The sequence below is a fragment of the Nesoenas mayeri genome, assembly GCF_963082525.1.
Source record: "Nesoenas mayeri genome assembly, chromosome: 17".
Lineage (NCBI taxonomy): Eukaryota > Metazoa > Chordata > Aves > Columbiformes > Columbidae > Nesoenas > Nesoenas mayeri.
The window spans coordinates 75908-143722 of record NC_137565.1 but is presented as its reverse complement, the minus strand read 5'-3'; the positions used below and the strand labels follow the sequence as shown (position 1 = coordinate 143722).

At 63.7% G+C, this 67815-nt stretch overlaps 1 protein-coding gene across 1 annotated transcript; it reads left to right on the top strand.

Moving 5' to 3' along the window:
• Positions 1-8418: 8418 nt before the first annotated feature.
• On the top strand, positions 8419-48119 carry LOC308047041 (uncharacterized protein; the record flags this gene model as incomplete). The annotated part of the gene is made up of 14 exons (XM_080355259.1): positions 8419-8548; positions 9779-9891; positions 10251-10412; positions 10751-10888; positions 11799-11865; positions 26559-26693; positions 27924-28036; positions 28396-28557; positions 28896-29033; positions 29944-30010; positions 45645-45779; positions 47010-47122; positions 47482-47643; positions 47982-48119. Coding segments are annotated over exons 2-14 (1629 nt in total), but the record flags the coding sequence as incomplete, so codon positions are not given.
• Positions 48120-67815: the final 19696 nt, after the last annotated feature.

Here is a 67815-nt window from a genome sequence, read left to right as displayed (position 1 = left end):
CCTGACATTGCTCCCCCAGGGCCATGCTGGGGGATTTTTAACCTGGTTTTCGGGCCAATTCTCACCCAATAAAATTAAATAATGTAAAAAAACCTTAAGCATGTGGTTTGTTCCGTTTCCAGTGTGGGATATGAGGGTGAGGTTTAGGGTTGAGGGTGGGGCTGAAAGTGTGGGCGGGGCCACTGCCAACCCCAGCCCCCTCCCAAGCTCTCCCCAATGTGCCTTCCTGGAGGGGTGTGCCCCAACCAGGCCCCACCCCCTTTCCAAGCACCCCACCCTCCAAGCTGAGTTGGTTTAGCATTAGACTTAGCGTTAGGGTTAGGCTTAGGTTACGGCTATGGTGAGGTTTAGGGTTATGGTTAAACTTAAGTTTGGGTTAGGGTCAGGGTTAATGTTAGGGTCAGGGTTTGGTTAGGATTAGGATTAGGATTACAGTTAGGGTTAGGATTAGAGCTGGTTTAGCCTTAGACTTAGCGTTAGGGTTAGGCTTAGGTTACGGCTATGGTGAGGTTTAGGCTTATAGTTAAACATATGTTATGGTTATGGTCAGCGTTATGGTCAGGGTCAGGGTCAGGTTCAGGGTTAGGGTTCGGGTTTAAGGTAGGGTTAGGTTTAGGGTTAGGGTTAGGGTAGGGGGTAGGATTCGGGTTGTTTTAGGGTTAGGCTTAGGTTTAGGATTAGGCCTAGGTTATGGTTAGGCTGAGGTTTAGGGTTATGGTTAAACTTAAGTTTGGGTTAGGGTCAGGGTTATGGTCAGGGTCAGGGTTTGGTTAGGGTTAGGGTTAGGATTACAGTTAGGGTTAGGATTAGAGCTGGTTTAGCCTTAGACTTAGCGTTAGGGTTAGGCTTAGGTTACGGCTATGGTGAGGTTTAGGCTTATGGTTAAACATATGTTAGGGTTCTGGTCAGCGTTAGGATGAGGGTCAGGGTCAGGGTCAGGTTAGGGTTAGGGTTCGGGTTAGGGTTAGGTTTAGCGTTAGGGTTAAACTTAGGGGTAGGGTTCGGGTTGTTTTAGGGTTAGACTTAGCATTAGGATTAGGCCTAGGTTAGGGTTAGGTGGAAGTTTAGGGTTATGGTTAAACTTAAGTTTGGGTTAGGGTCAGGGTTATGGTCAGGGTTTGCTTAGGGTTCGGGTTCAGGTTAGGGTTAGGTTTAGGGTTAGGTTTAGGGGTAGGATTCGGGTTGTTTTAGGGTTAGACTTAGCATTACAATTAGGCCTAGGTTAGTATGAGGGTTAGGGTTATGGTTAAACTTAAGTTTGGGTTAGGGTCAGGGTTATGGTCAGGGTCCGGGTTTGGTTAGGGTTAGGATTACAGTTAGGGTTAGGATTAGAGCTGGTTTAGCCTTAGACTTAGCATGAGGGTTAGGCTTAGGTTACAGCTATGGTGAGGTTTAGGCTTATGGTTAAACATATGTTAGGGTTCTGGTCAGCGAAGCCTGATAGAGCCTAACAGGCCCCAAGAGGTCTCGACAGAGCCCTACAGAGCCCATCGAAGCCTGATAGAGCCTGACAGGCCCCAAGAGGTCTCGACAGGGCTTCACAAAAACCAACAGTGTCTGACAGAGCCCGACAGGAGTGCAGGTGCTGTCATTTCCAGTGAGGGTCCAGGTGATTTGATAAGGGTGGTGGGCGGGGCCTGGGGTGATTGATCCCTCCCCTTTCCAGGGGTTGTGGGAAGGGGTGGGTGGGGCTCAGGATATTTGAGCCCCAGTCCCCAGGTAGGGAGCTCATTCTGCTCCAGGACAGCTTCAGTGCTGTTTCTCTGCTGCTCCTTCAGCAGTCGGCAGCTTTTGAGCTGTTTAAGCTATGTGGGCAGTTGTGTTTGGAGAAGTGGAGATGCCTGTTTGACGCAGGACTTTCAGGAGCAGCAAAGCTTCAATAGCAGCTGTAGTTGAAGGTATGTTTGTAACTAGGTTTCATTTATTGAGTAAATTCCCGGTGCTTTGCGTTTTCCTGAAGTTCCTGACTGCAATGAAGATGAGGTGTTAATTTATGGTTTGTATAGGCATGTAACAAGTTGCTGATATAATCTGTCCTCCTAGGACTGATGCTTTGGTTATCTAGCAGGGGTTAAAATGAGCATCTCGTATCTATAAGGCAGAGTGTCTTTCAGGCTGCTCTGCCCGGAGGTGTGCAGTCAGGGGTGGGTGGAATGGTGAAGCTGTTGATGAGCTGCTGGGTGACTTGCTGAATAACATGATTTCAGAGGGACAACTTGGCACGGAAGAGCGACAGTGGAGGCGAGCTGTGCGCCGTGAACAGGAGGGTCGGTGCGGGCGGCCCCGTCTACCTCGCGCCGGGGGCGGCCCCGTCTACCTCGCGCCGGGGGCGGCCCCGTCTACCTCGCGCCGGGGGCGGCCCCGTCTACCTCGCGCCGGGGGCGGCCCCGTCTACCTCGCGCCGGGGGCGGCCCCGTCTACCTCGCGCCGGGGGCGGCCCCGTCTACCTCGCGCCGGGGGCGGCCCCGTCTACCTCGCGCCGGGGGCGGCCCCGTCTACCTCGCGCCGGGGGCGGCCCCGTCTACCTCGCGCCGGGGGCGGCCCCGTCTACCTCGCGCCGGGGGCGGCCCCGTCTACCTCGCGCCGGGGGCGGCCCCGTCTACCTCGCGCCGGGGGCGGCCCCGTCTACCTCGCGCCGGGGGCGGCCCCGTCTACCTCGCGCCGGGGGCGGCCCCGTCTACCTCGCGCCGGGGGCGGCCCCGTCTACCTCGCGCCGGGGGCGGCCCCGTCTACCTCGCGCCGGGGGCGGCCCCGTCTACCTCGCGCCGGGGGCGGCCCCGTCTACCTCGCGCCGGGGGCGGCCCCGTCTACCTCGCGCCGGGGGCGGCCCCGTCTACCTCGCGCCGGGGGCGGCCCCGTCTACCTCGCGCCGGGGGCGGCCCCGTCTACCTCGCGCCGGGGGCGGCCCCGTCTACCTCGCGCCGGGGGCGGCCCCGTCTACCTCGCGCCGGGGGCGGCCCCGTCTACCTCGCGCCGGGGGCGGCCCCGTCTACCTCGCGCCGGGGGCGGCCCCGTCTACCTCGCGCCGGGGGCGGCCCCGTCTACCTCGCGCCGGGGGCGGCCCCGTCTACCTCGCGCCGGGGGCGGCCCCGTCTACCTCGCGCCGGGGGCGGCCCCGTCTACCTCGCGCCGGGGGCGGCCCCGTCTACCTCGCGCCGGGGGCGGCCCCGTCTACCTCGCGCCGGGGGCGGCCCCGTCTACCTCGCGCCGGGGGCGGCCCCGTCTACCTCGCGCCGGGGGCGGCCCCGTCTACCTCGCGCCGGGGGCGGCCCCGTCTACCTCGCGCCGGGGGCGGCCCCGTCTACCTCGCGCCGGGGGCGGCCCCGTCTACCTCGCGCCGGGGGCGGCCCCGTCTACCTCGCGCCGGGGGCGGCCCCGTCTACCTCGCGCCGGGGGCGGCCCCGTCTACCTCGCGCCGGGGGCGGCCCCGTCTACCTCGCGCCGGGGGCGGCCCCGTCTACCTCGCGCCGGGGGCGGCCCCGTCTACCTCGCGCCGGGGGCGGCCCCGTCTACCTCGCGCCGGGGGCGGCCCCGTCTACCTCGCGCCGGGGGCGGCCCCGTCTACCTCGCGCCGGGGGCGGCCCCGTCTACCTCGCGCCGGGGGCGGCCCCGTCTACCTCGCGCCGGGGGCGGCCCCGTCTACCTCGCGCCGGGGGCGGCCCCGTCTACCTCGCGCCGGGGGCGGCCCCGTCTACCTCGCGCCGGGGGCGGCCCCGTCTACCTCGCGCCGGGGGCGGCCCCGTCTACCTCGCGCCGGGGGCGGCCCCGTCTACCTCGCGCCGGGGGCGGCCCCGTCTACCTCGCGCCGGGGGCGGCCCCGTCTACCTCGCGCCGGGGGCGGCCCCGTCTACCTCGCGCCGGGGGCGGCCCCGTCTACCTCGCGCCGGGGGCGGCCCCGTCTACCTCGCGCCGGGGGCGGCCCCGTCTACCTCGCGCCGGGGGCGGTGCTACCATAGAAAATCGTATCCGTTCATGTTCAGAGGTCAGTGATTCATCTGCTGTTTCAAAACAAAGTTTTCTGAGGCTCACTTCTTCAGCAAGAAAGGAAATTTGCTGTTGCATCAACAAGGGATTAAGCCCTCCCTGGGGCTCCCCTGCCCACGGGGACCGTCCCGTGGCGTGGCTTGCTCTGCTGCAGCTCAGCAGGTTCCCGGGTGTGGAAAATTCCCGCTGCTGTCAGTGCAGCAAAGGCAGGATCTGTGTCTGGAGGGGCAGAGGTTGTTCCCAAGGCTCTTGAGCAACAGACAGGAGAGCTGCTGCAGTTCAGAGCCACCGATTCCCTGGAAATCATTAAATGGGTATAAAATTAACCCAACCACAAGACCCATTTTGAAGTTTGTATGTGCCACCATTTCCCCCCCTGAACTTTGATAGACTTTTTTTGAAAAAAAAATAAAAACAAAGCTGCAGGGAGGCGAGGGAAGTAGAAGGAGTCTGATGGTGACAGAGCAGAGGGATTGAAGGATAAAGCTTGTGTGAGGGTGATGGTGCTGCACACAATGGTGTGGGCGGTTGTGACCGTCTCCCTAAAAAGCCGTTCTTCTGACATTTGTTAGCAGTTGCTGTTGGCATACTAGTCAAACTTGCTGGGCACTGGGAGCATTAATTAATTCACATGTGCAAGATGTATTGAAACCAAAAACCTTTCAATTTTATATAGACTTTAGTTCAATTTCATTAACGGTTTTAATTTTTTTTTAATATTCTGTGGAATGCTTGTTCCAAATCTAAGTTATTCTGACGTGGTCTTGTTTGGTTTTTTTGTTCAAAGTTTCTCCTATCTTACCTGAAGAACTTGTTTAATATAGGTGCAATTTGGTCTCTCTTGGGGTAGAATACCACACTTTTCTTTTTGAAGTGATTTGCTGTTGATCCCTACAGGTTTCAAAATTTTGGGAAAACCATCCACAAAGTAGTTTTTTTGCCCTATTTCAATTTTGCCCCTTGGCTTTTGATCTTGCACTGAAGATCAGTTATTAGAAGTATGCTGTGTTTCATTGCAATGCTTTCCAGAATATTTTCCATACACCAGAAAATAAATTTCCCTTGGTTTATAATTAGCTTTTTAAAATCACACTTCTAGTTCATCAAGTCAATTAAAGCCTTCACTGGTACACTCTTGTATCAAGGTGTTGCTAAATATTTTCAGTTGCTTGACCCCTATATGAGGCAAAGTGGGTTTATTTGAAGTCCACTTTGCTGCAGCTTTCCTGAGAAAACCAAAGAATATTTTGCCAGTGGGAGAAAAAAATTATTTATGTGGTCTTTAGAGATTAAAAAGAACAGGGCTTAATGAGAGCAAAGCTATTTCTTTGGTGTATAAAAAGAATCAGAGTAAAGAGAAATTATCAGTTGCCATGGAAAAGAAATCACTAATCCATTGTACAAACATTTTAAACCACAGTTCTTTATTTTTGCAAAGTTCAGCATGGCCAGGTTGGTTGCTCTGGTCCTGCTGGTTTGGAGGAGGCGAAGCCATGGGGAGCTCATGGGAACTGCCAGGTTCCAGGCTGGCATCCGAATGTAAAGGCTTCACTTCAGTGTCTTGTGTGTCATTTCATTGGTATCTAAAATGAGGACTGCAAGTGGTCTGTAAATCCAGATCTTGGGAACTTCACAAGAAGTACTTGCTCTGCTGCGATGAATGTATTAGAAAAATCAGGGCAAATTATTCTCAGTTCTGTAGTATTCACATTTCCATGTGCACTGAAGCTTTACTGGAATTGCTTGTGAAATGCAAAGCTTGAATGCTAGAAGCAAATCAGAAATTCTGTCGTTTTTGCTAATTTTCAGGCACATACTACAGATGTATTAAATGAAGAATCTGTATTGGTTTCAATCCACTTGGCTTTACGCATCCAGAAGGATATTGGTAGATTCTACTCTTTGGCTTTCACAATGACCGTGGTTGTTTTTTATCCACTTTGTGGGTACGTTGCTGAGCAAAAGCTCCGGCAAGCCCAGCCCTGGGTGCAGTGGAAGAGGGTCCAAGCAGAGAGACAAAGGTGCCTTTGAGTAACAATCCAACCTGTTCAACAAGCTGGAAGAGAGTGGTCAAATAAATAGCTCTGTGGTTTCCAAGTGACTCCCAGCTGTTATTTATAGCATTGCAGGCACTCTGCCCCGTGTTCGCTGGCAGTATCCCCGTTCGGCCCTGCTGCGATGAGCCCAGCTCAGCACTGGGCTCCACTTGTCCACTGAGGCTCTCCTGTCCTGGCTTGGAGCTGCTCTCCTGACTTCTTTCCGTCACTCGTTATTTTGGCTGTGGCTGTCATGACAAATGGCTTTGGTTTAGTTTGTGCCTCCTGGGCAGGTGAATGAAATCACGCCGTGGTGCCAAGAATCAAACCCTCAGTGTGTCTGGCCACTGATATTCTGGGCAATCAGGGCTAGTGAAGGATTTTAAACTCTAAGTCTTAGCCTTAAATGGTCTATGTGCCTCCATCTGTAAAATAATATTTTCATACTCACAGCAATGCTGTGAAGATTCAGTGATGTTTGTGTCTTGCTATCAACATTGTAATTATTGCTGTTGAGTGGAAAATGGAGTGGTTCTTCAAAGACAATTGTCTGTACCTGTGCTGTAAATGAAAGAAATTGGTTTACTCGTTCCATTCAGTACATTATCAAGCAGCCTGCAAAATGTCTCTGAAAGAATCAAAGTCCCACTTTGAGGTCTAGGAGTGAGAAAGTCCATTAAGCTGTGCTCTACCAATTTGATTAGCAAACCTATAACTTAAAATCAATGCGAGTGGCCTCTTCCCAGTAGCTTAAATGCCCTTCCTTGTGCTCGGGGAGATTTTAAACAGTGTTTTGAGTTGTTGCTTTGGTTAAATCTTGACTGACTGGAGTCAAGCCTGATACTAAGTGAATTATATGCCATTTCCCCCGCTGTTTGTCATGTACCTAAGAGATACTGTTTAGGTTTTGACCTTGAAGTTTGTTCCTGCTGTCTCATATGAATTGAACCTCAGCCAATCCTGTTACATTTCTTGAGCTGGAGGGGATCCCTCTCCGGCTGGCCCTGCCCTGGGCACATCCCAGAGGGCAGCGCCAAGAGGAGTGCCCATGAGAGGCTGCTTGGCCCTTCGTCTGCCGTACCCCTTCGTCAGCCTTGCGTACAAGTGTTGTGACATCTGGTCTGTACGTTCCTGATGCCTGCCTTGCCTCTTCTTAATGCCTTCCAATAAGAGATAATTGCTGGCTAGTATCAATATTTGCAAAGAGATTTACAAGCTATTCCAATATTTCACTGTAGTTATTTTAAGAAAACCAGCCTAACTTCTCACCTAATCTGCTGCAGCCTCAGCTCAATACTTGTCCTAGGTTGGATCGACCCCTTTAGCACAGCAGCACTTTAACTGCATTTCTTTCCATTTTAGGTTTGCAGAACAGGCAATTTTCTTCTTTTTCTGCATCTTTGCAATCATGCTCTTCTCCAGGGATCCCAAATTCATTCCAGGTTGAGCAAGCTTGTTTGCACCGGGGTAAGACTTTATTTTCATTGCACTGTCATATTTTTCAATAGGCTTTCCAAGTCATTGAGATTCTGGGGTTTCTCATTGTATCGCTTAACACTATTGCTCAGGTTTCCTGGAATAAATTAAGCTGAGCTTTGAGAAGCAGAGCCAGCTTTATTGTTTCTTTCTCTTGGAGGAGGTACATGAAACCCAGTGGGAAGTTGTCACGTGTGTATCTGAGGCCATCCCTAGGGTTTTAATGTTGAGAATGCTGTTTATAGGTACATTTGCAGTGAAATACTGAACTCTTTATGCACTGGAGGTCTGGAGGCTGAAGATGGATGGCAAGAGCTCATCCCTTGTGCTATCCTGTCTGTTTGATGAGTTTGTCTCCCTTGTGCCATCCATACCTTGGGAGGATGAATGGATATAGCAGTTGGTGTGAGAGGGGGTGGTGTTATTTCTTAACGTAAGAGACCTTCATTTTATTTTTCAATAAAACCTAGCTTAATAAATGATTCCTTAATACAGCAAAGTAATTATAGACTTTTTCCTCATCAGTTAATAGTTCCTTACAATCAAAAACATGCTTAAGCTCTTTACTGTATGGAGCTTGCCTTTCACCATATAGTCTGATCGTTTTCCAAAGAGGTCTGGGCTCTGCATTCCTTCTTCCTTGCAATGAGCTGGGGAAATTTGTCCTCGCAACCCGTCATGGACTGACCACAATTCCCCAAGCAAAACAGTCAGAGCATCAGTGTGGTGGGGATTAGATCTTGGTGTTTACATTTGCAGAGCAGTTTTCTAGGGGTTTCAAAGCCCATCTTAGAAATGCAACTCGACAGGGAATTAAAAAGAAAAGAACTGTGAACAATGAATCTTGTTCAAACCTGATGGAAACTTGTGATCTTCTTTTGTAAATCCCTGTTCTCATAAACTTTGTTGTTTTACAGGCTTTTTCTTACCAGTGTTTCTGCTGTTTTTGGACAGGTTTATCTCAGATGCGGTTACTGGAATCACCATTGTGATTATTTTGTTCTTCTTCCCTTCGCAAAAACCTTCCTTCAGGTGGTGGTTTGACCTGAAAGGTGGGTAGGGGGCCCCTCCGGGCGGGACTGTGCGCTCACCTGTGCGCTGGTGGGCCGGCACAGAGCAGGAGCCAGCGCTGCCCCACCCCGGGCCCGCGCGAGCCCCGCAGCTGCCCCGGCGGGCTGCAGCACCGCGGGCTGGAGGGGCGGTTGCACAGAGGGTCTTTCCCTGCAGTGCCAGGAGAGGTTCGGTAGCCGCTGCCCTGCTGCTGGTTGCAGGAGTGACTCAAATGCTCACACAGCTGTCAGAGATAACGCTCTGGTGGGCTGAAGGAAACTGAAATCAGTGTTGCTTTGCTGACTGCGAAGCAGAGGTTTGGTTGCTGACTCCCAAACAGCTCCTGTCCCTCAGGTGGGAGCAGGAACCTCCCAGAGGGCAGAACTGGGCGAGTTATCCATATTCAGAAATAACGGCCCTTCCTCAGTCCCTAGAATGACTCAGAATGTAAACTCCTAGTGCCCAAACTCACCAGCAGGTTCTGGTACCAGGAGTCTTCTTTTGTGGTCTTGAGTTTCTCTTTTCGAGTAGCAATGAGATACAAATTGTAATTCATAAGCCACTTGGTGTTAATGTGGAGATGCAGCTGATGAAGGCCCTTCATGGATGATGCAGCACTGCCCAGGGTCTGTGGGAACAAAATACCAGTTACTGCTGTTGCTCTGATTCATGCACACTTGTCATGTTGTTCATATGCAGGAAGATGTTGAACCAGCTCCTCTGGGTAAAAGAGGTGTGCCCTTGTTCAGCAGAAAATTGCAGTCCCATTAGTGCATCCTTCCATATGACAGGGCTCACTTCACCATGAATGGGCTCTTTGCTATAAAACTTGCTGGCTATTGAACAGCAAGTGGAGAATTAATAATATCTTCATAATTCAAATGTTAGAAAATTTCCTCCTTCCACAGACTACCATCTGTTGAAGATAATGTTTGTCTGTTACAGAGAAAAAATTAACCTGATATTAAATGTTCCCTCAAGAAAGCCTCAAAGAAATCTTGAAGTTCTAGAATTTATTTATTTATTTATTTATCTATTGTAAGATTTGATGTTAACTTAAATGGTCTCTTGATTGTCTGCCTTAAGAGCTTCCATATGTATATTTTATCAGCAACTCATGTTTAGTAAGCTCCAGCCCTGGTGTCAGGTCCATGAGCTCATTGTATCAGATGATGACTGACATGGTCCTCTTTGGATGGGTGTTTGACGTGAGGGTTTTTTTCTTCATTTAGCACCAAACACGGAGATGCAGCCCTTGTTGACTTGGAGGAAGGCCCAAGAGACGGTGCCCTGGAACATCATCTTGCTGCTCGGAGGAGGCTTTGCCATGGCCAAGGGCTGTGAGGTGAGACCTGCTGCAGACACTACGTTGCAGTCATCCTGTCTGACGGAGTTGGATCTTATCAGAGTGTCATTTGGGTTCTTGTTTGCCTCTGGGAGATTTGCATCTACAGGGTCACAGCTCCTGAAGGACGTGTTTTGCAGCTCCAAGTCATGATGTTATGGAGCAGATAACTAAGGAGGTTAAGACATCTTGCAGCTCCTTTCAAACTGCTTGTTGTTACACACCTTGAGGACACTTCCCACAGGTGCTTGTGTGGGTCAGTGAAGGTTGTGTGTAATTTGCAGTTCTAGGAGGGATCCATTTATGTTCAGGGAGGCGAGAGCTTTGCTCTCCAGCTTGTTTGTTTTCCCTTTCTGCAGGAGTCTGGTTTGTCTGTCTGGATAGGAGGCCGCCTGCATCCCTTGGAGGGCGTACCACCGCCTGTGGCTGTCATCCTCATCACAACTGTCATCGCCTTGTTCACGGAGTTTGCCAGCAACACGACCACCATTATCATCTTTCTGCCTGTCTTGGCAGAGCTGGTAAGGTAGTCCAGCTGTTCCTCTGCTCTGTCCTCGCCTTGCTCCTTGCATGGGCAGGTTTTGTTGTGTCTGTGCTGGGACAAGTGCCATATGGTTCTCCTGTTCCTGGGCTTTGGGCACTTTGAAATTCTGGAGAGCAACAAAGCAAGTACCTGTAGCATAACGTGAACACAGAAGGATAATAACCCTTCAGATGTTGTTGGAGAGATATGTGATTATTTATCACAGAGTGTGGGGTAGGGCTTTGCATAGTGTAGGAGCTGTTTGCATTCCTTTATATATCTGCCTATGACTCCAAATCTGCAAGGTACATTTTATGTTCCCTTCTGTTTTTCAAGGCCATTCGTCTGAAAGTAAATCCCCTCTATTTAATGATACCAGGAACTATAGGATGCTCCTACGCATTCATGCTGCCAGTCTCAACACCTCCTAACTCAATTGCATTTTCTTATGGACACTTGATGGTCAAGGATATGGTGAGTCAAGTTCTTTTAGATACAGAAAATGCTGAAAACAATCAGCCTGAGTGTTAAAAATGGTAATTTTCAGAAGTGTTACCAGTTCAACTTGTGCTCAAGTGAAAAGGCTGAAGTCTAATGCCGTTCTCGGCAGTATTTGAAGGCACAGATACGCAGAAAGAGCCTGTATAAAGTCTGGCCCTTTGAAATTTGGAGCCACTGTGGCTCCAAATGGTGACAAAGCTGGTCTTGAATGTGCTCAGCATCTCCCAGACCCTGCTCCTGTTCCTGCCCATGGCAGCAGCTCAGCTCTCATAGGTTTCTAGATGCAGGAAAAGTTCCCCAGCGCAGAGAAATCTTATGAGTAAAATTAGGCTCAGTCCCAGCTCCTGCTCACATTCCTGAGGCTAAACAGATGGTAATGTTTTTGATGGATCAAAGCTTGGTAAGCATCTGCAGAATGGCCTTTGGCTTAAGAAAACCCACTTAAAATGTTGCTAAAATTAGCGGCAATTAAGCCTTCAGTTTTTAAAATGTTTATATTCAAATACCTTCATGCTTCATGGGCTGTAGATGTCCAGTCTAAACAGTTGTCTTTGTGTTTCTTTTGTAGGCAAGAACTGGGTTGCTCATGAATCTTATGGGAGTTCTGCTGCTTAGCTTGGCTATGAACACATGGGCCAAGAGCATCTTTCAGCTGGGGACCTTCCCTGTATGGGCCAATATCCATGCACAAAATGACACCTCACTCTCGACAGCTGTAGAAAATGTCACTTTAAGTGCGCTAAATAAAGTATGAACAAAGCCATCCCTGGGGAAGGACTCGCTCACTTAGGATTTGGGCACTGGAATCATCAGAGTATGCACAAGAGGAAAGCCATGTGGCTGCTCACACTGTATGGGACCCCCGGTTTCATTTTATTTTTAGAAATACTGGTCAGTGTCACGACATCCATTTGCTATTTTCTCTGAAGATCTTTCTCCACCTTCCACAGGTACCAATCAGACTCTCCCAGAGTCGATCTGCTGTGGGTGGTTGTTAACTGGACAGCCCTGTAAGCGTCAGGCAGCTTTGGGTAGATGCCTCTGCCCCACGAGAGCTAGTGAGCTTTGCTGCTCTAGCTTCTGATACCCTGCCTCATTTTGGAGGGGGGAGACAACTGGATTCGTTATGTGCAACCCAGTGTGAGTGAGTGTATCGGAACCTGGCCGGGCAGTGCAGTTGGGTGCTTCTGACAGGATGTGGAGGTTGGGGGTCTCCTCACCATCTCATGAGTAATTTTCTCATGAAGCGATGATTCAGATGTGTTGGTAGGACTCAGTGCATTACTCCCTGCTTGGGAAACAGGAAGACAACAGTTTGTTTCCAAACTCATTCCATGTTTTGGAAACCTGGGACAGTAATTGCTACCTGGTTCTTTGCGCTGAGTACACAGACGGGTGTTTGAGACCATATTAATTTCTGATGTAACTTTGGACGTGGCCAGTGTTTCACCGTTGGTGAATGAGGCCAGTCAGGTTTGTGAGATTCACTTGTGAGTCACAGGTCAGTGGACAACTTGCCTTGGAATATCATTGACATTTCCGAAAAACAGGCTTTGATTCTTAACATCTTTCAAAATCACATTGCTTGGGTACTTTCAATGAAAGCATTGCACATAGACTGTGATTTTAGTCACCACTTTATCTGATTTATATTATTTCCTGTAAGAATCTAAAATATTTAATTTAAAAGATCAGTCATTTGAAATAGATGGATTGAATGATAAAGGGTCTGATTCTTGGTTTAGGGAAGGTGTATGACTGGATCTCTGTGCTGGGAGAGATTTCTCTGACAGTGTAAACTGACGGAACTGGCAAGACAGACTGGCCCGGGGCAGGGACCCAGCACATCTCCCATAGCCCAGCTGGGAGAGCGGGCAGGGCGATGCTCACCAGCCGCAGATGCTGCTGCGGGGGTTACCCCCGGGCTGCGTGGGAGGTGGAGACTTGTGGCGTTTGAACTGAAACCACCAAAACCAATTGAATGTGGAACTCCTATCAGTCAAGTTTAAAAAATAAAAAAAAAATCCTAATGTTCAACAAAATCCTCAGCGATTGTGGAAAACATACAATAAAGCACAGTTGTTAGCATGTCACATCGTCCTGTTTGCGCTGTAGGCTGAGAGGAGAAAAGCAAAGCCCAAGCCTTCCCCGCCCTTAGCTTCACCCCCTGATGTGGGCAGTGGTTCCCCGGGAGGAGCGGGGCGGCAGCGGGGTCTCCCTCCGAGTCTGAGCCAAAACGGAGCCTTGTTACGCAGAGGAGTAACAACACTGGAAAGGCTCCCAGCCCAGTGTGTCAGGGCTGCTGTGCTAAAGAGGTGCGGCCCCGGCAGTTGGCTTTGCTGGGGACACCCCGTCTCACTCCGGCCGCACTCGGCTCACCGGCCGGCCTCGGTTCTCTCCGGCCGCGCTCGGCTCTCTCCGGCCGCGCTCGGCTCGCTCCGGCCGGCCTCGGTTCTCTCCGGCCGGCCTCGGCTAACTCCGGCCGGCCTCGCTTTTTTCCGGCCGGCCTCGGTCCTCTCCGGCCGCGCTCGGCTCGCTCCGGCCGGCCTCGGCTCGCTCCGGTCGGCCTCGGTTGTCTCAGGCCACGCTCGGCTCGTTCCGGCCGGGCTCGGCTCTCTCCGGCCGGGCTCGACTCGCTCCGGCCGCGCTCGGCTCGCTCCGGCCGGCCTCGGCTAACTGCGGCCGACCTCGCTTTTTTCCGGGCAGCCTCGGTTCTCTCCGGCCGCGCTCGGTTCTCTCCGGCCGCGCTCGGCTCGCTCCGGCCGGGCTCGGCTCTCACCGGCCGGGCTCGGCTCTCTCCGGCCGGGCTCGGCTCGCTCCGGCCGGGCTCGGCTCGCTCCGGCCGGGCTCGGTTCCCTCAGGCCATGCTCGGCTCTCTCCGGCCGGCCTCGGCTCTCTCCGGCCGCGCTCGGCTCTCTCCCGCCGGGGTCGGCTCACTCCGGCCGGCCTCGCTTTTTTCCGGGCAGCCTCGGTCCTCTCCGGCCGGCCTCGGCTCTCTCCGGCCGGGCTCTGCTCGGTCCGGCCGGGCTCTACTCTCTCCGGCCGGGCTCGGCTCGCTCCGGCCGGGCTCGGCTCGCTCCGGCCGGGCTCGGCTCGCTCCGGCCGCGCTCGGCTCTCTCCGGCCGCGCTCGGCTCGCTCCGGCCGCGCTCGGCTCACTCCGGCCGCGCTCGGCGCGCTCCGGCCGGCCTCGGTTCTCTCCGGCCGGCCTCGGCTCGCTCCGCCCGGCCTCGGCTCTCTCCGGCCGGCCTCGGCTAACTCCGGCCAGCCTCGGTTCTCTCCGGCCGCGCTCGGCTCGCTCCGGCCGGGCTCGGCTCACTCCGGCCGGCCTCGGTTCTCTCCGGCCGCGCTCGGCTCGCTCCGGCCGGCCTCGGTTCTCTCCGGCCGGCCTCGGCTTTCTCCGGCCGGGCTCGGCTCGCTCCGGCCGGCCTCGGTTCTCTCCGGCCGCGCTCGGCTCTCTCGGGCCGGGCTCGGCTCGCTCCGGCCGGGCTCTACTCTCTCCGGCCGGGCTCGGCTCGCTCCGGCCGGCCTCGGCTCTCTCAGGCCACGCTCGGCTCTCTACGGCCGGGCTCGGCTCTCACCGGCCGGGCTCGGCTCTCTCCGGCCGGGCTCGGCTCTCTCCGGCCGGCCTCGCTTTTTTCCGGCCAGCCTCGTTTCTCTCCGGCCGCGCTCGGCTCGCTCCGGCCGGCCTCGGTTCTCTCCGGCCGCGCTCGGCTCGCTCCGTCCGGGCTCGGCTCTCTCCGGCCGGGCTCGGCTCACTCCGGCCGGGCTCGGTTCTCTTAGGGCACGCTCGGCTCGCTCCGGCCGGGCTCGGCTCTCACCGGCCGGCCTCGGCTCTCTCCGGCCGGGCTCGGCTCGCTCCGGCCGCGCTCGGCTCTCTCCGGCCGCGCTCGGCTCGCTCCGGCCGCGCTCGGCTCTCTCCGGCCGCGCTCGGCTCGCTCCGGCCGGCCTCGGTTCTCTCCGCCCGGCCTCGGCTCGCTTCGGCCGGCCTCGGCTCTCTCCGGCCGGCCTCGGCTAACTCCGGCCAGCCTCGGTTCTCTCCGGCCGCGCTCGGCTCGCTCCGGCCGGGCTCGGCTCTCACCGGCCGGGCTCGCCTCTCTCCGGCCGGGCTCGGCTCGCTCCGCCCGGGCTCGGTCCTCTCAGGCCACGCTCGGCTCTCACCGGCCGGGCTCGGCTCTCTACGGCCGGCCTCGCTTTTTTCCGGCCAGCCTCGTTTCTCTCCGGCCGCGCTCGGCTCGCTCCGTCCGGGCTCGGCTCGGTCCGGCCGGTCTCGGCTCACTCCGGCCGGGCTCGGTTCTCTTAGGGCACGCTCGGCTCGCTCCGGCCGGCCTCGGCTCTCACCGGCCGGCCTCGGTTCTCTCCGGCCGCGCTCGGCTCTCACCTGCCGGGCTCGGCTCTCTCTGGCCGGGCTCGGCTCTCTCTGGCCGGGCTCGGCTCTCTCTGGCCGGGCTCGGCTCGCTCCGGCCGGTCTCGGCTCGCTCCGGCCGGCCTCGGCTCTCTCCGGCAGGCATCGGCTCTCTCCGGCCGCGCTCGGCTCTCTCCGGCCGGCCTCAACCCTCACCGGCCGGCCTCGGTTCTCTCCGGCCGGGCTCGGCTCGCTCCGGCCGGCCTCGGTTCTCTCCGGCCGCGCTCGGCTCGCTCCGCCCGGCCTCGGCTCTCTCCGGCCGGCCTCGGTTCTCTCCGGCCGCGCTCGGCTCGCTCCGGCCGCCCTCGGTTCTCTCCGGCCGGGCTCGGCTTGCTCCGGCCGGGCTCGGTTCTCTCCGGCCGGGCTCGGCTCGCTCCGGCCGGCCTCGGTTCTCCCCGGCCGCGCTCGGCTCGCTCCGGCCGGCCTCGGTTCTCTCCGGCCGGGCTCGGTTCTCTCCGGCCGCGCTCGGCTCGCTCCGGCCGGCATCGGCTCGCTCCGGCCGGCCTCGGCTCTCTCCGGCCGGCCTCGGCTCTCTCCGGCCGGCCTCGGCTCTCTCCGGCCGGCCTCGGCTCTCCGGCCGCGCTCGGCTCGCTCCGGCCGGGCTCGGCTCACTCCGGCCGGCCTCGGTCCTCTCCGGCCGGCCTCGGCTCTCTCCGGCCGGGCTCTGCTCTCTCCGGCCGGGCTCGGCTCGCTCCGGCCGCGCTCGGCTCTCTCCGGCCGCGCTCGGCTCGCTCCGGCCGCGCTCGGCTCACTCCGGCCGCGCTCGGCTCGCTCCGGCCGGCCTCGGTTCTCTCCGCCCGGCCTCGGCTCGCTCCGCCCGGCCTCGGCTCTCTCCGGCCGGCCTCGGCTAACTCCGGCCAGCCTCGGTTCTCTCCGGCCGCGCTCGGCTCGCTCCGGCCGGGCTCGGCTCTCACCGGCCGGGCTCGCCTCTCTCCGGCCGGGCTCGGCTCGCTCCGCCCGGGCTCGGTCCTCTCAGGCCACGCTCGGCTCTCACCGGCCGGGCTCGGCTCTCTACGGCCGGCCTCGCTTTTTTCCGGCCAGCCTCGTTTCTCTCCGGCCGCGCTCGGCTCGCTCCGTCCGGGCTCGGCTCGGTCCGGCCGGTCTCGGCTCACTCCGGCCGGGCTCGGTTCTCTTAGGGCACGCTCGGCTCGCTCCGGCCGGCCTCGGCTCTCACCGGCCGGCTTCGGTTCTCTCCGGCCGCGCTCGGCTCTCACCTGCCGGGCTCGGCTCTCTCTGGCCGGGCTCGGCTCTCTCTGGCCGGGCTCGGCTCTCTCTGGCCGGGCTCGGCTCGCTCCGGCCGCGCTCGGCTCGCTCCGGCCGGCCTCGGCTCTCTCCGGCAGGCATCGGCTCTCTCCGGCCGCGCTCGGCTCTCTCCGGCCGGCCTCAACCCTCACCGGCCGGGCTCGGTTCTCTCCGGCCGGGCTCGGCTCGCTCCGGCCGGCCTCGGTTCTCTAAGGCCGGGCTCGGCTCGCTCCGCCCGGCCTCGGCTCTCTCCGGCCGGCCTCGGTTCTCTCAGGCCGGGCTCGGCTCGGTCCGCCCGGCCTCGGCTCTCTCCGGCCGGCCTCGGTTCTCCCCGGCCGCGCTCGGCTCGCTCCGGCCGCGCTCGGCTCGCTCCGGCCGGCATCGGCTCGCTCCGGCCGGCCTCGGCTCTCTCCGGCCGGCCTCGGCTCTCTCCGGCCGGCCTCGGCTCTCTCCGGCCGGGCTCGGCTCTCCGGCCGCGCTCGGCTCGCTCCGGCCGGGCTCGGCTCACTCCGGCCGGCCTCGGCTAACTCCGGCCGGCCTCGGCTCTCTCCGGCCGGGCTCTGCTCTCTCCGGCCGGGCTCGGCTCACTCCGGCCGGCCTCGGTCCTCTCCGGCCGGCCTCGGTCCTCTCCGGCCGGCCTCGGCTCTCTCCGGCCGGGCTCTGCTCAGTCCGGCCGGGCTCTACTCTCTCCGGCCGGGCTCGGCTCTCTCCGGCCGGGCTCGGTTCTCTCAGGCCGGGCTCGGCTCGCTCCGGTCGGGCTCGGCTCGGTCCGGCCGCGCTCGGCTCGCTCCGGCCGGGCTCGGCTCGCTCCGGCCGGGCTCGGTTCTCACCGGCCGGGCTCGGCTCGCTCCGCCCGGGCTCGGTCCTCTCAGGCCACGCTCGGCTCTCACCGGCCGGGCTCGGCTCGCTCCGGCCGGCCTCGGCTCTCTCCGACCGCGCTCGGCTCGCTCCGGCCGGGCTCGGCTCTCTCCGGCCGCGCTCGGCTCGCTCCGGCCGGGCTCGGCTCTCTCCGGCAGGCATCGGCTCTCTCCGGCCGGCCTCAACCCTCACCGGCCGGCCTCGGCTCTCTCCGGCCGGCCTCGGCTCGCTCCGGCCGCGCTCGGCTCGCTCCGGCCGCCCTCGGTTCTCTCCGGCCGGGCTCGGCTGGCTCCGGCCGGCCTCGGTTCTCTCCGGCCGGGCTCGGTTCTCTCCGGCCGGGCTCGGCTCGCTCCGGCCGGCCTCGGCTCTCTCCGGCCGGCCTCGGCTCTCTCCGGCCAGCCTCGGCTCACTCCGGCCGGCCTCGGCTCTCTCCGGCCGGCCTCGGCTCTCTCCGGCCGGCCTCGGCTAACTCCAGCCGACCTCGGTTCTCTCCGGCCACGCTCGGCTCGCTCCGGCCGGGCTCGGCTCGGTCCGGCCGGGCACGGCTCACTCCGGCCGGGCTCGGTTCTCTTAGGGCACGCTCGGCTCGCTCCGGCCGGCCTCGGTTCTCTCAGGCCACGCTCGGCTCGCTCCGGCCGGCCTCGGTCCTCTCCTGCCGGCCTCGCCTCTCTCCGGCCGGGCTCTGCTCGGTCCGGCCGGGCTCTACTCTCTCCGGCCGGGCTCGGCTCTCTCCGGCCGCGCTCGGCTCGCTCCGGCCGGGCTCGGCTCGCTCCGGCCGCGCTTGGGTCGCTCCGGCCGCGCTCGGGTCGCTCTGGCCGGCCTCGGCTCGCTCCGGCCAGCGTCGGTTCTCACCGGCCGCGCTCGGCTCACTCCGCCCGGGCTCGGTCCTCTCAGGCCACGCTCGGCTCGCTCCGGCCGGGCTCGGCTCTCTCCGGCCGGCCTCAACCCTCACCGGCCGGCCTCGTTTCTCTCCGGCCGCGCTCGGCTCGCTCCGGCCGGGCTCGGTTCTCTTAGGGCACGATCGGCTCGCTCCGGCCGGGCTCGGCTCTCACCGGCCGGGATCGGCTCGCTCCGGCCGGCCTCGGCTCTCTCAGGCCACGCTCGGCTCGCTCCGGCCGGGCTCGGCTCTCACCGGCCGGCCTCGGTTCTCTCCGGCCGGGCTCGGCTCGCTCCGGCCGCGCTCGGGTCGCTCCGGCCGGGCTCGGTTCTCACCGGCCGGGCTCGGCTCGCTCCGTCCGCGCTCGGCTCTCTCCGGCCGCGCTCGGCTCGCTCCGGCCGCGCTCGGCTCACTTCGGCCGTGCTCGGCTCGCTCCGGCCGGCCTCGGTTCTCTCCGCCCGGCCTCGGCTCGCTCCGCCCGGCCTCGGCTCTCTCCGGCCGGCCTCGGCTAACTCCGGCCAGCCTCGGTTCGCTCCGGCCGCGCTCGGCTCGCTCCGCCCGGGCTCGGCTTACTCCGGCCGGCCTCGGTTCTCTCCGGCCGCGCTCGGCTCGCTCCGGCCGGCCTCGGCTCTCTCCGGCCGGCCTCGGCTTTCTCCGGCCGGGCTCGGCTCGCTCCGGCCGGCCTCGGTTCTCTCCGGCCGGGCTCGGCTCTCTCCGGCCGGGCTCGGCTCGCTCCGGCCGGCCTCGGCTCTCTCAGGCCACGCTCGGCTCGCTCCGGCCGGGCTCGGCTCTCACCGGCCGGGCTCGGCTCTCTCCGGCCGGGCTCGGCTCTCTCCGGCCGGCCTCGCTTTTTTCCGGCCAGCCTCGTTTCTCTCCGGCCGCGCTCGGCTCGCTCCGGCCGGCCTCGGTTCTCTCCGGCCGCGCTCGGCTCGCTCCGTCCGGGCTCGGCTCGGTCCGGCCGGGCTCGGCTCACTGCGGCCGGGCTCGGCTCACTCCGGCCGGGCTCGGCTCGCTCCGGCCGGCCTCGGCTCTCTCAGGCCACGCTCGGCTCGCTCCGGCCGGGCTCGGCTCACTCCGGCCGGGCTCGGCTCTCTCCGGCCGGGCTCAGCTCTCTCCGGCCGGCCTCGCTTTTTTCCGGCCAGCCTCGTTTCTCTCCGGCCGCGCTCGGCTCGCTCCGGCCGGCCTCGGTTCTCTCCGGCCGCGCTCGGCTCGCTCCGTCCGGGCTCGGCTCGGTCCGGCCGGGCTCGGCTCACTCCGGCCGGGCTCGGCTCACTCCGGCCGGGCTCGGTTCTCTTAGGGCACGCTCGGCTCGCTCCGGCCGGGCTCGGCTCTCACCGGCCGGCCTCGGCTCTCTCCGGCCGGGCTCGGCTCGCTCCGGCCGCGCTCGGCTCTCTCCGGCCGCGCTCGGCTCGCTCCGGCCGCGCTCGGCTCTCTCCGGCCGCGCTCGGCTCGCTCCGGCCGGCCTCGGTTCTCTCCGCCCGGCCTCGGCTCGCTCCGCCCGGCCTCTGCTCTCTCCGGCCGGCCTCGGCTAACTCCGGCCAGCCTCGGCTCGCTCCGGCCGCGCTCGCTCCGCTCCGGCCGGGCTCGGCTCGCTCCGGCCGGCCTCGGCTCTCACCGGCCGGGCTCGGCTCTCACCGGCCGGGCTCGCCTCTCTCCGGCCGGGCTCGGCTTGCTCCGCCCGGGCTCGGTCCTCTCAGGCCACTCTCGGCTCTCACCGGCCGGGCTCGGCTCTCTACGGCCGGCCTCGCTTTTTTCCGGCCAGCCTCGTTTCTCTCCGGCCGCGCTCGGCTCGCTCCGTCCGGGCTCGGCTCGGTCCGGCCGGTCTCGGCTCACTCCGGCCGGGCTCGGTTCTCTTAGGGCACGCTCGGCTCGCTCCGGCCGGCCTCGGCTCTCACCGGCCGGCCTCGGTTCTCTCCGGCCGCGCTCGGCTCTCACCTGCCGGGCTCGGCTCTCTCTGGCCGGGCTCGGCTCGCTCCGGCCGCGCTCGGCTCGCTCCGGCCGGCCTCGGCTCTCTCCGGCAGGCATCGGCTCTCTCCGGCCGCGCTCGGCTCTCTCCGGCCGGCCTCAACCCTCACCGGCCGGCCTCGGTTCTCTCCGGCCGGGCTCGGCTCGCTCCGGCCGGCCTCGGTTCTCTCCGGCCGCGCTCGGCTCGCTCCGCCCGGCCTCGGCTCTCTCCGGCCGGCCTCGGTTCTCTCCGGCCGCGCTCGGCTCGCTCCGCCCGGCCTCGGTTCTCTCCGGCCGGGCTCGGCTTGCTCCGGCCGGGCTCGGTTCTCTCCGGCCGGGCTCGGTTCTCTCCGGCCGGGCTCGGCTCTCTCCGGCCGGGCTCGGCTCTCTCCGGCCGGGCTCGGCTCACTCCGGCCGGGCTCGGTTCTCTTAGGGCACGCTCGGCTCGCTCCGGCCGGGGCTCGGCTCTCACCGGCCGGCCTCGGCTCTCTCCGGCCGGGCTCGGCTCGCTCCGGCCGGGCTCGGCTCTCTCCGGCCGCGCTCGGCTCGCTCCGGCCGCGCTCGGCTCACTCCGGCCGCGCTCGGCTCGCTCCGGCCGGCCTCGGTTCTCTCCGCCCGGCCTCGGCTCTCTCCGCCCGGCCTCGGCTCTCTCCGGCCGGCCTCGGCTAACTCCGGCCAGCCTCGGTTCTCTCCGGCCGCGCTCGGCTCGCTCCGGCCGGGCTCGGCTCTCACCGGCCGGGCTCGCCTCTCTCCGGCCGGGCTCGGCTCGCTCCGCCCGGGCTCGGTCCTCTCAGGCCACGCTCGGCTCTCACCGGCCGGGCTCGGCTCTCTACGGCCGGCCTCGCTTTTTTCCGGCCAGCCTCGTTTCTCTCCGGCCGCGCTCGGCTCGCTCCGTCCGGGCTCGGCTCGGTCCGGCCGGTCTCGGCTCACTCCGGCCGGGCTCGGTTCTCTTAGGGCACGCTCGGCTCGCTCCGGCCGGCCTCGGCTCTCACCGGCCGGCTTCGGTTCTCTCCGGCCGCGCTCGGCTCTCACCTGCCGGGCTCGGCTCTCTCTGGCCGGGCTCGGCTCTCTCTGGCCGGGCTCGGTTCTCACCGGCCGGGCTCGGCTCGCTCCGCCCGGGCTCGGTCCTCTCAGGCCACGCTCGGCTCTCACCGGCCGGGCTCGGCTCGCTCCGGCCGGCCTCGGCTCTCTCCGACCGCGCTCGGCTCGCTCCGGCCGGGCTCGGCTCTCTCCGGCCGCGCTCGGCTCGCTCCGGCCGGGCTCGGCTCTCTCCGGCAGGCATCGGCTCTCTCCGGCCGGCCTCAACCCTCACCGGCCGGCCTCGGCTCTCTCCGGCCGGCCTCGGCTCGCTCCGGCCGCGCTCGGCTCGCTCCGGCTGCCCTCGGTTCTCTCCGGCCGGGCTCGGCTCGCTCCGGCCGGCCTCGGTTCTCTCCGGCCGGGCTCGGTTCTCTCCGGCCGGGCTCGGCTCGCTCCGGCCGGCCTCGGCTCTCTCCGGCCGGCCTCGGCTCTCTCCGGCCAGCCTCGGCTCACTCCGGCCGGCCTCGGCTCTCTCCGGCCGGCCTCGGCTCTCTCCGGCCGGCCTCGGCTAACTCCAGCCGACCTCGGTTCTCTCCGGCCACGCTCGGCTCGCTCCGGCCGGGCGGCCCCGTCTACCTCGCGCCGGGGGCGGCCCCGTCTACCTCGCGCCGGGGGCGGCCCCGTCTACCTCGCGCCGGGGGCGGCCCCGTCTACCTCGCGCCGGGGGCGGCCCCGTCTACCTCGCGCCGGGGGCGGCCCCGTCTACCTCGCGCCGGGGGCGGCCCCGTCTACCTCGCGCCGGGGGCGGCCCCGTCTACCTCGCGCCGGGGGCGGTGCTACCATAGAAAATCGTATCCGTTCATGTTCAGAGGTCAGTGATTCATCTGCTGTTTCAAAACAAAGTTTTCTGAGGCTCACTTCTTCAGCAAGAAAGGAAATTTGCTGTTGCATCAACAAGGGATTAAGCCCTCCCTGGGGCTCCCCTGCCCACGGGGACCGTCCCGTGGCGTGGCTTGCTCTGCTGCAGCTCAGCAGGTTCCCGGGTGTGGAAAATTCCCGCTGCTGTCAGTGCAGCAAAGGCAGGATCTGTGTCTGGAGGGGCAGAGGTTGTTCCCAAGGCTCTTGAGCAACAGACAGGAGAGCTGCTGCAGTTCAGAGCCACCGATTCCCTGGAAATCATTAAATGGGTATAAAATTAACCCAACCACAAGACCCATTTTGAAGTTTGTATGTGCCACCATTTCCCCCCCTGAACTTTGATAGACTTTTTTTGAAAAAAAAATAAAAACAAAGCTGCAGGGAGGCGAGGGAAGTAGAAGGAGTCTGATGGTGACAGAGCAGAGGGATTGAAGGATAAAGCTTGTGTGAGGGTGATGGTGCTGCACACAATGGTGTGGGCGGTTGTGACCGTCTCCCTAAAAAGCCGTTCTTCTGACATTTGTTAGCAGTTGCTGTTGGCATACTAGTCAAACTTGCTGGGCACTGGGAGCATTAATTAATTCACATGTGCAAGATGTATTGAAACCAAAAACCTTTCAATTTTATATAGACTTTAGTTCAATTTCATTAACGGTTTTAATTTTTTTTTAATATTCTGTGGAATGCTTGTTCCAAATCTAAGTTATTCTGACGTGGTCTTGTTTGGTTTTTTTGTTCAAAGTTTCTCCTATCTTACCTGAAGAACTTGTTTAATATAGGTGCAATTTGGTCTCTCTTGGGGTAGAATACCACACTTTTCTTTTTGAAGTGATTTGCTGTTGATCCCTACAGGTTTCAAAATTTTGGGAAAACCATCCACAAAGTAGTTTTTTTGCCCTATTTCAATTTTGCCCCTTGGCTTTTGATCTTGCACTGAAGATCAGTTATTAGAAGTATGCTGTGTTTCATTGCAATGCTTTCCAGAATATTTTCCATACACCAGAAAATAAATTTCCCTTGGTTTATAATTAGCTTTTTAAAATCACACTTCTAGTTCATCAAGTCAATTAAAGCCTTCACTGGTACACTCTTGTATCAAGGTGTTGCTAAATATTTTCAGTTGCTTGACCCCTATATGAGGCAAAGTGGGTTTATTTGAAGTCCACTTTGCTGCAGCTTTCCTGAGAAAACCAAAGAATATTTTGCCAGTGGGAGAAAAAAATTATTTATGTGGTCTTTAGAGATTAAAAAGAACAGGGCTTAATGAGAGCAAAGCTATTTCTTTGGTGTATAAAAAGAATCAGAGTAAAGAGAAATTATCAGTTGCCATGGAAAAGAAATCACTAATCCATTGTACAAACATTTTAAACCACAGTTCTTTATTTTTGCAAAGTTCAGCATGGCCAGGTTGGTTGCTCTGGTCCTGCTGGTTTGGAGGAGGCGAAGCCATGGGGAGCTCATGGGAACTGCCAGGTTCCAGGCTGGCATCCGAATGTAAAGGCTTCACTTCAGTGTCTTGTGTGTCATTTCATTGGTATCTAAAATGAGGACTGCAAGTGGTCTGTAAATCCAGATCTTGGGAACTTCACAAGAAGTACTTGCTCTGCTGCGATGAATGTATTAGAAAAATCAGGGCAAATTATTCTCAGTTCTGTAGTATTCACATTTCCATGTGCACTGAAGCTTTACTGGAATTGCTTGTGAAATGCAAAGCTTGAATGCTAGAAGCAAATCAGAAATTCTGTCGTTTTTGCTAATTTTCAGGCACATACTACAGATGTATTAAATGAAGAATCTGTATTGGTTTCAATCCACTTGGCTTTACGCATCCAGAAGGATATTGGTAGATTCTACTCTTTGGCTTTCACAATGACCGTGGTTGTTTTTTATCCACTTTGTGGGTACGTTGCTGAGCAAAAGCTCCGGCAAGCCCAGCCCTGGGTGCAGTGGAAGAGGGTCCAAGCAGAGAGACAAAGGTGCCTTTGAGTAACAATCCAACCTGTTCAACAAGCTGGAAGAGAGTGGTCAAATAAATAGCTCTGTGGTTTCCAAGTGACTCCCAGCTGTTATTTATAGCATTGCAGGCACTCTGCCCCGTGTTCGCTGGCAGTATCCCCGTTCGGCCCTGCTGCGATGAGCCCAGCTCAGCACTGGGCTCCACTTGTCCACTGAGGCTCTCCTGTCCTGGCTTGGAGCTGCTCTCCTGACTTCTTTCCGTCACTCGTTATTTTGGCTGTGGCTGTCATGACAAATGGCTTTGGTTTAGTTTGTGCCTCCTGGGCAGGTGAATGAAATCACGCCGTGGTGCCAAGAATCAAACCCTCAGTGTGTCTGGCCACTGATATTCTGGGCAATCAGGGCTAGTGAAGGATTTTAAACTCTAAGTCTTAGCCTTAAATGGTCTATGTGCCTCCATCTGTAAAATAATATTTTCATACTCACAGCAATGCTGTGAAGATTCAGTGATGTTTGTGTCTTGCTATCAACATTGTAATTATTGCTGTTGAGTGGAAAATGGAGTGGTTCTTCAAAGACAATTGTCTGTACCTGTGCTGTAAATGAAAGAAATTGGTTTACTCGTTCCATTCAGTACATTATCAAGCAGCCTGCAAAATGTCTCTGAAAGAATCAAAGTCCCACTTTGAGGTCTAGGAGTGAGAAAGTCCATTAAGCTGTGCTCTACCAATTTGATTAGCAAACCTATAACTTAAAATCAATGCGAGTGGCCTCTTCCCAGTAGCTTAAATGCCCTTCCTTGTGCTCGGGGAGATTTTAAACAGTGTTTTGAGTTGTTGCTTTGGTTAAATCTTGACTGACTGGAGTCAAGCCTGATACTAAGTGAATTATATGCCATTTCCCCCGCTGTTTGTCATGTACCTAAGAGATACTGTTTAGGTTTTGACCTTGAAGTTTGTTCCTGCTGTCTCATATGAATTGAACCTCAGCCAATCCTGTTACATTTCTTGAGCTGGAGGGGATCCCTCTCCGGCTGGCCCTGCCCTGGGCACATCCCAGAGGGCAGCGCCAAGAGGAGTGCCCATGAGAGGCTGCTTGGCCCTTCGTCTGCCGTACCCCTTCGTCAGCCTTGCGTACAAGTGTTGTGACATCTGGTCTGTACGTTCCTGATGCCTGCCTTGCCTCTTCTTAATGCCTTCCAATAAGAGATAATTGCTGGCTAGTATCAATATTTGCAAAGAGATTTACAAGCTATTCCAATATTTCACTGTAGTTATTTTAAGAAAACCAGCCTAACTTCTCACCTAATCTGCTGCAGCCTCAGCTCAATACTTGTCCTAGGTTGGATCGACCCCTTTAGCACAGCAGCACTTTAACTGCATTTCTTTCCATTTTAGGTTTGCAGAACAGGCAATTTTCTTCTTTTTCTGCATCTTTGCAATCATGCTCTTCTCCAGGGATCCCAAATTCATTCCAGGTTGAGCAAGCTTGTTTGCACCGGGGTAAGACTTTATTTTCATTGCACTGTCATATTTTTCAATAGGCTTTCCAAGTCATTGAGATTCTGGGGTTTCTCATTGTATCGCTTAACACTATTGCTCAGGTTTCCTGGAATAAATTAAGCTGAGCTTTGAGAAGCAGAGCCAGCTTTATTGTTTCTTTCTCTTGGAGGAGGTACATGAAACCCAGTGGGAAGTTGTCACGTGTGTATCTGAGGCCATCCCTAGGGTTTTAATGTTGAGAATGCTGTTTATAGGTACATTTGCAGTGAAATACTGAACTCTTTATGCACTGGAGGTCTGGAGGCTGAAGATGGATGGCAAGAGCTCATCCCTTGTGCTATCCTGTCTGTTTGATGAGTTTGTCTCCCTTGTGCCATCCATACCTTGGGAGGATGAATGGATATAGCAGTTGGTGTGAGAGGGGGTGGTGTTATTTCTTAACGTAAGAGACCTTCATTTTATTTTTCAATAAAACCTAGCTTAATAAATGATTCCTTAATACAGCAAAGTAATTATAGACTTTTTCCTCATCAGTTAATAGTTCCTTACAATCAAAAACATGCTTAAGCTCTTTACTGTATGGAGCTTGCCTTTCACCATATAGTCTGATCGTTTTCCAAAGAGGTCTGGGCTCTGCATTCCTTCTTCCTTGCAATGAGCTGGGGAAATTTGTCCTCGCAACCCGTCATGGACTGACCACAATTCCCCAAGCAAAACAGTCAGAGCATCAGTGTGGTGGGGATTAGATCTTGGTGTTTACATTTGCAGAGCAGTTTTCTAGGGGTTTCAAAGCCCATCTTAGAAATGCAACTCGACAGGGAATTAAAAAGAAAAGAACTGTGAACAATGAATCTTGTTCAAACCTGATGGAAACTTGTGATCTTCTTTTGTAAATCCCTGTTCTCATAAACTTTGTTGTTTTACAGGCTTTTTCTTACCAGTGTTTCTGCTGTTTTTGGACAGGTTTATCTCAGATGCGGTTACTGGAATCACCATTGTGATTATTTTGTTCTTCTTCCCTTCGCAAAAACCTTCCTTCAGGTGGTGGTTTGACCTGAAAGGTGGGTAGGGGGCCCCTCCGGGCGGGACTGTGCGCTCACCTGTGCGCTGGTGGGCCGGCACAGAGCAGGAGCCAGCGCTGCCCCACCCCGGGCCCGCGCGAGCCCCGCAGCTGCCCCGGCGGGCTGCAGCACCGCGGGCTGGAGGGGCGGTTGCACAGAGGGTCTTTCCCTGCAGTGCCAGGAGAGGTTCGGTAGCCGCTGCCCTGCTGCTGGTTGCAGGAGTGACTCAAATGCTCACACAGCTGTCAGAGATAACGCTCTGGTGGGCTGAAGGAAACTGAAATCAGTGTTGCTTTGCTGACTGCGAAGCAGAGGTTTGGTTGCTGACTCCCAAACAGCTCCTGTCCCTCAGGTGGGAGCAGGAACCTCCCAGAGGGCAGAACTGGGCGAGTTATCCATATTCAGAAATAACGGCCCTTCCTCAGTCCCTAGAATGACTCAGAATGTAAACTCCTAGTGCCCAAACTCACCAGCAGGTTCTGGTACCAGGAGTCTTCTTTTGTGGTCTTGAGTTTCTCTTTTCGAGTAGCAATGAGATACAAATTGTAATTCATAAGCCACTTGGTGTTAATGTGGAGATGCAGCTGATGAAGGCCCTTCATGGATGATGCAGCACTGCCCAGGGTCTGTGGGAACAAAATACCAGTTACTGCTGTTGCTCTGATTCATGCACACTTGTCATGTTGTTCATATGCAGGAAGATGTTGAACCAGCTCCTCTGGGTAAAAGAGGTGTGCCCTTGTTCAGCAGAAAATTGCAGTCCCATTAGTGCATCCTTCCATATGACAGGGCTCACTTCACCATGAATGGGCTCTTTGCTATAAAACTTGCTGGCTATTGAACAGCAAGTGGAGAATTAATAATATCTTCATAATTCAAATGTTAGAAAATTTCCTCCTTCCACAGACTACCATCTGTTGAAGATAATGTTTGTCTGTTACAGAGAAAAAATTAACCTGATATTAAATGTTCCCTCAAGAAAGCCTCAAAGAAATCTTGAAGTTCTAGAATTTATTTATTTATTTATTTATCTATTGTAAGATTTGATGTTAACTTAAATGGTCTCTTGATTGTCTGCCTTAAGAGCTTCCATATGTATATTTTATCAGCAACTCATGTTTAGTAAGCTCCAGCCCTGGTGTCAGGTCCATGAGCTCATTGTATCAGATGATGACTGACATGGTCCTCTTTGGATGGGTGTTTGACGTGAGGGTTTTTTTCTTCATTTAGCACCAAACACGGAGATGCAGCCCTTGTTGACTTGGAGGAAGGCCCAAGAGACGGTGCCCTGGAACATCATCTTGCTGCTCGGAGGAGGCTTTGCCATGGCCAAGGGCTGTGAGGTGAGACCTGCTGCAGACACTACGTTGCAGTCATCCTGTCTGACGGAGTTGGATCTTATCAGAGTGTCATTTGGGTTCTTGTTTGCCTCTGGGAGATTTGCATCTACAGGGTCACAGCTCCTGAAGGACGTGTTTTGCAGCTCCAAGTCATGATGTTATGGAGCAGATAACTAAGGAGGTTAAGACATCTTGCAGCTCCTTTCAAACTGCTTGTTGTTACACACCTTGAGGACACTTCCCACAGGTGCTTGTGTGGGTCAGTGAAGGTTGTGTGTAATTTGCAGTTCTAGGAGGGATCCATTTATGTTCAGGGAGGCGAGAGCTTTGCTCTCCAGCTTGTTTGTTTTCCCTTTCTGCAGGAGTCTGGTTTGTCTGTCTGGATAGGAGGCCGCCTGCATCCCTTGGAGGGCGTACCACCGCCTGTGGCTGTCATCCTCATCACAACTGTCATCGCCTTGTTCACGGAGTTTGCCAGCAACACGACCACCATTATCATCTTTCTGCCTGTCTTGGCAGAGCTGGTAAGGTAGTCCAGCTGTTCCTCTGCTCTGTCCTCGCCTTGCTCCTTGCATGGGCAGGTTTTGTTGTGTCTGTGCTGGGACAAGTGCCATATGGTTCTCCTGTTCCTGGGCTTTGGGCACTTTGAAATTCTGGAGAGCAACAAAGCAAGTACCTGTAGCATAACGTGAACACAGAAGGATAATAACCCTTCAGATGTTGTTGGAGAGATATGTGATTATTTATCACAGAGTGTGGGGTAGGGCTTTGCATAGTGTAGGAGCTGTTTGCATTCCTTTATATATCTGCCTATGACTCCAAATCTGCAAGGTACATTTTATGTTCCCTTCTGTTTTTCAAGGCCATTCGTCTGAAAGTAAATCCCCTCTATTTAATGATACCAGGAACTATAGGATGCTCCTACGCATTCATGCTGCCAGTCTCAACACCTCCTAACTCAATTGCATTTTCTTATGGACACTTGATGGTCAAGGATATGGTGAGTCAAGTTCTTTTAGATACAGAAAATGCTGAAAACAATCAGCCTGAGTGTTAAAAATGGTAATTTTCAGAAGTGTTACCAGTTCAACTTGTGCTCAAGTGAAAAGGCTGAAGTCTAATGCCGTTCTCGGCAGTATTTGAAGGCACAGATACGCAGAAAGAGCCTGTATAAAGTCTGGCCCTTTGAAATTTGGAGCCACTGTGGCTCCAAATGGTGACAAAGCTGGTCTTGAATGTGCTCAGCATCTCCCAGACCCTGCTCCTGTTCCTGCCCATGGCAGCAGCTCAGCTCTCATAGGTTTCTAGATGCAGGAAAAGTTCCCCAGCGCAGAGAAATCTTATGAGTAAAATTAGGCTCAGTCCCAGCTCCTGCTCACATTCCTGAGGCTAAACAGATGGTAATGTTTTTGATGGATCAAAGCTTGGTAAGCATCTGCAGAATGGCCTTTGGCTTAAGAAAACCCACTTAAAATGTTGCTAAAATTAGCGGCAATTAAGCCTTCAGTTTTTAAAATGTTTATATTCAAATACCTTCATGCTTCATGGGCTGTAGATGTCCAGTCTAAACAGTTGTCTTTGTGTTTCTTTTGTAGGCAAGAACTGGGTTGCTCATGAATCTTATGGGAGTTCTGCTGCTTAGCTTGGCTATGAACACATGGGCCAAGAGCATCTTTCAGCTGGGGACCTTCCCTGTATGGGCCAATATCCATGCACAAAATGACACCTCACTCTCGACAGCTGTAGAAAATGTCACTTTAAGTGCGCTAAATAAAGTATGAACAAAGCCATCCCTGGGGAAGGACTCGCTCACTTAGGATTTGGGCACTGGAATCATCAGAGTATGCACAAGAGGAAAGCCATGTGGCTGCTCACACTGTATGGGACCCCCGGTTTCATTTTATTTTTAGAAATACTGGTCAGTGTCACGACATCCATTTGCTATTTTCTCTGAAGATCTTTCTCCACCTTCCACAGGTACCAATCAGACTCTCCCAGAGTCGATCTGCTGTGGGTGGTTGTTAACTGGACAGCCCTGTAAGCGTCAGGCAGCTTTGGGTAGATGCCTCTGCCCCACGAGAGCTAGTGAGCTTTGCTGCTCTAGCTTCTGATACCCTGCCTCATTTTGGAGGGGGGAGACAACTGGATTCGTTATGTGCAACCCAGTGTGAGTGAGTGTATCGGAACCTGGCCGGGCAGTGCAGTTGGGTGCTTCTGACAGGATGTGGAGGTTGGGGGTCTCCTCACCATCTCATGAGTAATTTTCTCATGAAGCGATGATTCAGATGTGTTGGTAGGACTCAGTGCATTACTCCCTGCTTGGGAAACAGGAAGACAACAGTTTGTTTCCAAACTCATTCCATGTTTTGGAAACCTGGGACAGTAATTGCTACCTGGTTCTTTGCGCTGAGTACACAGACGGGTGTTTGAGACCATATTAATTTCTGATGTAACTTTGGACGTGGCCAGTGTTTCACCGTTGGTGAATGAGGCCAGTCAGGTTTGTGAGATTCACTTGTGAGTCACAGGTCAGTGGACAACTTGCCTTGGAATATCATTGACATTTCCGAAAAACAGGCTTTGATTCTTAACATCTTTCAAAATCACATTGCTTGGGTACTTTCAATGAAAGCATTGCACATAGACTGTGATTTTAGTCACCACTTTATCTGATTTATATTATTTCCTGTAAGAATCTAAAATATTTAATTTAAAAGATCAGTCATTTGAAATAGATGGATTGAATGATAAAGGGTCTGATTCTTGGTTTAGGGAAGGTGTATGACTGGATCTCTGTGCTGGGAGAGATTTCTCTGACAGTGTAAACTGACGGAACTGGCAAGACAGACTGGCCCGGGGCAGGGACCCAGCACATCTCCCATAGCCCAGCTGGGAGAGCGGGCAGGGCGATGCTCACCAGCCGCAGATGCTGCTGCGGGGGTTACCCCCGGGCTGCGTGGGAGGTGGAGACTTGTGGCGTTTGAACTGAAACCACCAAAACCAATTGAATGTGGAACTCCTATCAGTCAAGTTTAAAAAATAAAAAAAAAATCCTAATGTTCAACAAAATCCTCAGCGATTGTGGAAAACATACAATAAAGCACAGTTGTTAGCATGTCACATCGTCCTGTTTGCGCTGTAGGCTGAGAGGAGAAAAGCAAAGCCCAAGCCTTCCCCGCCCTTAGCTTCACCCCCTGATGTGGGCAGTGGTTCCCCGGGAGGAGCGGGGCGGCAGCGGGGTCTCCCTCCGAGTCTGAGCCAAAACGGAGCCTTGTTACGCAGAGGAGTAACAACACTGGAAAGGCTCCCAGCCCAGTGTGTCAGGGCTGCTGTGCTAAAGAGGTGCGGCCCCGGCAGTTGGCTTTGCTGGGGACACCCCGTCTCACTCCGGCCGCACTCGGCTCACCGGCCGGCCTCGGTTCTCTCCGGCCGCGCTCGGCTCTCTCCGGCCGCGCTCGGCTCGCTCCGGCCGGCCTCGGTTCTCTCCGGCCGGCCTCGGCTAACTCCGGCCGGCCTCGCTTTTTTCCGGCCGGCCTCGGTCCTCTCCGGCCGCGCTCGGCTCGCTCCGGCCGGCCTCGGCTCGCTCCGGTCGGCCTCGGTTGTCTCAGGCCACGCTCGGCTCGTTCCGGCCGGGCTCGGCTCTCTCCGGCCGGGCTCGACTCGCTCCGGCCGCGCTCGGCTCGCTCCGGCCGGCCTCGGCTAACTGCGGCCGACCTCGCTTTTTTCCGGGCAGCCTCGGTTCTCTCCGGCCGCGCTCGGTTCTCTCCGGCCGCGCTCGGCTCGCTCCGGCCGGGCTCGGCTCTCACCGGCCGGGCTCGGCTCTCTCCGGCCGGGCTCGGCTCGCTCCGGCCGGGCTCGGCTCGCTCCGGCCGGGCTCGGTTCCCTCAGGCCATGCTCGGCTCTCTCCGGCCGGCCTCGGCTCTCTCCGGCCGCGCTCGGCTCTCTCCCGCCGGGGTCGGCTCACTCCGGCCGGCCTCGCTTTTTTCCGGGCAGCCTCGGTCCTCTCCGGCCGGCCTCGGCTCTCTCCGGCCGGGCTCTGCTCGGTCCGGCCGGGCTCTACTCTCTCCGGCCGGGCTCGGCTCGCTCCGGCCGGGCTCGGCTCGCTCCGGCCGGGCTCGGCTCGCTCCGGCCGCGCTCGGCTCTCTCCGGCCGCGCTCGGCTCGCTCCGGCCGCGCTCGGCTCACTCCGGCCGCGCTCGGCGCGCTCCGGCCGGCCTCGGTTCTCTCCGGCCGGCCTCGGCTCGCTCCGCCCGGCCTCGGCTCTCTCCGGCCGGCCTCGGCTAACTCCGGCCAGCCTCGGTTCTCTCCGGCCGCGCTCGGCTCGCTCCGGCCGGGCTCGGCTCACTCCGGCCGGCCTCGGTTCTCTCCGGCCGCGCTCGGCTCGCTCCGGCCGGCCTCGGTTCTCTCCGGCCGGCCTCGGCTTTCTCCGGCCGGGCTCGGCTCGCTCCGGCCGGCCTCGGTTCTCTCCGGCCGCGCTCGGCTCTCTCGGGCCGGGCTCGGCTCGCTCCGGCCGGGCTCTACTCTCTCCGGCCGGGCTCGGCTCGCTCCGGCCGGCCTCGGCTCTCTCAGGCCACGCTCGGCTCTCTACGGCCGGGCTCGGCTCTCACCGGCCGGGCTCGGCTCTCTCCGGCCGGGCTCGGCTCTCTCCGGCCGGCCTCGCTTTTTTCCGGCCAGCCTCGTTTCTCTCCGGCCGCGCTCGGCTCGCTCCGGCCGGCCTCGGTTCTCTCCGGCCGCGCTCGGCTCGCTCCGTCCGGGCTCGGCTCTCTCCGGCCGGGCTCGGCTCACTCCGGCCGGGCTCGGTTCTCTTAGGGCACGCTCGGCTCGCTCCGGCCGGGCTCGGCTCTCACCGGCCGGCCTCGGCTCTCTCCGGCCGGGCTCGGCTCGCTCCGGCCGCGCTCGGCTCTCTCCGGCCGCGCTCGGCTCGCTCCGGCCGCGCTCGGCTCTCTCCGGCCGCGCTCGGCTCGCTCCGGCCGGCCTCGGTTCTCTCCGCCCGGCCTCGGCTCGCTTCGGCCGGCCTCGGCTCTCTCCGGCCGGCCTCGGCTAACTCCGGCCAGCCTCGGTTCTCTCCGGCCGCGCTCGGCTCGCTCCGGCCGGGCTCGGCTCTCACCGGCCGGGCTCGCCTCTCTCCGGCCGGGCTCGGCTCGCTCCGCCCGGGCTCGGTCCTCTCAGGCCACGCTCGGCTCTCACCGGCCGGGCTCGGCTCTCTACGGCCGGCCTCGCTTTTTTCCGGCCAGCCTCGTTTCTCTCCGGCCGCGCTCGGCTCGCTCCGTCCGGGCTCGGCTCGGTCCGGCCGGTCTCGGCTCACTCCGGCCGGGCTCGGTTCTCTTAGGGCACGCTCGGCTCGCTCCGGCCGGCCTCGGCTCTCACCGGCCGGCCTCGGTTCTCTCCGGCCGCGCTCGGCTCTCACCTGCCGGGCTCGGCTCTCTCTGGCCGGGCTCGGCTCTCTCTGGCCGGGCTCGGCTCTCTCTGGCCGGGCTCGGCTCGCTCCGGCCGGTCTCGGCTCGCTCCGGCCGGCCTCGGCTCTCTCCGGCAGGCATCGGCTCTCTCCGGCCGCGCTCGGCTCTCTCCGGCCGGCCTCAACCCTCACCGGCCGGCCTCGGTTCTCTCCGGCCGGGCTCGGCTCGCTCCGGCCGGCCTCGGTTCTCTCCGGCCGCGCTCGGCTCGCTCCGCCCGGCCTCGGCTCTCTCCGGCCGGCCTCGGTTCTCTCCGGCCGCGCTCGGCTCGCTCCGGCCGCCCTCGGTTCTCTCCGGCCGGGCTCGGCTTGCTCCGGCCGGGCTCGGTTCTCTCCGGCCGGGCTCGGCTCGCTCCGGCCGGCCTCGGTTCTCCCCGGCCGCGCTCGGCTCGCTCCGGCCGGCCTCGGTTCTCTCCGGCCGGGCTCGGTTCTCTCCGGCCGCGCTCGGCTCGCTCCGGCCGGCATCGGCTCGCTCCGGCCGGCCTCGGCTCTCTCCGGCCGGCCTCGGCTCTCTCCGGCCGGCCTCGGCTCTCTCCGGCCGGCCTCGGCTCTCCGGCCGCGCTCGGCTCGCTCCGGCCGGGCTCGGCTCACTCCGGCCGGCCTCGGTCCTCTCCGGCCGGCCTCGGCTCTCTCCGGCCGGGCTCTGCTCTCTCCGGCCGGGCTCGGCTCGCTCCGGCCGCGCTCGGCTCTCTCCGGCCGCGCTCGGCTCGCTCCGGCCGCGCTCGGCTCACTCCGGCCGCGCTCGGCTCGCTCCGGCCGGCCTCGGTTCTCTCCGCCCGGCCTCGGCTCGCTCCGCCCGGCCTCGGCTCTCTCCGGCCGGCCTCGGCTAACTCCGGCCAGCCTCGGTTCTCTCCGGCCGCGCTCGGCTCGCTCCGGCCGGGCTCGGCTCTCACCGGCCGGGCTCGCCTCTCTCCGGCCGGGCTCGGCTCGCTCCGCCCGGGCTCGGTCCTCTCAGGCCACGCTCGGCTCTCACCGGCCGGGCTCGGCTCTCTACGGCCGGCCTCGCTTTTTTCCGGCCAGCCTCGTTTCTCTCCGGCCGCGCTCGGCTCGCTCCGTCCGGGCTCGGCTCGGTCCGGCCGGTCTCGGCTCACTCCGGCCGGGCTCGGTTCTCTTAGGGCACGCTCGGCTCGCTCCGGCCGGCCTCGGCTCTCACCGGCCGGCTTCGGTTCTCTCCGGCCGCGCTCGGCTCTCACCTGCCGGGCTCGGCTCTCTCTGGCCGGGCTCGGCTCTCTCTGGCCGGGCTCGGCTCTCTCTGGCCGGGCTCGGCTCGCTCCGGCCGCGCTCGGCTCGCTCCGGCCGGCCTCGGCTCTCTCCGGCAGGCATCGGCTCTCTCCGGCCGCGCTCGGCTCTCTCCGGCCGGCCTCAACCCTCACCGGCCGGGCTCGGTTCTCTCCGGCCGGGCTCGGCTCGCTCCGGCCGGCCTCGGTTCTCTAAGGCCGGGCTCGGCTCGCTCCGCCCGGCCTCGGCTCTCTCCGGCCGGCCTCGGTTCTCTCAGGCCGGGCTCGGCTCGGTCCGCCCGGCCTCGGCTCTCTCCGGCCGGCCTCGGTTCTCCCCGGCCGCGCTCGGCTCGCTCCGGCCGCGCTCGGCTCGCTCCGGCCGGCATCGGCTCGCTCCGGCCGGCCTCGGCTCTCTCCGGCCGGCCTCGGCTCTCTCCGGCCGGCCTCGGCTCTCTCCGGCCGGGCTCGGCTCTCCGGCCGCGCTCGGCTCGCTCCGGCCGGGCTCGGCTCACTCCGGCCGGCCTCGGCTAACTCCGGCCGGCCTCGGCTCTCTCCGGCCGGGCTCTGCTCTCTCCGGCCGGGCTCGGCTCACTCCGGCCGGCCTCGGTCCTCTCCGGCCGGCCTCGGTCCTCTCCGGCCGGCCTCGGCTCTCTCCGGCCGGGCTCTGCTCAGTCCGGCCGGGCTCTACTCTCTCCGGCCGGGCTCGGCTCTCTCCGGCCGGGCTCGGTTCTCTCAGGCCGGGCTCGGCTCGCTCCGGTCGGGCTCGGCTCGGTCCGGCCGCGCTCGGCTCGCTCCGGCCGGGCTCGGCTCGCTCCGGCCGGGCTCGGTTCTCACCGGCCGGGCTCGGCTCGCTCCGCCCGGGCTCGGTCCTCTCAGGCCACGCTCGGCTCTCACCGGCCGGGCTCGGCTCGCTCCGGCCGGCCTCGGCTCTCTCCGACCGCGCTCGGCTCGCTCCGGCCGGGCTCGGCTCTCTCCGGCCGCGCTCGGCTCGCTCCGGCCGGGCTCGGCTCTCTCCGGCAGGCATCGGCTCTCTCCGGCCGGCCTCAACCCTCACCGGCCGGCCTCGGCTCTCTCCGGCCGGCCTCGGCTCGCTCCGGCCGCGCTCGGCTCGCTCCGGCCGCCCTCGGTTCTCTCCGGCCGGGCTCGGCTGGCTCCGGCCGGCCTCGGTTCTCTCCGGCCGGGCTCGGTTCTCTCCGGCCGGGCTCGGCTCGCTCCGGCCGGCCTCGGCTCTCTCCGGCCGGCCTCGGCTCTCTCCGGCCAGCCTCGGCTCACTCCGGCCGGCCTCGGCTCTCTCCGGCCGGCCTCGGCTCTCTCCGGCCGGCCTCGGCTAACTCCAGCCGACCTCGGTTCTCTCCGGCCACGCTCGGCTCGCTCCGGCCGGGCTCGGCTCGGTCCGGCCGGGCACGGCTCACTCCGGCCGGGCTCGGTTCTCTTAGGGCACGCTCGGCTCGCTCCGGCCGGCCTCGGTTCTCTCAGGCCACGCTCGGCTCGCTCCGGCCGGCCTCGGTCCTCTCCTGCCGGCCTCGCCTCTCTCCGGCCGGGCTCTGCTCGGTCCGGCCGGGCTCTACTCTCTCCGGCCGGGCTCGGCTCTCTCCGGCCGCGCTCGGCTCGCTCCGGCCGGGCTCGGCTCGCTCCGGCCGCGCTTGGGTCGCTCCGGCCGCGCTCGGGTCGCTCTGGCCGGCCTCGGCTCGCTCCGGCCAGCGTCGGTTCTCACCGGCCGCGCTCGGCTCACTCCGCCCGGGCTCGGTCCTCTCAGGCCACGCTCGGCTCGCTCCGGCCGGGCTCGGCTCTCTCCGGCCGGCCTCAACCCTCACCGGCCGGCCTCGTTTCTCTCCGGCCGCGCTCGGCTCGCTCCGGCCGGGCTCGGTTCTCTTAGGGCACGATCGGCTCGCTCCGGCCGGGCTCGGCTCTCACCGGCCGGGATCGGCTCGCTCCGGCCGGCCTCGGCTCTCTCAGGCCACGCTCGGCTCGCTCCGGCCGGGCTCGGCTCTCACCGGCCGGCCTCGGTTCTCTCCGGCCGGGCTCGGCTCGCTCCGGCCGCGCTCGGGTCGCTCCGGCCGGGCTCGGTTCTCACCGGCCGGGCTCGGCTCGCTCCGTCCGCGCTCGGCTCTCTCCGGCCGCGCTCGGCTCGCTCCGGCCGCGCTCGGCTCACTTCGGCCGTGCTCGGCTCGCTCCGGCCGGCCTCGGTTCTCTCCGCCCGGCCTCGGCTCGCTCCGCCCGGCCTCGGCTCTCTCCGGCCGGCCTCGGCTAACTCCGGCCAGCCTCGGTTCGCTCCGGCCGCGCTCGGCTCGCTCCGCCCGGGCTCGGCTTACTCCGGCCGGCCTCGGTTCTCTCCGGCCGCGCTCGGCTCGCTCCGGCCGGCCTCGGCTCTCTCCGGCCGGCCTCGGCTTTCTCCGGCCGGGCTCGGCTCGCTCCGGCCGGCCTCGGTTCTCTCCGGCCGGGCTCGGCTCTCTCCGGCCGGGCTCGGCTCGCTCCGGCCGGCCTCGGCTCTCTCAGGCCACGCTCGGCTCGCTCCGGCCGGGCTCGGCTCTCACCGGCCGGGCTCGGCTCTCTCCGGCCGGGCTCGGCTCTCTCCGGCCGGCCTCGCTTTTTTCCGGCCAGCCTCGTTTCTCTCCGGCCGCGCTCGGCTCGCTCCGGCCGGCCTCGGTTCTCTCCGGCCGCGCTCGGCTCGCTCCGTCCGGGCTCGGCTCGGTCCGGCCGGGCTCGGCTCACTGCGGCCGGGCTCGGCTCACTCCGGCCGGGCTCGGCTCGCTCCGGCCGGCCTCGGCTCTCTCAGGCCACGCTCGGCTCGCTCCGGCCGGGCTCGGCTCACTCCGGCCGGGCTCGGCTCTCTCCGGCCGGGCTCAGCTCTCTCCGGCCGGCCTCGCTTTTTTCCGGCCAGCCTCGTTTCTCTCCGGCCGCGCTCGGCTCGCTCCGGCCGGCCTCGGTTCTCTCCGGCCGCGCTCGGCTCGCTCCGTCCGGGCTCGGCTCGGTCCGGCCGGGCTCGGCTCACTCCGGCCGGGCTCGGCTCACTCCGGCCGGGCTCGGTTCTCTTAGGGCACGCTCGGCTCGCTCCGGCCGGGCTCGGCTCTCACCGGCCGGCCTCGGCTCTCTCCGGCCGGGCTCGGCTCGCTCCGGCCGCGCTCGGCTCTCTCCGGCCGCGCTCGGCTCGCTCCGGCCGCGCTCGGCTCTCTCCGGCCGCGCTCGGCTCGCTCCGGCCGGCCTCGGTTCTCTCCGCCCGGCCTCGGCTCGCTCCGCCCGGCCTCTGCTCTCTCCGGCCGGCCTCGGCTAACTCCGGCCAGCCTCGGCTCGCTCCGGCCGCGCTCGGCTCGCTCCGGCCGGGCTCGGCTCGCTCCGGCCGGCCTCGGCTCTCACCGGCCGGGCTCGGCTCTCACCGGCCGGGCTCGCCTCTCTCCGGCCGGGCTCGGCTTGCTCCGCCCGGGCTCGGTCCTCTCAGGCCACTCTCGGCTCTCACCGGCCGGGCTCGGCTCTCTACGGCCGGCCTCGCTTTTTTCCGGCCAGCCTCGTTTCTCTCCGGCCGCGCTCGGCTCGCTCCGTCCGGGCTCGGCTCGGTCCGGCCGGTCTCGGCTCACTCCGGCCGGGCTCGGTTCTCTTAGGGCACGCTCGGCTCGCTCCGGCCGGCCTCGGCTCTCACCGGCCGGCCTCGGTTCTCTCCGGCCGCGCTCGGCTCTCACCTGCCGGGCTCGGCTCTCTCTGGCCGGGCTCGGCTCGCTCCGGCCGCGCTCGGCTCGCTCCGGCCGGCCTCGGCTCTCTCCGGCAGGCATCGGCTCTCTCCGGCCGCGCTCGGCTCTCTCCGGCCGGCCTCAACCCTCACCGGCCGGCCTCGGTTCTCTCCGGCCGGGCTCGGCTCGCTCCGGCCGGCCTCGGTTCTCTCCGGCCGCGCTCGGCTCGCTCCGCCCGGCCTCGGCTCTCTCCGGCCGGCCTCGGTTCTCTCCGGCCGCGCTCGGCTCGCTCCGCCCGGCCTCGGTTCTCTCCGGCCGGGCTCGGCTTGCTCCGGCCGGGCTCGGTTCTCTCCGGCCGGGCTCGGTTCTCTCCGGCCGGGCTCGGCTCTCTCCGGCCGGGCTCGGCTCTCTCCGGCCGGGCTCGGCTCACTCCGGCCGGGCTCGGTTCTCTTAGGGCACGCTCGGCTCGCTCCGGCCGGGCTCGGCTCTCACCGGCCGGCCTCGGCTCTCTCCGGCCGGGCTCGGCTCGCTCCGGCCGCGCTCGGCTCTCTCCGGCCGCGCTCGGCTCGCTCCGGCCGCGCTCGGCTCACTCCGGCCGCGCTCGGCTCGCTCCGGCCGGCCTCGGTTCTCTCCGCCCGGCCTCGGCTCTCTCCGCCCGGCCTCGGCTCTCTCCGGCCGGCCTCGGCTAACTCCGGCCAGCCTCGGTTCTCTCCGGCCGCGCTCGGCTCGCTCCGGCCGGGCTCGGCTCTCACCGGCCGGGCTCGCCTCTCTCCGGCCGGGCTCGGCTCGCTCCGCCCGGGCTCGGTCCTCTCAGGCCACGCTCGGCTCTCACCGGCCGGGCTCGGCTCTCTACGGCCGGCCTCGCTTTTTTCCGGCCAGCCTCGTTTCTCTCCGGCCGCGCTCGGCTCGCTCCGTCCGGGCTCGGCTCGGTCCGGCCGGTCTCGGCTCACTCCGGCCGGGCTCGGTTCTCTTAGGGCACGCTCGGCTCGCTCCGGCCGGCCTCGGCTCTCACCGGCCGGCTTCGGTTCTCTCCGGCCGCGCTCGGCTCTCACCTGCCGGGCTCGGCTCTCTCTGGCCGGGCTCGGCTCTCTCTGGCCGGGCTCGGCTCTCTCTGGCCGGGCTCGGCTCGCTCCGGCCGCGCTCGGCTCGCTCCGGCCGGCCTCGGCTCTCTCCGGCAGGCATCGGCTCTCTCCGGCCGCGCTCGGCTCTCTCCGGCCGGCCTCAACCCTCACCGGCCGGGCTCGGTTCTCTCCGGCCGGGCTCGGCTCGCTCCGGCCGGCCTCGGTTCTCTCAGGCCGGGCTCGGCTCGCTCCGCCCGGCCTCGGCTCTCTCCGGCCGGCCTCGGTTCTCCCCGGCCGCGCTCGGCTCGCTCCGGCCGCGCTCGGCTCGCTCCGGCCGGCATCGGCTCGCTCCGGCCGGCCTCGGCTCTCTCCGGCCGGCCTCGGCTCTCTCCGGCCGACCTCGGCTCTCTCCGGCCGGGCTCGGCTCTCCGGCCGCGCTCGGCTCGCTCCGGCCGGCCTCGGTTCTCTCAGGCCGGGCTCGGCTCGCTCCGCCCGGCCTCGGCTCTCTCCGGCCGGCCTCGGTTCTCCCCGGCCGCGCTCGGCTCGCTCCGGCCGCGCTCGGCTCGCTCCGGCCGGCATCGGCTCGCTCCGGCCGGCCTCGGCTCTCTCCGGCCGGCCTCGGCTCTCTCCGGCCGGGCTCGGCTCTCCGGCCGCGCTCGGCTCGCTCCGGCCGGGCTCGGCTCACTCCGGCCGGCCTCGGCTAACTCCGGCCGGCCTCGGCTCTCTCCGGCCGGGCTCTGCTCTCTCCGGCCGGGCTCGGCTCACTCCGGCCGGCCTCGGTCCTCTCCGGCCGGCCTCGGTCCTCTCCGGCCGGCCTCGGCTCTCTCCGGCCGGGCTCTGCTCAGTCCGGCCGGGCTCTACTCTCTCCGGCCGGGCTCGGCTCTCTCCGGCCGGGCTCGGTTCTCTCAGGCCGGGCTCGGCTCGCTCCGGCCGGGCTCGGCTCGCTCCGGCCGGGCTCGGTTCTCACCGGCCGGGCTCGGCTCGCTCCGCCCGGGCTCGGTCCTCTCAGGCCACGCTCGGCTCTCACCGGCCGGGCTCGGCTCGCTCCGGCCGGCCTCGGCTCTCTCCGACCGCGCTCGGCTCGCTCCGGCCGGGCTCGGCTCTCTCCGGCCGCGCTCGGCTCGCTCCGGCCGGGCTCGGCTCTCTCCGGCAGGCATCGGCTCTCTCCGGCCGGCCTCAACCCTCACCGGCCGGCCTCGGCTCTCTCCGGCCGGCCTCGGCTCGCTCCGGCCGCGCTCGGCTCGCTCCGGCTGCCCTCGGTTCTCTCCGGCCGGGCTCGGCTCGCTCCGGCCGGCCTCGGTTCTCTCCGGCCGGGCTCGGTTCTCTCCGGCCGGGCTCGGCTCGCTCCGGCCGGCCTCGGCTCTCTCCGGCCGGCCTCGGCTCTCTCCGGCCAGCCTCGGCTCACTCCGGCCGGCCTCGGCTCTCTCCGGCCGGCCTCGGCTCTCTCCGGCCGGCCTCGGCTAACTCCAGCCGACCTCGGTTCTCTCCGGCCACGCTCGGCTCGCTCCGGCCGGGCGGCCCCGTCTACCTCGCGCCGGGGGCGGCCCCGTCTACCTCGCGCCGGGGGCGGCCCCGTCTACCTCGCGCCGGGGGCGGCCCCGTCTACCTCGCGCCGGGGGCGGCCCCGTCTACCTCGCGCCGGGGGCGGCCCCGTCTACCTCGCGCCGGGGGCGGCCCCGTCTACCTCGCGCCGGGGGCGGCCCCGTCTACCTCGCGCCGGGGGCGGCCCCGTCTACCTCGCGCCGGGGGCGGTGCTACCATAGAAAATCGTATCCGTTCATGTTCAGAGGTCAGTGATTCATCTGCTGTTTCAAAACAAAGTTTTCTGAGGCTCACTTCTTCAGCAAGAAAGGAAATTTGCTGTTGCATCAACAAGGGATTAAGCCCTCCCTGGGGCTCCCCTGCCCACGGGGACCGTCCCGTGGCGTGGCTTGCTCTGCTGCAGCTCAGCAGGTTCCCGGGTGTGGAAAATTCCCGCTGCTGTCAGTGCAGCAAAGGCAGGATCTGTGTCTGGAGGGGCAGAGGTTGTTCCCAAGGCTCTTGAGCAACAGACAGGAGAGCTGCTGCAGTTCAGAGCCACCGATTCCCTGGAAATCATTAAATGGGTATAAAATTAACCCAACCACAAGACCCATTTTGAAGTTTGTATGTGCCACCATTTCCCCCCCTGAACTTTGATAGACTTTTTTTGAAAAAAAAATAAAAACAAAGCTGCAGGGAGGCGAGGGAAGTAGAAGGAGTCTGATGGTGACAGAGCAGAGGGATTGAAGGATAAAGCTTGTGTGAGGGTGATGGTGCTGCACACAATGGTGTGGGCGGTTGTGACCGTCTCCCTAAAAAGCCGTTCTTCTGACATTTGTTAGCAGTTGCTGTTGGCATACTAGTCAAACTTGCTGGGCACTGGGAGCATTAATTAATTCACATGTGCAAGATGTATTGAAACCAAAAACCTTTCAATTTTATATAGACTTTAGTTCAATTTCATTAACGGTTTTAATTTTTTTTTAATATTCTGTGGAATGCTTGTTCCAAATCTAAGTTATTCTGACGTGGTCTTGTTTGGTTTTTTTGTTCAAAGTTTCTCCTATCTTACCTGAAGAACTTGTTTAATATAGGTGCAATTTGGTCTCTCTTGGGGTAGAATACCACACTTTTCTTTTTGAAGTGATTTGCTGTTGATCCCTACAGGTTTCAAAATTTTGGGAAAACCATCCACAAAGTAGTTTTTTTGCCCTATTTCAATTTTGCCCCTTGGCTTTTGATCTTGCACTGAAGATCAGTTATTAGAAGTATGCTGTGTTTCATTGCAATGCTTTCCAGAATATTTTCCATACACCAGAAAATAAATTTCCCTTGGTTTATAATTAGCTTTTTAAAATCACACTTCTAGTTCATCAAGTCAATTAAAGCCTTCACTGGTACACTCTTGTATCAAGGTGTTGCTAAATATTTTCAGTTGCTTGACCCCTATATGAGGCAAAGTGGGTTTATTTGAAGTCCACTTTGCTGCAGCTTTCCTGAGAAAACCAAAGAATATTTTGCCAGTGGGAGAAAAAAATTATTTATGTGGTCTTTAGAGATTAAAAAGAACAGGGCTTAATGAGAGCAAAGCTATTTCTTTGGTGTATAAAAAGAATCAGAGTAAAGAGAAATTATCAGTTGCCATGGAAAAGAAATCACTAATCCATTGTACAAACATTTTAAACCACAGTTCTTTATTTTTGCAAAGTTCAGCATGGCCAGGTTGGTTGCTCTGGTCCTGCTGGTTTGGAGGAGGCGAAGCCATGGGGAGCTCATGGGAACTGCCAGGTTCCAGGCTGGCATCCGAATGTAAAGGCTTCACTTCAGTGTCTTGTGTGTCATTTCATTGGTATCTAAAATGAGGACTGCAAGTGGTCTGTAAATCCAGATCTTGGGAACTTCACAAGAAGTACTTGCTCTGCTGCGATGAATGTATTAGAAAAATCAGGGCAAATTATTCTCAGTTCTGTAGTATTCACATTTCCATGTGCACTGAAGCTTTACTGGAATTGCTTGTGAAATGCAAAGCTTGAATGCTAGAAGCAAATCAGAAATTCTGTCGTTTTTGCTAATTTTCAGGCACATACTACAGATGTATTAAATGAAGAATCTGTATTGGTTTCAATCCACTTGGCTTTACGCATCCAGAAGGATATTGGTAGATTCTACTCTTTGGCTTTCACAATGACCGTGGTTGTTTTTTATCCACTTTGTGGGTACGTTGCTGAGCAAAAGCTCCGGCAAGCCCAGCCCTGGGTGCAGTGGAAGAGGGTCCAAGCAGAGAGACAAAGGTGCCTTTGAGTAACAATCCAACCTGTTCAACAAGCTGGAAGAGAGTGGTCAAATAAATAGCTCTGTGGTTTCCAAGTGACTCCCAGCTGTTATTTATAGCATTGCAGGCACTCTGCCCCGTGTTCGCTGGCAGTATCCCCGTTCGGCCCTGCTGCGATGAGCCCAGCTCAGCACTGGGCTCCACTTGTCCACTGAGGCTCTCCTGTCCTGGCTTGGAGCTGCTCTCCTGACTTCTTTCCGTCACTCGTTATTTTGGCTGTGGCTGTCATGACAAATGGCTTTGGTTTAGTTTGTGCCTCCTGGGCAGGTGAATGAAATCACGCCGTGGTGCCAAGAATCAAACCCTCAGTGTGTCTGGCCACTGATATTCTGGGCAATCAGGGCTAGTGAAGGATTTTAAACTCTAAGTCTTAGCCTTAAATGGTCTATGTGCCTCCATCTGTAAAATAATATTTTCATACTCACAGCAATGCTGTGAAGATTCAGTGATGTTTGTGTCTTGCTATCAACATTGTAATTATTGCTGTTGAGTGGAAAATGGAGTGGTTCTTCAAAGACAATTGTCTGTACCTGTGCTGTAAATGAAAGAAATTGGTTTACTCGTTCCATTCAGTACATTATCAAGCAGCCTGCAAAATGTCTCTGAAAGAATCAAAGTCCCACTTTGAGGTCTAGGAGTGAGAAAGTCCATTAAGCTGTGCTCTACCAATTTGATTAGCAAACCTATAACTTAAAATCAATGCGAGTGGCCTCTTCCCAGTAGCTTAAATGCCCTTCCTTGTGCTCGGGGAGATTTTAAACAGTGTTTTGAGTTGTTGCTTTGGTTAAATCTTGACTGACTGGAGTCAAGCCTGATACTAAGTGAATTATATGCCATTTCCCCCGCTGTTTGTCATGTACCTAAGAGATACTGTTTAGGTTTTGACCTTGAAGTTTGTTCCTGCTGTCTCATATGAATTGAACCTCAGCCAATCCTGTTACATTTCTTGAGCTGGAGGGGATCCCTCTCCGGCTGGCCCTGCCCTGGGCACATCCCAGAGGGCAGCGCCAAGAGGAGTGCCCATGAGAGGCTGCTTGGCCCTTCGTCTGCCGTACCCCTTCGTCAGCCTTGCGTACAAGTGTTGTGACATCTGGTCTGTACGTTCCTGATGCCTGCCTTGCCTCTTCTTAATGCCTTCCAATAAGAGATAATTGCTGGCTAGTATCAATATTTGCAAAGAGATTTACAAGCTATTCCAATATTTCACTGTAGTTATTTTAAGAAAACCAGCCTAACTTCTCACCTAATCTGCTGCAGCCTCAGCTCAATACTTGTCCTAGGTTGGATCGACCCCTTTAGCACAGCAGCACTTTAACTGCATTTCTTTCCATTTTAGGTTTGCAGAACAGGCAATTTTCTTCTTTTTCTGCATCTTTGCAATCATGCTCTTCTCCAGGGATCCCAAATTCATTCCAGGTTGAGCAAGCTTGTTTGCACCGGGGTAAGACTTTATTTTCATTGCACTGTCATATTTTTCAATAGGCTTTCCAAGTCATTGAGATTCTGGGGTTTCTCATTGTATCGCTTAACACTATTGCTCAGGTTTCCTGGAATAAATTAAGCTGAGCTTTGAGAAGCAGAGCCAGCTTTATTGTTTCTTTCTCTTGGAGGAGGTACATGAAACCCAGTGGGAAGTTGTCACGTGTGTATCTGAGGCCATCCCTAGGGTTTTAATGTTGAGAATGCTGTTTATAGGTACATTTGCAGTGAAATACTGAACTCTTTATGCACTGGAGGTCTGGAGGCTGAAGATGGATGGCAAGAGCTCATCCCTTGTGCTATCCTGTCTGTTTGATGAGTTTGTCTCCCTTGTGCCATCCATACCTTGGGAGGATGAATGGATATAGCAGTTGGTGTGAGAGGGGGTGGTGTTATTTCTTAACGTAAGAGACCTTCATTTTATTTTTCAATAAAACCTAGCTTAATAAATGATTCCTTAATACAGCAAAGTAATTATAGACTTTTTCCTCATCAGTTAATAGTTCCTTACAATCAAAAACATGCTTAAGCTCTTTACTGTATGGAGCTTGCCTTTCACCATATAGTCTGATCGTTTTCCAAAGAGGTCTGGGCTCTGCATTCCTTCTTCCTTGCAATGAGCTGGGGAAATTTGTCCTCGCAACCCGTCATGGACTGACCACAATTCCCCAAGCAAAACAGTCAGAGCATCAGTGTGGTGGGGATTAGATCTTGGTGTTTACATTTGCAGAGCAGTTTTCTAGGGGTTTCAAAGCCCATCTTAGAAATGCAACTCGACAGGGAATTAAAAAGAAAAGAACTGTGAACAATGAATCTTGTTCAAACCTGATGGAAACTTGTGATCTTCTTTTGTAAATCCCTGTTCTCATAAACTTTGTTGTTTTACAGGCTTTTTCTTACCAGTGTTTCTGCTGTTTTTGGACAGGTTTATCTCAGATGCGGTTACTGGAATCACCATTGTGATTATTTTGTTCTTCTTCCCTTCGCAAAAACCTTCCTTCAGGTGGTGGTTTGACCTGAAAGGTGGGTAGGGGGCCCCTCCGGGCGGGACTGTGCGCTCACCTGTGCGCTGGTGGGCCGGCACAGAGCAGGAGCCAGCGCTGCCCCACCCCGGGCCCGCGCGAGCCCCGCAGCTGCCCCGGCGGGCTGCAGCACCGCGGGCTGGAGGGGCGGTTGCACAGAGGGTCTTTCCCTGCAGTGCCAGGAGAGGTTCGGTAGCCGCTGCCCTGCTGCTGGTTGCAGGAGTGACTCAAATGCTCACACAGCTGTCAGAGATAACGCTCTGGTGGGCTGAAGGAAACTGAAATCAGTGTTGCTTTGCTGACTGCGAAGCAGAGGTTTGGTTGCTGACTCCCAAACAGCTCCTGTCCCTCAGGTGGGAGCAGGAACCTCCCAGAGGGCAGAACTGGGCGAGTTATCCATATTCAGAAATAACGGCCCTTCCTCAGTCCCTAGAATGACTCAGAATGTAAACTCCTAGTGCCCAAACTCACCAGCAGGTTCTGGTACCAGGAGTCTTCTTTTGTGGTCTTGAGTTTCTCTTTTCGAGTAGCAATGAGATACAAATTGTAATTCATAAGCCACTTGGTGTTAATGTGGAGATGCAGCTGATGAAGGCCCTTCATGGATGATGCAGCACTGCCCAGGGTCTGTGGGAACAAAATACCAGTTACTGCTGTTGCTCTGATTCATGCACACTTGTCATGTTGTTCATATGCAGGAAGATGTTGAACCAGCTCCTCTGGGTAAAAGAGGTGTGCCCTTGTTCAGCAGAAAATTGCAGTCCCATTAGTGCATCCTTCCATATGACAGGGCTCACTTCACCATGAATGGGCTCTTTGCTATAAAACTTGCTGGCTATTGAACAGCAAGTGGAGAATTAATAATATCTTCATAATTCAAATGTTAGAAAATTTCCTCCTTCCACAGACTACCATCTGTTGAAGATAATGTTTGTCTGTTACAGAGAAAAAATTAACCTGATATTAAATGTTCCCTCAAGAAAGCCTCAAAGAAATCTTGAAGTTCTAGAATTTATTTATTTATTTATTTATCTATTGTAAGATTTGATGTTAACTTAAATGGTCTCTTGATTGTCTGCCTTAAGAGCTTCCATATGTATATTTTATCAGCAACTCATGTTTAGTAAGCTCCAGCCCTGGTGTCAGGTCCATGAGCTCATTGTATCAGATGATGACTGACATGGTCCTCTTTGGATGGGTGTTTGACGTGAGGGTTTTTTTCTTCATTTAGCACCAAACACGGAGATGCAGCCCTTGTTGACTTGGAGGAAGGCCCAAGAGACGGTGCCCTGGAACATCATCTTGCTGCTCGGAGGAGGCTTTGCCATGGCCAAGGGCTGTGAGGTGAGACCTGCTGCAGACACTACGTTGCAGTCATCCTGTCTGACGGAGTTGGATCTTATCAGAGTGTCATTTGGGTTCTTGTTTGCCTCTGGGAGATTTGCATCTACAGGGTCACAGCTCCTGAAGGACGTGTTTTGCAGCTCCAAGTCATGATGTTATGGAGCAGATAACTAAGGAGGTTAAGACATCTTGCAGCTCCTTTCAAACTGCTTGTTGTTACACACCTTGAGGACACTTCCCACAGGTGCTTGTGTGGGTCAGTGAAGGTTGTGTGTAATTTGCAGTTCTAGGAGGGATCCATTTATGTTCAGGGAGGCGAGAGCTTTGCTCTCCAGCTTGTTTGTTTTCCCTTTCTGCAGGAGTCTGGTTTGTCTGTCTGGATAGGAGGCCGCCTGCATCCCTTGGAGGGCGTACCACCGCCTGTGGCTGTCATCCTCATCACAACTGTCATCGCCTTGTTCACGGAGTTTGCCAGCAACACGACCACCATTATCATCTTTCTGCCTGTCTTGGCAGAGCTGGTAAGGTAGTCCAGCTGTTCCTCTGCTCTGTCCTCGCCTTGCTCCTTGCATGGGCAGGTTTTGTTGTGTCTGTGCTGGGACAAGTGCCATATGGTTCTCCTGTTCCTGGGCTTTGGGCACTTTGAAATTCTGGAGAGCAACAAAGCAAGTACCTGTAGCATAACGTGAACACAGAAGGATAATAACCCTTCAGATGTTGTTGGAGAGATATGTGATTATTTATCACAGAGTGTGGGGTAGGGCTTTGCATAGTGTAGGAGCTGTTTGCATTCCTTTATATATCTGCCTATGACTCCAAATCTGCAAGGTACATTTTATGTTCCCTTCTGTTTTTCAAGGCCATTCGTCTGAAAGTAAATCCCCTCTATTTAATGATACCAGGAACTATAGGATGCTCCTACGCATTCATGCTGCCAGTCTCAACACCTCCTAACTCAATTGCATTTTCTTATGGACACTTGATGGTCAAGGATATGGTGAGTCAAGTTCTTTTAGATACAGAAAATGCTGAAAACAATCAGCCTGAGTGTTAAAAATGGTAATTTTCAGAAGTGTTACCAGTTCAACTTGTGCTCAAGTGAAAAGGCTGAAGTCTAATGCCGTTCTCGGCAGTATTTGAAGGCACAGATACGCAGAAAGAGCCTGTATAAAGTCTGGCCCTTTGAAATTTGGAGCCACTGTGGCTCCAAATGGTGACAAAGCTGGTCTTGAATGTGCTCAGCATCTCCCAGACCCTGCTCCTGTTCCTGCCCATGGCAGCAGCTCAGCTCTCATAGGTTTCTAGATGCAGGAAAAGTTCCCCAGCGCAGAGAAATCTTATGAGTAAAATTAGGCTCAGTCCCAGCTCCTGCTCACATTCCTGAGGCTAAACAGATGGTAATGTTTTTGATGGATCAAAGCTTGGTAAGCATCTGCAGAATGGCCTTTGGCTTAAGAAAACCCACTTAAAATGTTGCTAAAATTAGCGGCAATTAAGCCTTCAGTTTTTAAAATGTTTATATTCAAATACCTTCATGCTTCATGGGCTGTAGATGTCCAGTCTAAACAGTTGTCTTTGTGTTTCTTTTGTAGGCAAGAACTGGGTTGCTCATGAATCTTATGGGAGTTCTGCTGCTTAGCTTGGCTATGAACACATGGGCCAAGAGCATCTTTCAGCTGGGGACCTTCCCTGTATGGGCCAATATCCATGCACAAAATGACACCTCACTCTCGACAGCTGTAGAAAATGTCACTTTAAGTGCGCTAAATAAAGTATGAACAAAGCCATCCCTGGGGAAGGACTCGCTCACTTAGGATTTGGGCACTGGAATCATCAGAGTATGCACAAGAGGAAAGCCATGTGGCTGCTCACACTGTATGGGACCCCCGGTTTCATTTTATTTTTAGAAATACTGGTCAGTGTCACGACATCCATTTGCTATTTTCTCTGAAGATCTTTCTCCACCTTCCACAGGTACCAATCAGACTCTCCCAGAGTCGATCTGCTGTGGGTGGTTGTTAACTGGACAGCCCTGTAAGCGTCAGGCAGCTTTGGGTAGATGCCTCTGCCCCACGAGAGCTAGTGAGCTTTGCTGCTCTAGCTTCTGATACCCTGCCTCATTTTGGAGGGGGGAGACAACTGGATTCGTTATGTGCAACCCAGTGTGAGTGAGTGTATCGGAACCTGGCCGGGCAGTGCAGTTGGGTGCTTCTGACAGGATGTGGAGGTTGGGGGTCTCCTCACCATCTCATGAGTAATTTTCTCATGAAGCGATGATTCAGATGTGTTGGTAGGACTCAGTGCATTACTCCCTGCTTGGGAAACAGGAAGACAACAGTTTGTTTCCAAACTCATTCCATGTTTTGGAAACCTGGGACAGTAATTGCTACCTGGTTCTTTGCGCTGAGTACACAGACGGGTGTTTGAGACCATATTAATTTCTGATGTAACTTTGGACGTGGCCAGTGTTTCACCGTTGGTGAATGAGGCCAGTCAGGTTTGTGAGATTCACTTGTGAGTCACAGGTCAGTGGACAACTTGCCTTGGAATATCATTGACATTTCCGAAAAACAGGCTTTGATTCTTAACATCTTTCAAAATCACATTGCTTGGGTACTTTCAATGAAAGCATTGCACATAGACTGTGATTTTAGTCACCACTTTATCTGATTTATATTATTTCCTGTAAGAATCTAAAATATTTAATTTAAAAGATCAGTCATTTGAAATAGATGGATTGAATGATAAAGGGTCTGATTCTTGGTTTAGGGAAGGTGTATGACTGGATCTCTGTGCTGGGAGAGATTTCTCTGACAGTGTAAACTGACGGAACTGGCAAGACAGACTGGCCCGGGGCAGGGACCCAGCACATCTCCCATAGCCCAGCTGGGAGAGCGGGCAGGGCGATGCTCACCAGCCGCAGATGCTGCTGCGGGGGTTACCCCCGGGCTGCGTGGGAGGTGGAGACTTGTGGCGTTTGAACTGAAACCACCAAAACCAATTGAATGTGGAACTCCTATCAGTCAAGTTTAAAAAATAAAAAAAAAATCCTAATGTTCAACAAAATCCTCAGCGATTGTGGAAAACATACAATAAAGCACAGTTGTTAGCATGTCACATCGTCCTGTTTGCGCTGTAGGCTGAGAGGAGAAAAGCAAAGCCCAAGCCTTCCCCGCCCTTAGCTTCACCCCCTGATGTGGGCAGTGGTTCCCCGGGAGGAGCGGGGCGGCAGCGGGGTCTCCCTCCGAGTCTGAGCCAAAACGGAGCCTTGTTACGCAGAGGAGTAACAACACTGGAAAGGCTCCCAGCCCAGTGTGTCAGGGCTGCTGTGCTAAAGAGGTGCGGCCCCGGCAGTTGGCTTTGCTGGGGACACCCCGTCTCACTCCGGCCGCACTCGGCTCACCGGCCGGCCTCGGTTCTCTCCGGCCGCGCTCGGCTCTCTCCGGCCGCGCTCGGCTCGCTCCGGCCGGCCTCGGTTCTCTCCGGCCGGCCTCGGCTAACTCCGGCCGGCCTCGCTTTTTTCCGGCCGGCCTCGGTCCTCTCCGGCCGCGCTCGGCTCGCTCCGGCCGGCCTCGGCTCGCTCCGGTCGGCCTCGGTTGTCTCAGGCCACGCTCGGCTCGTTCCGGCCGGGCTCGGCTCTCTCCGGCCGGGCTCGACTCGCTCCGGCCGCGCTCGGCTCGCTCCGGCCGGCCTCGGCTAACTGCGGCCGACCTCGCTTTTTTCCGGGCAGCCTCGGTTCTCTCCGGCCGCGCTCGGTTCTCTCCGGCCGCGCTCGGCTCGCTCCGGCCGGGCTCGGCTCTCACCGGCCGGGCTCGGCTCTCTCCGGCCGGGCTCGGCTCGCTCCGGCCGGGCTCGGCTCGCTCCGGCCGGGCTCGGTTCCCTCAGGCCATGCTCGGCTCTCTCCGGCCGGCCTCGGCTCTCTCCGGCCGCGCTCGGCTCTCTCCCGCCGGGGTCGGCTCACTCCGGCCGGCCTCGCTTTTTTCCGGGCAGCCTCGGTCCTCTCCGGCCGGCCTCGGCTCTCTCCGGCCGGGCTCTGCTCGGTCCGGCCGGGCTCTACTCTCTCCGGCCGGGCTCGGCTCGCTCCGGCCGGGCTCGGCTCGCTCCGGCCGGGCTCGGCTCGCTCCGGCCGCGCTCGGCTCTCTCCGGCCGCGCTCGGCTCGCTCCGGCCGCGCTCGGCTCACTCCGGCCGCGCTCGGCGCGCTCCGGCCGGCCTCGGTTCTCTCCGGCCGGCCTCGGCTCGCTCCGCCCGGCCTCGGCTCTCTCCGGCCGGCCTCGGCTAACTCCGGCCAGCCTCGGTTCTCTCCGGCCGCGCTCGGCTCGCTCCGGCCGGGCTCGGCTCACTCCGGCCGGCCTCGGTTCTCTCCGGCCGCGCTCGGCTCGCTCCGGCCGGCCTCGGTTCTCTCCGGCCGGCCTCGGCTTTCTCCGGCCGGGCTCGGCTCGCTCCGGCCGGCCTCGGTTCTCTCCGGCCGCGCTCGGCTCTCTCGGGCCGGGCTCGGCTCGCTCCGGCCGGGCTCTACTCTCTCCGGCCGGGCTCGGCTCGCTCCGGCCGGCCTCGGCTCTCTCAGGCCACGCTCGGCTCTCTACGGCCGGGCTCGGCTCTCACCGGCCGGGCTCGGCTCTCTCCGGCCGGGCTCGGCTCTCTCCGGCCGGCCTCGCTTTTTTCCGGCCAGCCTCGTTTCTCTCCGGCCGCGCTCGGCTCGCTCCGGCCGGCCTCGGTTCTCTCCGGCCGCGCTCGGCTCGCTCCGTCCGGGCTCGGCTCTCTCCGGCCGGGCTCGGCTCACTCCGGCCGGGCTCGGTTCTCTTAGGGCACGCTCGGCTCGCTCCGGCCGGGCTCGGCTCTCACCGGCCGGCCTCGGCTCTCTCCGGCCGGGCTCGGCTCGCTCCGGCCGCGCTCGGCTCTCTCCGGCCGCGCTCGGCTCGCTCCGGCCGCGCTCGGCTCTCTCCGGCCGCGCTCGGCTCGCTCCGGCCGGCCTCGGTTCTCTCCGCCCGGCCTCGGCTCGCTTCGGCCGGCCTCGGCTCTCTCCGGCCGGCCTCGGCTAACTCCGGCCAGCCTCGGTTCTCTCCGGCCGCGCTCGGCTCGCTCCGGCCGGGCTCGGCTCTCACCGGCCGGGCTCGCCTCTCTCCGGCCGGGCTCGGCTCGCTCCGCCCGGGCTCGGTCCTCTCAGGCCACGCTCGGCTCTCACCGGCCGGGCTCGGCTCTCTACGGCCGGCCTCGCTTTTTTCCGGCCAGCCTCGTTTCTCTCCGGCCGCGCTCGGCTCGCTCCGTCCGGGCTCGGCTCGGTCCGGCCGGTCTCGGCTCACTCCGGCCGGGCTCGGTTCTCTTAGGGCACGCTCGGCTCGCTCCGGCCGGCCTCGGCTCTCACCGGCCGGCCTCGGTTCTCTCCGGCCGCGCTCGGCTCTCACCTGCCGGGCTCGGCTCTCTCTGGCCGGGCTCGGCTCTCTCTGGCCGGGCTCGGCTCTCTCTGGCCGGGCTCGGCTCGCTCCGGCCGGTCTCGGCTCGCTCCGGCCGGCCTCGGCTCTCTCCGGCAGGCATCGGCTCTCTCCGGCCGCGCTCGGCTCTCTCCGGCCGGCCTCAACCCTCACCGGCCGGCCTCGGTTCTCTCCGGCCGGGCTCGGCTCGCTCCGGCCGGCCTCGGTTCTCTCCGGCCGCGCTCGGCTCGCTCCGCCCGGCCTCGGCTCTCTCCGGCCGGCCTCGGTTCTCTCCGGCCGCGCTCGGCTCGCTCCGGCCGCCCTCGGTTCTCTCCGGCCGGGCTCGGCTTGCTCCGGCCGGGCTCGGTTCTCTCCGGCCGGGCTCGGCTCGCTCCGGCCGGCCTCGGTTCTCCCCGGCCGCGCTCGGCTCGCTCCGGCCGGCCTCGGTTCTCTCCGGCCGGGCTCGGTTCTCTCCGGCCGCGCTCGGCTCGCTCCGGCCGGCATCGGCTCGCTCCGGCCGGCCTCGGCTCTCTCCGGCCGGCCTCGGCTCTCTCCGGCCGGCCTCGGCTCTCTCCGGCCGGCCTCGGCTCTCCGGCCGCGCTCGGCTCGCTCCGGCCGGGCTCGGCTCACTCCGGCCGGCCTCGGTCCTCTCCGGCCGGCCTCGGCTCTCTCCGGCCGGGCTCTGCTCTCTCCGGCCGGGCTCGGCTCGCTCCGGCCGCGCTCGGCTCTCTCCGGCCGCGCTCGGCTCGCTCCGGCCGCGCTCGGCTCACTCCGGCCGCGCTCGGCTCGCTCCGGCCGGCCTCGGTTCTCTCCGCCCGGCCTCGGCTCGCTCCGCCCGGCCTCGGCTCTCTCCGGCCGGCCTCGGCTAACTCCGGCCAGCCTCGGTTCTCTCCGGCCGCGCTCGGCTCGCTCCGGCCGGGCTCGGCTCTCACCGGCCGGGCTCGCCTCTCTCCGGCCGGGCTCGGCTCGCTCCGCCCGGGCTCGGTCCTCTCAGGCCACGCTCGGCTCTCACCGGCCGGGCTCGGCTCTCTACGGCCGGCCTCGCTTTTTTCCGGCCAGCCTCGTTTCTCTCCGGCCGCGCTCGGCTCGCTCCGTCCGGGCTCGGCTCGGTCCGGCCGGTCTCGGCTCACTCCGGCCGGGCTCGGTTCTCTTAGGGCACGCTCGGCTCGCTCCGGCCGGCCTCGGCTCTCACCGGCCGGCTTCGGTTCTCTCCGGCCGCGCTCGGCTCTCACCTGCCGGGCTCGGCTCTCTCTGGCCGGGCTCGGCTCTCTCTGGCCGGGCTCGGCTCTCTCTGGCCGGGCTCGGCTCGCTCCGGCCGCGCTCGGCTCGCTCCGGCCGGCCTCGGCTCTCTCCGGCAGGCATCGGCTCTCTCCGGCCGCGCTCGGCTCTCTCCGGCCGGCCTCAACCCTCACCGGCCGGGCTCGGTTCTCTCCGGCCGGGCTCGGCTCGCTCCGGCCGGCCTCGGTTCTCTAAGGCCGGGCTCGGCTCGCTCCGCCCGGCCTCGGCTCTCTCCGGCCGGCCTCGGTTCTCTCAGGCCGGGCTCGGCTCGGTCCGCCCGGCCTCGGCTCTCTCCGGCCGGCCTCGGTTCTCCCCGGCCGCGCTCGGCTCGCTCCGGCCGGGCTCGGCTCTCACCGGCCGGGCTCGGCTCTCTCCGGCCGGGCTCGGCTCGCTCCGGCCGGGCTCGGCTCGCTCCGGCCGGGCTCGGTTCCCTCAGGCCATGCTCGGCTCTCTCCGGCCGGCCTCGGCTCTCTCCGGCCGCGCTCGGCTCTCTCCCGCCGGGGTCGGCTCACTCCGGCCGGCCTCGCTTTTTTCCGGGCAGCCTCGGTCCTCTCCGGCCGGCCTCGGCTCTCTCCGGCCGGGCTCTGCTCGGTCCGGCCGGGCTCTACTCTCTCCGGCCGGGCTCGGCTCGCTCCGGCCGGGCTCGGCTCGCTCCGGCCGGGCTCGGCTCGCTCCGGCCGCGCTCGGCTCTCTCCGGCCGCGCTCGGCTCGCTCCGGCCGCGCTCGGCTCACTCCGGCCGCGCTCGGCGCGCTCCGGCCGGCCTCGGTTCTCTCCGGCCGGCCTCGGCTCGCTCCGCCCGGCCTCGGCTCTCTCCGGCCGGCCTCGGCTAACTCCGGCCAGCCTCGGTTCTCTCCGGCCGCGCTCGGCTCGCTCCGGCCGGGCTCGGCTCACTCCGGCCGGCCTCGGTTCTCTCCGGCCGCGCTCGGCTCGCTCCGGCCGGCCTCGGTTCTCTCCGGCCGGCCTCGGCTTTCTCCGGCCGGGCTCGGCTCGCTCCGGCCGGCCTCGGTTCTCTCCGGCCGCGCTCGGCTCTCTCGGGCCGGGCTCGGCTCGCTCCGGCCGGGCTCTACTCTCTCCGGCCGGGCTCGGCTCGCTCCGGCCGGCCTCGGCTCTCTCAGGCCACGCTCGGCTCTCTACGGCCGGGCTCGGCTCTCACCGGCCGGGCTCGGCTCTCTCCGGCCGGGCTCGGCTCTCTCCGGCCGGCCTCGCTTTTTTCCGGCCAGCCTCGTTTCTCTCCGGCCGCGCTCGGCTCGCTCCGGCCGGCCTCGGTTCTCTCCGGCCGCGCTCGGCTCGCTCCGTCCGGGCTCGGCTCTCTCCGGCCGGGCTCGGCTCACTCCGGCCGGGCTCGGTTCTCTTAGGGCACGCTCGGCTCGCTCCGGCCGGGCTCGGCTCTCACCGGCCGGCCTCGGCTCTCTCCGGCCGGGCTCGGCTCGCTCCGGCCGCGCTCGGCTCTCTCCGGCCGCGCTCGGCTCGCTCCGGCCGCGCTCGGCTCTCTCCGGCCGCGCTCGGCTCGCTCCGGCCGGCCTCGGTTCTCTCCGCCCGGCCTCGGCTCGCTTCGGCCGGCCTCGGCTCTCTCCGGCCGGCCTCGGCTAACTCCGGCCAGCCTCGGTTCTCTCCGGCCGCGCTCGGCTCGCTCCGGCCGGGCTCGGCTCTCACCGGCCGGGCTCGCCTCTCTCCGGCCGGGCTCGGCTCGCTCCGCCCGGGCTCGGTCCTCTCAGGCCACGCTCGGCTCTCACCGGCCGGGCTCGGCTCTCTACGGCCGGCCTCGCTTTTTTCCGGCCAGCCTCGTTTCTCTCCGGCCGCGCTCGGCTCGCTCCGTCCGGGCTCGGCTCGGTCCGGCCGGTCTCGGCTCACTCCGGCCGGGCTCGGTTCTCTTAGGGCACGCTCGGCTCGCTCCGGCCGGCCTCGGCTCTCACCGGCCGGCCTCGGTTCTCTCCGGCCGCGCTCGGCTCTCACCTGCCGGGCTCGGCTCTCTCTGGCCGGGCTCGGCTCTCTCTGGCCGGGCTCGGCTCTCTCTGGCCGGGCTCGGCTCGCTCCGGCCGGTCTCGGCTCGCTCCGGCCGGCCTCGGCTCTCTCCGGCAGGCATCGGCTCTCTCCGGCCGCGCTCGGCTCTCTCCGGCCGGCCTCAACCCTCACCGGCCGGCCTCGGTTCTCTCCGGCCGGGCTCGGCTCGCTCCGGCCGGCCTCGGTTCTCTCCGGCCGCGCTCGGCTCGCTCCGCCCGGCCTCGGCTCTCTCCGGCCGGCCTCGGTTCTCTCCGGCCGCGCTCGGCTCGCTCCGGCCGCCCTCGGTTCTCTCCGGCCGGGCTCGGCTTGCTCCGGCCGGGCTCGGTTCTCTCCGGCCGGGCTCGGCTCGCTCCGGCCGGCCTCGGTTCTCCCCGGCCGCGCTCGGCTCGCTCCGGCCGGCCTCGGTTCTCTCCGGCCGGGCTCGGTTCTCTCCGGCCGCGCTCGGCTCGCTCCGGCCGGCATCGGCTCGCTCCGGCCGGCCTCGGCTCTCTCCGGCCGGCCTCGGCTCTCTCCGGCCGGCCTCGGCTCTCTCCGGCCGGCCTCGGCTCTCCGGCCGCGCTCGGCTCGCTCCGGCCGGGCTCGGCTCACTCCGGCCGGCCTCGGTCCTCTCCGGCCGGCCTCGGCTCTCTCCGGCCGGGCTCTGCTCTCTCCGGCCGGGCTCGGCTCGCTCCGGCCGCGCTCGGCTCTCTCCGGCCGCGCTCGGCTCGCTCCGGCCGCGCTCGGCTCACTCCGGCCGCGCTCGGCTCGCTCCGGCCGGCCTCGGTTCTCTCCGCCCGGCCTCGGCTCGCTCCGCCCGGCCTCGGCTCTCTCCGGCCGGCCTCGGCTAACTCCGGCCAGCCTCGGTTCTCTCCGGCCGCGCTCGGCTCGCTCCGGCCGGGCTCGGCTCTCACCGGCCGGGCTCGCCTCTCTCCGGCCGGGCTCGGCTCGCTCCGCCCGGGCTCGGTCCTCTCAGGCCACGCTCGGCTCTCACCGGCCGGGCTCGGCTCTCTACGGCCGGCCTCGCTTTTTTCCGGCCAGCCTCGTTTCTCTCCGGCCGCGCTCGGCTCGCTCCGTCCGGGCTCGGCTCGGTCCGGCCGGTCTCGGCTCACTCCGGCCGGGCTCGGTTCTCTTAGGGCACGCTCGGCTCGCTCCGGCCGGCCTCGGCTCTCACCGGCCGGCTTCGGTTCTCTCCGGCCGCGCTCGGCTCTCACCTGCCGGGCTCGGCTCTCTCTGGCCGGGCTCGGCTCTCTCTGGCCGGGCTCGGCTCTCTCTGGCCGGGCTCGGCTCGCTCCGGCCGCGCTCGGCTCGCTCCGGCCGGCCTCGGCTCTCTCCGGCAGGCATCGGCTCTCTCCGGCCGCGCTCGGCTCTCTCCGGCCGGCCTCAACCCTCACCGGCCGGGCTCGGTTCTCTCCGGCCGGGCTCGGCTCGCTCCGGCCGGCCTCGGTTCTCTAAGGCCGGGCTCGGCTCGCTCCGCCCGGCCTCGGCTCTCTCCGGCCGGCCTCGGTTCTCTCAGGCCGGGCTCGGCTCGGTCCGCCCGGCCTCGGCTCTCTCCGGCCGGCCTCGGTTCTCCCCGGCCGCGCTCGGCTCGCTCCGGCCGCGCTCGGCTCGCTCCGGCCGGCATCGGCTCGCTCCGGCCGGCCTCGGCTCTCTCCGGCCGGCCTCGGCTCTCTCCGGCCGGCCTCGGCTCTCTCCGGCCGGGCTCGGCTCTCCGGCCGCGCTCGGCTCGCTCCGGCCGGGCTCGGCTCACTCCGGCCGGCCTCGGCTAACTCCGGCCGGCCTCGGCTCTCTCCGGCCGGGCTCTGCTCTCTCCGGCCGGGCTCGGCTCACTCCGGCCGGCCTCGGTCCTCTCCGGCCGGCCTCGGTCCTCTCCGGCCGGCCTCGGCTCTCTCCGGCCGGGCTCTGCTCAGTCCGGCCGGGCTCTACTCTCTCCGGCCGGGCTCGGCTCTCTCCGGCCGGGCTCGGTTCTCTCAGGCCGGGCTCGGCTCGCTCCGGTCGGGCTCGGCTCGGTCCGGCCGCGCTCGGCTCGCTCCGGCCGGGCTCGGCTCGCTCCGGCCGGGCTCGGTTCTCACCGGCCGGGCTCGGCTCGCTCCGCCCGGGCTCGGTCCTCTCAGGCCACGCTCGGCTCTCACCGGCCGGGCTCGGCTCGCTCCGGCCGGCCTCGGCTCTCTCCGACCGCGCTCGGCTCGCTCCGGCCGGGCTCGGCTCTCTCCGGCCGCGCTCGGCTCGCTCCGGCCGGGCTCGGCTCTCTCCGGCAGGCATCGGCTCTCTCCGGCCGGCCTCAACCCTCACCGGCCGGCCTCGGCTCTCTCCGGCCGGCCTCGGCTCGCTCCGGCCGCGCTCGGCTCGCTCCGGCCGCCCTCGGTTCTCTCCGGCCGGGCTCGGCTGGCTCCGGCCGGCCTCGGTTCTCTCCGGCCGGGCTCGGTTCTCTCCGGCCGGGCTCGGCTCGCTCCGGCCGGCCTCGGCTCTCTCCGGCCGGCCTCGGCTCTCTCCGGCCAGCCTCGGCTCACTCCGGCCGGCCTCGGCTCTCTCCGGCCGGCCTCGGCTCTCTCCGGCCGGCCTCGGCTAACTCCAGCCGACCTCGGTTCTCTCCGGCCACGCTCGGCTCGCTCCGGCCGGGCTCGGCTCGGTCCGGCCGGGCACGGCTCACTCCGGCCGGGCTCGGTTCTCTTAGGGCACGCTCGGCTCGCTCCGGCCGGCCTCGGTTCTCTCAGGCCACGCTCGGCTCGCTCCGGCCGGCCTCGGTCCTCTCCTGCCGGCCTCGCCTCTCTCCGGCCGGGCTCTGCTCGGTCCGGCCGGGCTCTACTCTCTCCGGCCGGGCTCGGCTCTCTCCGGCCGCGCTCGGCTCGCTCCGGCCGGGCTCGGCTCGCTCCGGCCGCGCTTGGGTCGCTCCGGCCGCGCTCGGGTCGCTCTGGCCGGCCTCGGCTCGCTCCGGCCAGCGTCGGTTCTCACCGGCCGCGCTCGGCTCACTCCGCCCGGGCTCGGTCCTCTCAGGCCACGCTCGGCTCGCTCCGGCCGGGCTCGGCTCTCTCCGGCCGGCCTCAACCCTCACCGGCCGGCCTCGTTTCTCTCCGGCCGCGCTCGGCTCGCTCCGGCCGGGCTCGGTTCTCTTAGGGCACGATCGGCTCGCTCCGGCCGGGCTCGGCTCTCACCGGCCGGGATCGGCTCGCTCCGGCCGGCCTCGGCTCTCTCAGGCCACGCTCGGCTCGCTCCGGCCGGGCTCGGCTCTCACCGGCCGGCCTCGGTTCTCTCCGGCCGGGCTCGGCTCGCTCCGGCCGCGCTCGGGTCGCTCCGGCCGGGCTCGGTTCTCACCGGCCGGGCTCGGCTCGCTCCGTCCGCGCTCGGCTCTCTCCGGCCGCGCTCGGCTCGCTCCGGCCGCGCTCGGCTCACTTCGGCCGTGCTCGGCTCGCTCCGGCCGGCCTCGGTTCTCTCCGCCCGGCCTCGGCTCGCTCCGCCCGGCCTCGGCTCTCTCCGGCCGGCCTCGGCTAACTCCGGCCAGCCTCGGTTCGCTCCGGCCGCGCTCGGCTCGCTCCGCCCGGGCTCGGCTTACTCCGGCCGGCCTCGGTTCTCTCCGGCCGCGCTCGGCTCGCTCCGGCCGGCCTCGGCTCTCTCCGGCCGGCCTCGGCTTTCTCCGGCCGGGCTCGGCTCGCTCCGGCCGGCCTCGGTTCTCTCCGGCCGGGCTCGGCTCTCTCCGGCCGGGCTCGGCTCGCTCCGGCCGGCCTCGGCTCTCTCAGGCCACGCTCGGCTCGCTCCGGCCGGGCTCGGTCCTCTCAGGCCACTCTCGGCTCTCACCGGCCGGGCTCGGCTCTCTACGGCCGGCCTCGCTTTTTTCCGGCCAGCCTCGTTTCTCTCCGGCCGCGCTCGGCTCGCTCCGTCCGGGCTCGGCTCGGTCCGGCCGGTCTCGGCTCACTCCGGCCGGGCTCGGTTCTCTTAGGGCACGCTCGGCTCGCTCCGGCCGGCCTCGGCTCTCACCGGCCGGCCTCGGTTCTCTCCGGCCGCGCTCGGCTCTCACCTGCCGGGCTCGGCTCTCTCTGGCCGGGCTCGGCTCGCTCCGGCCGCGCTCGGCTCGCTCCGGCCGGCCTCGGCTCTCTCCGGCAGGCATCGGCTCTCTCCGGCCGCGCTCGGCTCTCTCCGGCCGGCCTCAACCCTCACCGGCCGGCCTCGGTTCTCTCCGGCCGGGCTCGGCTCGCTCCGGCCGGCCTCGGTTCTCTCCGGCCGCGCTCGGCTCGCTCCGCCCGGCCTCGGCTCTCTCCGGCCGGCCTCGGTTCTCTCCGGCCGCGCTCGGCTCGCTCCGCCCGGCCTCGGTTCTCTCCGGCCGGGCTCGGCTTGCTCCGGCCGGGCTCGGTTCTCTCCGGCCGGGCTCGGTTCTCTCCGGCCTGGCTCGGCTCTCTCCGGCCGGGCTCGGCTCTCTCCGGCCGGGCTCGGCTCACTCCGGCCGGGCTCGGTTCTCTTAGGGCACGCTCGGCTCGCTCCGGCCGGCCTCGGCTCTCACCGGCCGGCCTCGGCTCTCTCCGGCCGGGCTCGGCTCGCTCCGGCCGCGCTCGGCTCTCTCCGGCCGCGCTCGGCTCGCTCCGGCCGCGCTCGGCTCACTCCGGCCGCGCTCGGCTCGCTCCGGCCGGCCTCGGTTCTCTCCGCCCGGCCTCGGCTCTCTCCGCCCGGCCTCGGCTCTCTCCGGCCGGCCTCGGCTAACTCCGGCCAGCCTCGGTTCTCTCCGGCCGCGCTCGGCTCGCTCCGGCCGGGCTCGGCTCTCACCGGCCGGGCTCGCCTCTCTCCGGCCGGGCTCGGCTCGCTCCGCCCGGGCTCGGTCCTCTCAGGCCACGCTCGGCTCTCACCGGCCGGGCTCGGCTCTCTACGGCCGGCCTCGCTTTTTTCCGGCCAGCCTCGTTTCTCTCCGGCCGCGCTCGGCTCGCTCCGTCCGGGCTCGGCTCGGTCCGGCCGGTCTCGGCTCACTCCGGCCGGGCTCGGTTCTCTTAGGGCACGCTCGGCTCGCTCCGGCCGGCCTCGGCTCTCACCGGCCGGCTTCGGTTCTCTCCGGCCGCGCTCGGCTCTCACCTGCCGGGCTCGGCTCTCTCTGGCCGGGCTCGGCTCTCTCTGGCCGGGCTCGGCTCTCTCTGGCCGGGCTCGGCTCGCTCCGGCCGCGCTCGGCTCGCTCCGGCCGGCCTCGGCTCTCTCCGGCAGGCATCGGCTCTCTCCGGCCGCGCTCGGCTCTCTCCGGCCGGCCTCAACCCTCACCGGCCGGGCTCGGTTCTCTCCGGCCGGGCTCGGCTCGCTCCGGCCGGCCTCGGTTCTCTCAGGCCGGGCTCGGCTCGCTCCGCCCGGCCTCGGCTCTCTCCGGCCGGCCTCGGTTCTCCCCGGCCGCGCTCGGCTCGCTCCGGCCGCGCTCGGCTCGCTCCGGCCGGCATCGGCTCGCTCCGGCCGGCCTCGGCTCTCTCCGGCCGGCCTCGGCTCTCTCCGGCCGACCTCGGCTCTCTCCGGCCGGGCTCGGCTCTCCGGCCGCGCTCGGCTCGCTCCGGCCGGCCTCGGTTCTCTCAGGCCGGGCTCGGCTCGCTCCGCCCGGCCTCGGCTCTCTCCGGCCGGCCTCGGTTCTCCCCGGCCGCGCTCGGCTCGCTCCGGCCGCGCTCGGCTCGCTCCGGCCGGCATCGGCTCGCTCCGGCCGGCCTCGGCTCTCTCCGGCCGGCCTCGGCTCTCTCCGGCCGGGCTCGGCTCTCCGGCCGCGCTCGGCTCGCTCCGGCCGGGCTCGGCTCACTCCGGCCGGCCTCGGCTAACTCCGGCCGGCCTCGGCTCTCTCCGGCCGGGCTCTGCTCTCTCCGGCCGGGCTCGGCTCACTCCGGCCGGCCTCGGTCCTCTCCGGCCGGCCTCGGTCCTCTCCGGCCGGCCTCGGCTCTCTCCGGCCGGGCTCTGCTCAGTCCGGCCGGGCTCTACTCTCTCCGGCCGGGCTCGGCTCTCTCCGGCCGGGCTCGGTTCTCTCAGGCCGGGCTCGGCTCGCTCCGGCCGGGCTCGGCTCGCTCCGGCCGGGCTCGGTTCTCACCGGCCGGGCTCGGCTCGCTCCGCCCGGGCTCGGTCCTCTCAGGCCACGCTCGGCTCTCACCGGCCGGGCTCGGCTCGCTCCGGCCGGCCTCGGCTCTCTCCGACCGCGCTCGGCTCGCTCCGGCCGGGCTCGGCTCTCTCCGGCCGCGCTCGGCTCGCTCCGGCCGGGCTCGGCTCTCTCCGGCAGGCATCGGCTCTCTCCGGCCGGCCTCAACCCTCACCGGCCGGCCTCGGCTCTCTCCGGCCGGCCTCGGCTCGCTCCGGCCGCGCTCGGCTCGCTCCGGCTGCCCTCGGTTCTCTCCGGCCGGGCTCGGCTCGCTCCGGCCGGCCTCGGTTCTCTCCGGCCGGGCTCGGTTCTCTCCGGCCGGGCTCGGCTCGCTCCGGCCGGCCTCGGCTCTCTCCGGCCGGCCTCGGCTCTCTCCGGCCAGCCTCGGCTCACTCCGGCCGGCCTCGGCTCTCTCCGGCCGGCCTCGGCTCTCTCCGGCCGGCCTCGGCTAACTCCAGCCGACCTCGGTTCTCTCCGGCCACGCTCGGCTCGCTCCGGCCGGGCTCGGCTCGGTCCGGCCGGGCACGGCTCACTCCGGCCGGGCTCGGTTCTCTTAGGGCACGCTCGGCTCGCTCCGGCCGGCCTCGGCTCTCTCCGGCCGGGCTCGGCTCGCTCCGGCCGGCCTCGGTCCTCTCCTGCCGGCCTCGCCTCTCTCCGGCCGGGCTCTGCTCGGTCCGGCCGGGCTCTACTCTCTCCGGCCGGGCTCGGCTCTCTCCGGCCGCGCTCGGCTCTCTCCGGCCGGGCTCGGCTCGCTCCGGCCGGCCTCGCTTTTTTCCGGCCAGCCTCGTTTCTCTCCGGCCGCGCTCGGCTCGCTCCGGCCGGCCTCGGTTCTCTCCGGCCGCGCTCGGCTCGCTCCGTCCGGGCTCGGCTCGGTCCGGCCGGGCTCGGCTCACTCCGGCCGGGCTCGGCTCACTCCGGCCGGGCTCGGTTCTCTTAGGGCACGCTCGGCTCGCTCCGGCCGGGCTCGGCTCTTACCGGCCGGCCTCGGCTCTCTCCGGCCGGGCTCGGCTCTCTCCGGCCGCGCTCGGCTCTCTCCGGCCGCGCTCGGCTCGCTCCGGCCGCGCTCGGCTCACTCCGGCCGCGCTCGGCTCGCTCCGGCCGGCCTCGGTTCTCTCCGCCCTGCCTCGGCTCGCTCCGCCCGGCCTCGGCTGTCTCCGGCCGGCCTCGGCTAACTCCGGCCAGCCTCGGCTCGCTCCGGCCGCGCTCGGCTCGCTCCGGCCGGGCTCGGCTCGCTCCGGCCGGCCTCGGCTCTCACCGGCCGGGCTCGGCTCTCACCGGCCGGGCTCGCCTCTCTCCGGCCGGGCTCGGCTTGCTCCGCCCGGGCTCGGTCCTCTCAGGCCACTCTCGGCTCTCACCGGCCGGGCTCGGCTCTCTACGGCCGGCCTCGCTTTTTTCCGGCCAGCCTCGTTTCTCTCCGGCCGCGCTCGGCTCGCTCCGTCCGGGCTCGGCTCGGTCCGGCCGGTCTCGGCTGACTCCGGCCGGGCTCGGTTCTCTTAGGGCACGCTCGGCTCGCTCCGGCCGGGCTCGGCTCTCACCGGCCGGCCTCGGTTCTCTCCGGCCGCGCTCGGCTCTCACCTGCCGGGCTCGGCTCTCTCTGGCCGCGCTCGGCTCGCTCCGGCCGCGCTCGGCTCGCTCCGGCCGGCCTCGGCTCTCTCCGGCAGGCATCGGCTCTCTCCGGCCGCGCTCGGCTCTCTCCGGCCGGCCTCAACCCTCACCGGCCGGCCTCGGTTCTCTCCGGCCGGGCTCGGCTCGCTCCGGCCGGCCTCGGTTCTCTCCGGCCGCGCTCGGCTCGCTCCGCCCGGCCTCGGCTCTCTCCGGCCGGCCTCGGTTCTCTCCGGCCGCGCTCGGCTCGCTCCGCCCGGCCTCGGTTCTCTCCGGCCGGGCTCGGCTTGCTCCGGCCGGGCTCGGTTCTCTTAGGGCACGCTCGGCTCGCTCCGGCCGGGCTCGGCTCTCACCGGCCGGCCTCGGCTCTCTCCGGCCGGGCTCGGCTCGCTCCGGCCGCGCTCGGCTCTCTCCGGCCGCGCTCGGCTCGCTCCGGCCGCGCTCGGCTCACTCCGGCCGCGCTCGGCTCGCTCCGGCCGGCCTCGGTTCTCTCCGCCCGGCCTCGGCTCGCTCCGCCCGGCCTCGGCTCTCTCCGGCCGGCCTCGGCTAACTCCGGCCAGCCTCGGTTCTCTCCGGCCGCGCTCGGCTCGCTCCGGCCGGGCTCGGCTCTCACCGGCCGGGCTCGCCTCTCTCCGGCCGGGCTCGGCTCGCTCCGCCCGGGCTCGGTCCTCTCAGGCCACGCTCGGCTCTCACCGGCCGGGCTCGGCTCTCTACGGCCGGCCTCGCTTTTTTCCGGCCAGCCTCGTTTCTCTCCGGCCGCGCTCGGCTCGCTCCGTCCGGGCTCGGCTCGGTCCGGCCGGTCTCGGCTCACTCCGGCCGGGCTCGGTTCTCTTAGGGCACGCTCGGCTCGCTCCGGCCGGCCTCGGCTCTCACCGGCCGGCTTCGGTTCTCTCCGGCCGCGCTCGGCTCTCACCTGCCGGGCTCGGCTCTCTCTGGCCGAGCTCGGCTCTCTCTGGCCGGGCTCGGCTCTCTCTGGCCGGGCTCGGCTCGCTCCGGCCGCGCTCGGCTCGCTCCGGCCGGCCTCGGCTCTCTCCGGCAGGCATCGGCTCTCTCCGGCCGCGCTCGGCTCTCTCCGGCCGGCCTCACCCTCACCGGCCGGGCTCGGTTCTCTCCGGCCGGGCTCGGCTCGCTCCGGCCGGCCTCGGTTCTCTCAGGCCGGGCTCGGCTCGCTCCGCCCGGCCTCGGCTCTCTCCGGCCGGCCTCGGTTCTCCCCGGCCGCGCTCGGCTCGCTCCGGCCGCCCTCGGTTCTCTCCGGCCGGGCTCGGTTCTCTCCGGCCGGGCTCGGTCCTCTCCGGCCGGCCTCGGTTCTCTCCGGCCGCCCTCGGTTCTCTCCGGCCGCCCTCGGTTCTCTCCGGCCGCCCTCGGTCCTCTCCGGCCGGCCTCGGCTCTCTCCGGCCGGGCTCTGCTCAGTCCGGCCGGGCTCTACTCTCTCCGGCCGGGCTCGGCTCTCTCCGGCCGGGCTCGGTTCTCTCAGGCCGGGCTCGGCTCGCTCCGGCCGGGCTCGGCTCGCTCCGGCCGGGCTCGGTTCTCACCGGCCGGGCTCGGCTCGCTCCGCCCGGGCTCGGTCCTCTCAGGCCACGCTCGGCTCTCACCGGCCGGGCTCGGCTCGCTCCGGCCGGCCTCGGCTCTCTCCGACCGCGCTCGGCTCGCTCCGGCCGGGCTCGGCTCTCTCCGGCCGCGCTCGGCTCGCTCCGGCCGGGCTCGGCTCTCTCCGGCAGGCATCGGCTCTCTCCGGCCGGCCTCAACCCTCACCGGCCGGCCTCGGCTCTCTCCGGCCGGCCTCGGCTCGCTCCGGCCGCGCTCGGCTCGCTCCGGCCGCCCTCGGTTCTCTCCGGCCGGGCTCGGCTGGCTCCGGCCGGCCTCGGTTCTCTCCGGCCGGGCTCGGCTCTCTCCGGCCGGGCTCGGCTCACTCCGGCCGGGCTCGGTTCTCTTAGGGCACGCTCGGCTCGCTCCGGCCGGGCTCGGCTCTCTCCGGCCGGCCTCGGCTCTCTCCGGCCGGGCTCGGCTCGCTCCGGCCGCGCTCGGCTCTCTCCGGCCGCGCTCGGCTCGCTCCGGCCGCGCTCGGCTCACGCCGGCCGCGCTCGGCTCGCTCCGGCCGGCCTCGGTTCTCTCCGCCCGGCCTCGGCTCGCTCCGCCCGGCCTCGGCTCTCTCCGGCCGGCCTCGGCTAACTCCGGCCAGCCTCGGTTCTCTCCGGCCGCGCTCGGCTCGCTCCGGCCGGGCTCGGCTCTCACCGGCCGGGCTCGCCTCTCTCCGGCCGGGCTCGGCTCGCTCCGCCCGGGCTCGGTCCTCTCAGGCCACGCTCGGCTCTCACCGGCCGGGCTCGGCTCTCTACGGCCGGCCTCGCTTTTTTCCGGCCAGCCTCGTTTCTCTCCGGCCGCGCTCGGCTCGCTCCGTCCGGGCTCGGCTCGGTCCGGCCGGTCTCGGCTCACTCCGGCCGGGCTCGGTTCTCTTAGGGCACGCTCGGCTCGCTCCGGCCGGCCTCGGCTCTCACCGGCCGGCTTCGGTTCTCTCCGGCCGCGCTCGGCTCTCACCTGCCGGGCTCGGCTCTCTCTGGCCGAGCTCGGCTCTCTCTGGCCGGGCTCGGCTCTCTCTGGCCGGGCTCGGCTCGCTCCGGCCGCGCTCGGCTCGCTCCGGCCGGCCTCGGCTCTCTCCGGCAGGCATCGGCTCTCTCCGGCCGCGCTCGGCTCTCTCCGGCCGGCCTCAACCCTCACCGGCCGGGCTCGGTTCTCTCCGGCCGGGCTCGGCTCGCTCCGGCCGGCCTCGGTTCTCTCAGGCCGGGCTCGGCTCGCTCCGCCCGGCCTCGGCTCTCTCCGGCCGGGCTCGGTTCTCCCCGGCCGCGCTCGGCTCGCTCCGGCCGCCCTCGGTTCTCTCCGGCCGGGCTCGGTTCTCTCCGGCCGGGCTCGGTCCTCTCCGGCCGGCCTCGGTTCTCTCCGGCCGCCCTCGGTTCTCTCCGGCCGCCCTCGGTCCTCTCCGGCCGGCCTCGGCTCTCTCCGGCCGGGCTCTGCTCAGTCCGGCCGGGCTCTACTCTCTCCGGCCGGGCTCGGCTCTCTCCGGCCGGGCTCGGTTCTCTCAGGCCGGGCTCGGCTCGCTCCGGTCGGGCTCGGCTCGGTCCGGCCGCGCTCGGCTCGCTCCGGCCGGGCTCGGCTCGCTCCGGCCGGGCTCGGTTCTCACCGGCCGGGCTCGGCTCGCTCCGCCCGGGCTCGGTCCTCTCAGGCCACGCTCGGCTCTCACCGGCCGGGCTCGGCTCGCTCCGGCCGGCCTCGGCTCTCTCCGACCGCGCTCGGCTCGCTCCGGCCGGGCTCGGCTCTCTCCGGCCGCGCTCGGCTCGCTCCGGCCGGGCTCGGCTCTCTCCGGCAGGCATCGGCTCTCTCCGGCCGGCCTCAACCCTCACCGGCCGGCCTCGGCTCTCTCCGGCCGGCCTCGGCTCGCTCCGGCCGCGCTCGGCTCGCTCCGGCCGCCCTCGGTTCTCTCCGGCCGGGCTCGGCTCGCTCCGGCCGGCCTCGGTTCTCTCCGGCCGGGCTCGGTTCTCTCCGGCCGGCCTCGGCTCGCTCCGCCCGGCCTCGGCTCTCTCCGGCCGGCCTCGGCTCTCTCCGGCCAGCCTCGGCTCACTCCGGCCGGCCTCGGCTCTCTCCGGCCGGCCTCGGCTCTCTCCGGCCGGCCTCGGCTAACTCCAGCCGACCTCGGTTCTCTCCGGCCACGCTCGGCTCGCTCCGGCCGGGCTCGGCTCGGTCCGGCCGGGCACGGCTCACTCCGGCCGGGCTCGGTTCTCTTAGGGCACGCTCGGCTCGCTCCGGCCGGCCTCGGTTCTCTCAGGCCACGCTCGGCTCGCTCCGGCCGGCCTCGGTCCTCTCCGGCCGCCCTCGGTTCTCTCCGGCCGGGCTCTGCTCGGTCCGGCCGGGCTCTACTCTCTCCGGCCGGGCTCGGCTCTCTCCGGCCGCGCTCGGCTCTCTCCGGCCGCGCTCGGCTCGCTCCGGCCGCGCTTAGGTCGCTCCGGCCGCGCTCGGGTCGCTCTGGCCGGCCTCGGCTCGCTCCGGCCAGCGTCGGTTCTCACCGGCCGCGCTCGGCTCACTCCGCCCGGGCTCGGTCCTCTCAGGCCACGCTCGGCTCTCACCGGCCGGGCTCGGCTCTCTCCGGCCGGCCTCAACCCTCACCGGCCGGCCTCGTTTCTCTCCGGCCGCGCTCGGCTCGCTCCGGCCGGGCTCGGTTCTCTTAGGGCACGATCGGCTCGCTCCGGCCGGGCTCGGCTCTCACCGGCCGGGATCGGCTCGCTCCGGCCGGCCTCGGCTCTCTCAGGCCACGCTCGGCTCGCTCCGGCCGGGCTCGGCTCTCACCGGCCGGCCTCGGTTCCCTCC